The sequence below is a fragment of the Pseudopodoces humilis genome, chromosome 8 (assembly GCF_049639895.1).
Source record: "Pseudopodoces humilis isolate 2021_Gansu_Grassland_sample_001 chromosome 8, ASM4963989v1, whole genome shotgun sequence".
Lineage (NCBI taxonomy): Eukaryota > Metazoa > Chordata > Aves > Passeriformes > Paridae > Pseudopodoces > Pseudopodoces humilis.
Genome location: NC_142207.1, coordinates 12307517 through 12378630, shown reverse-complemented (window position 1 = coordinate 12378630; position 71114 = coordinate 12307517). Strand labels below are relative to the sequence as shown.

Here is a 71114-nt window from a genome sequence, read left to right as displayed (position 1 = left end):
GAGGAAGTGGCTCCTGTAGGTGGTTCTTCAGTGCTTACTTCTCTCCAGGTACTCCATAGGTTCCCTTAGCAAACCTGGCAGCACCTCAGCCCCTCCCTTCTATTTAGATCCAATTTAGTGTCAGAAACCCCAACCCTTTCTTTTGTCTTCTTTTACTGAATTCATCATTTAGCCCCATAGTCTGCACATCCTAATTGTAACTGCAATTTTTTAAAATTGGAGGATGGAGGACACAGTTTATCAGCGCATTCATTTTGATTTCCTGAGTATTACTGTAGACAGTATTCTCCCAATCATAGCTCTTTGCAGGCTAAAGAAGTTAGAAGCATAGAAATATCACTAGAACTCAACTGAATTACTTGTGCTAAAATAGCCCCCTGCTCCTGCAGGGTGTTGTGAATCATCACACTTGCAGCTTTAATTTAGAAGTACTTTTTTCATCTCTCAATCCCTGCAAAGCTGTTTCTAAGGCAATTCCTGCAACTTTTGGACAGTCCAAATTGATCCCAGACTCAGAGCAGTACTGAAATCCTTTACAGGTCCCCTTGACATCTGCTGTTCCCAAAACGGCTGGAGTGGCCATCTGTCAGTTTTAAGCCTACAAATGTCAAGTAGCCAGGATGAAAACAACCAGGAGAAGGCTGCAAACTCTTCTCAGCTGTGTCTGTCGTCTGAGCAAAGAACAGCCTTTAGCAGTTTATCTCATCTGTGAACTGTCACCTTTGGTGTCCCTGGTTCTCCCGGCTCTTCTGCCTCTTGACTCTTCCAGGTCTGCTTACAGCAGAGCTGCCTACTCCTAGATTCTTCTCTCCTGGTAAGGGAACAAGGAACCGAGCAGACAAGGGATTAAATTTTAATGCTTTCTGATGCCAGAGGCTTTCTCTAGCTCCACTTAGGCTGTTTCGTCCTGGCCGTGATGGGAAGTGCTTGAACGTGAAGCACTCACACATTAGGTGGTGCTAAACTCCAATAAATGCGGGCAAAGTGATTTCTGGAGCTGTTCCCCATCTCATTTGCTGCTACTCGCCAAGGTTCTGCACTCGTCCTCGTACTCTGAATGCTACCCTGCACAGAAATGATTGCCAGTTCAGAAGCTTGCCAGTTTGCTGCTAAATTTGTCATCAAATAATTCGAGATTTAAAGTTTCCTGAGTACTTTTTTTTCTTTCCCAAAAATTACACCAAATATTACCAAGCTTAGGAGCCTGAATTTGTTTTGGGACTTTCCTGCTCCTAGCTACATCTCTGTTGCATTTGAGGGGCAACATAAAGTGAATCTGCTGTTGGGTATCTGGTAGAGCTTGAGACATGCTGCAGAGTATGAGGAGAGAAGGATGTCTGTGGTCTTCCCTGTACACTGCTGAGCACAATTTTTCATGCTCTGCACACCCCTCAGGCTGCATGAAAGGTCATGGGATGCACCCAGAATTGTCATGGAGTACATGGAACTTGCAGACACCTATCAGAGTTTGCTTGTAAAATGTTTAAGACATACAGAAAGGTTCCTTCGTGTTCTGTTGAATGGGGGAAGCTTTGCATTAGGCGATCAGGACCTTACAGGATAATTGTGGACAATATTAAAAGTGAAGACACATAAATAGCAGAAGAGGTACTTTGAAACAAGCTTCCAAGTAATGAATAATCACAGGGAACTTAAATGAGACTCAGTACAGCCTTTTGTTTCTTAAGGCAAGCTATGTCTCTTGGACTTCTTTTCCTCTCTGAGAACAAAAGGCAGAATCAATAAGCCAGTCAAAGAGACTGCTGGAAATTACTTTGAAGTTGGTGATGAAAGAGAATTTTCCTTCCTGTTTGATTTGCAGATTCCTTAACACAAAACATGGTGAATCACTTCCACCTCAACAAATCCATCCAAGGAGTCTTAAATTCTCATTCCACCCTAGCACCCAACCCTTCTGAGCACCACTCCGCCAAATGCGCTCAACCAGCCATAGTCTCTACTGCAGACATTGCCTTTCAAAATAGGAGCTGAATCTGCTCTTTCAGCACCACAGCTCTGGGGAAGTTTTGCTGTGGCTATTTTAAAGTTGTTGTAGGCCCTGGTAGTGGAAGGTTGTTTCTCAGCTCTTTAGCCTTTTGGTTTTTGCCTTTAGAGCTGCAAAAGTACTATAACCATTACCAGTAAATTAAGAGTTAAGTTGTATTAACATGTAAATTAGAACTTGATAGTTCCAAACAGTTAATGAACTATTGGCTGGAAACTGGTTGGACAAAAAAACATTTCATTCCTAAAGATGCACAAATCTGAGTGCTGCAAATCATATCAGTCTTGTTTTCACCTTTTAAACATATACCAGAATGAAGGTGGATCTCTTGACTTTCAAGCTCATACCTGAAGGACAAAACCACTTTTTCCTGGCTGATTCTGGCAGCCAGGGGATGTTTGTTCACTGCTTGGCTCCTACTTTACAGACACTCAGTTCCTTTTCTGCAGTTTCAGAACTGCTAGAAGGCAGGGCACCAGTGGAAGTAACTTGTTATGGTTATCCAGGTACTATTACTTTTTAATCTTATGATGCTTCTTATTCTTTGCTGCCATTATGAGTTAGTAACCATGACATGGGTGGTCTTTATTAGCATGCAGTCATGCAATACAAGATTGTCTTGGCCAGGGCAGCTCTATTTCAAATGTATCCCTGACAAGGATGGCTTCTATGCTCTGCATCTTTGCAGCACCTGGTAATTTCCTTTCCTTTGAGGCTCACTAATTAATATTTCACTCCATTCAAAGATGAGGCCTAAAACATTAAGATAGCAACTTCCAGATAGATGAGCAATTGGCAAAGCAGAATTTATGTAAGCTTTCTTAACTATAAAAATTATCTTGCTAACACTGGATGGTCTGTAAACTCCTCTTGCATCTTACTGCACAATCAGCCCTCAGTTGTTGAACTGCAGCCTTTCAAACCCCCAGGACCTGCTTTCTATCTGCAGAGGCTCATGCAGCTCACCTAGTGGGTCCCACAAGACCTATCCACATCCCACCTGGCAGCTCCCTGTAGGTCCTGTTGAGTTCTTCAATTAATCTCCTTTTAAGAGGTGAAATGCAGAATGACAAAACTTGGTGCCTCATCTTACTGATGGCAAGATGGACCCAGGATGAACAGCATTTCAGAGGCCCAAGAGAAGATATCTCCACCTTTCCTCAGATTCTCCCAAACAAATTTCAAAAGACCAGGTATGCCACAGACTTCACTTGAAGACTTTCATGTCCCTGCCACTGCTTCACTGCTCACAGAAATCTCTGCTCTCCCAGTCATTTCTGAAGGACATTCACCCAGCAGAAGTGCTTCCATACCACAAGTGGCCTTAAACACCTGGGTTCCTTCTGAGCTAAAGTAAAGTTGCGGGGAGATTTCTTCAAGTGAAGGGTGGGGAAGAAAAGGTTAACCAGCTGACTGTAAAACCATTCCCTTTAACTGCAGGCAGGGAGGCATGCTGCATTTTTTATAGCTTGGGACAGAAAAGTGCACAGTATGGTATGGATGCAGAATAAATGTTTCATGAGTCTCCTAAGACACTCTTCCCTGAGAGGAAGGATCTGGCAGGGTGGTGGCAGCCTCAGGGCTGGCAGGAGCAAGCCATGAAGTCTCTGGTAGTTGAGACTGCTTTCTAAGAGGATCTTCCCCCTTGGACTTCCATTCTTTTTTGTTAAATAAAACTTGGGCTCTTTCTTAGCAGAAGGGTGCCATGCATCCAGCACACACTGCACTGGACACAGAGCCAAGCAGTACTGGAGATGTGTTTGATGCAGCTCTGTGAGCCTGCCTGCCCTGTACTTGTGAGTACATGAATAATTGAATGCTCTGTCAGACCATGCTCTTATTTTTAGTAGCATTGTTGCAAATGCCCTATGTGCTACAGAGATCTCTTTCTGCAAAAAGAATGTCATTTGCAATCTAATTTCAACATGGTTAGCAGAGTTTGCAAACACGATAATAGCCTTGGGAAAATTTTTTTCTGTGAGAGAAGAACCTTTGGTTTAGTCTGAGACTGTTATTATTCTATCTCTTATGCTATCTCTGTTCTATGGCAGAAAGATTGCAGGGAATTTGTTATATCTTGCAGTGAAAACAGATGGTGCAACAAAGGAGTCAAAAAACAAGGATAAGAAAATAGATTATGTTATTAGATTAGATTATATATATATTATTATCTAAGATACTTTGGCCAGTTCTTTAAAAAATGTCAGGCATCAGCTTTCTGGTATCAAATACAGATGTCAGGCGGGTTTTTTTCAGAGTAACTAAGTAAATTACTGCACATTCTTCTACAAAATCCCTTTGCTCCAGTTACCAGGGAACAATCTTTTCCCCCACGACTGTTTTAAGTCCCAAGGTACTTTCATAGTCCCACCACAAGGAGGAGGTCTTTCTTCGAAAGAAGGAATTTTCCCCAGGCAACAGCATAATGATCCTCACCGCTCATAAATGATGACACCTCACTAGCAAAGCAAACTAAAAAATTAATTCATCTCTTCCCACGGTCAAGTAGATGTTCAGCCATCTCCAGTGTAACAGCAACTGAAGAAAACAAACACCATCACACTGAACACCCCACTTTCTGTCTCCCCCCAGCTCTGTGCAGAGCCTGTCGCCACACAGGATATCCCTGTGGCCAGCTGGTGTCCTCTGTCCCAGCAGCGTCTCTTTCCAATTTCTTGTACCCCCGCCCCAGCTCCTCCCTGGCGGGGTGGGGAGCAGATCTGTGCAGCATTGTTCAATAGTAACAAAGGAGCTGGGGAAAGGTGTTTAAGAGGCATCTGGAGCTGGGAGATAAGGTTTAGTGGTGTAGGGGTTACAGTGATAGTGCTGGCTCGAAGGTTGTACTTGAGGATCTAAAGGTCTCTTCCAACCTTCATGACTCTGTGATTCTAGGAAAACATCCCAAAATTATCTCAGCCAAAACCAGCAGAGTCACACTGAATAAACTAAAATATTAAACTGTCCAGAGCACCAAGCTGGCACGAACAAGTCTAGGAGCATGGAAAAACAAGGGTTGTGATGCTCACACTGCCTGCTGGCACAGGGACTAGGCTGTGTCATTTATTCTGTACAGAATTTGAGCAGTATCTCAGCGTGCACGTCAGCGGTGCCACCGCTACGTGTGTAAACATTTTGCTATTTGGTCTGGCCACAGACAGCTCCGGTGACCACTAAAACCACGGTTTTGCCCTGGCCTCCCGGCATGGGGAGCTCCCCTGCGCCGGGAGCCGGCTGCAAGCTGCCGCAAGCAGCAGCTGCTGTTTCGGGACTCTCTACTCCGTGTCCTCGCTCGCCTGCTTTTGGATCAACTAGGAAAAGGGAGGGCTCTCGTTCCAGGAAGGTCAGAGGCTGACAAGCAGTAAGACCCGAGTTTACCCGCATTTTTTACTACAAGAGTTAATCTGAAAAATTCAGTCCTCCGCAGGCTCTGACCGAGCACCTTGAATTGCAGCGTCTCTCCTGATGCCTCTTGGGTTTGAATGGCTTCAGGATGGGACCCACACTGAGCAGACATTGTAATCCACATTCAGGGGCTCAGTTCCCCGAAGCCTGCGGAGTGTGGCAGACTGACCTGTAGGGTGTGATACAGAGCTGAAAATCCCCGGGAATCCCTCCTGATCCAGGGAGCATGTCTGCCTCATCGTGGATAAGAAAGTGTGAACGCTTTCACACCACGTCTGCTAATTAGTTACTGGACAGACTGTATTGGTGTCATTTTGAGTCCTGATTCTGTAAAGCATCAGTGTGTGCTTCATGTTGAAGGTAATTCTTCCCTTGCATGTTCACCGATAACTAAACAATCCAACTGGGAAACATCCCATAGACCCCTGTGTGTATTTCAGACTGGAGGAAGAACCTGAGTTTTCACAAATGTCCCTGTTAAACTCATATTACTACCTTTAAAGTTCAGCCAGCTGGTTAATAAAATCTCATTCCCTGGATGTCTCAAGCTGGGGAGAATAAGGTCTGTGCAGACCAGCTCATGTATTGCAATCACCTCACAGGACATGTGGAATTGCAGGGCAATCTCTTCAGACCTCCTCTTTGCCCAGTTCCTCAAACCTTAAATGTATCTCTTCATAATGGAAATTATTTTAGTAAATGTAATGAAAGAATTTATAGCTAATTTTATAAATTTAGTATGAAAGCTGTTGCTCAGCTTAAAGAAATATCTTTGCAGCTTTTGTATTATGACAAGGAGGAGTGCACAGAACAACGCACCTGCTCCAAAATTTTTCACCAGCTTGTACAGAGGAGGATTCAACTACGTTGCTGAGCAGCCCTGGGCTTTGCCATGATAATTGTTTCAGGAATCTTTCTCTACTTGGGAATCTGGAGCCCTGAAAGCTTTAATTCTGTAGCTGGTAGAAGACAAAAACTATTGCAAAAGTGAAGTCTTTCTTGAAGGAACAGCATTGTATTTTATATTGTTCTCCTTTTACTAAGTTCTCCTCATTTAAGGTCAAAACCTGTGGGGTTTTTTCATATCTTTTCTCCATACAAAAGCACCAGCCCTTCCACCAGGGATTTGTTCCAATGATAAAAACTATCTCGCCTTATTCATTTTGTGAAACATTTCTAGCTTAAGTTTGCAACAGGTTGTTCAAGCACTGCCAATAGTTGCCAGGGTAAACTTCAGAGGGATAAAATTTCCTGTTAATGGCAAATATTCATGGCATCAATTCATGACTTGGGCTTTCACCTAGAAATTTCACCAACAGTTTAGGGCATAATAAGAGGATTATCTCCTTCAGTTCCCATTCCTGTTTCCCAAACTCAGTGCTCATCAGTCCAAAGTCTCTTAATTATTTTCTAGGGCTTCTGACTTTTGTCCAATTGAGCATTAACTTATCAATTGTATCTGGCAACATTTTATGTCTATTTGAATCCAGCATAACTCTTGATTCCTTTTCTTTGTCCTGACAAATATCAGGACACAGGCCTCTAACCCAATATTTTTCCTTGTAAATTGTTAGGATCCACCTTGAGGCTATTGGGAGGTGGATGGCAGAGCTGGTTTTGTTTGCAAGATCAAGAGCAAAACTGAAAAACCAGAAGCATTTATTTCTCCAAGGTGTAGACCTAGAGCAACTGGAAGGCTTGGGCTGTCACTGATGTATTAGGTGTGAAATAACCACTATCTTTAACAAGGTGAATCTCTGACAGCAAAGCCTTTTATTCATCACACCAGAGAGAACTGCATCCATGGCTGAATTTTCTGTACAGCTGAAAATCATACTGTATTTCTTTGCAGATAATGCACTTTCTTTGCAGGAACTGATTCTGTTTGGGTGAGTTGTACTGAAGGAATACTGCTATTTTAAAAATAACTGTTATTGGTTTTAGTTTGATGGGGAATACAATAAAAACTAGGCCTAATTATGCAGGGTTACTATAATTATTTTGAAAGCTCAGCATGGAAAAATTTGTAACAGCTCATGTGCTCACATCAGGGATCATTTCAATTTTACCCTCACAAACAGTTGTTCATTCATTGCTGATTGCAACAATCTTTTAATCAAGAAAACAGTGTAGATATTTTACTCCAGCTGGTAATAGGGATTGAAGGAAATGGTGAGATTAATTTTACAAGCTGAATTTGAGAATCAAATTCTTCAAAGTAGTAATACTTGCTAAATAGAAAGAAGTGGCTTTAAAGCTTCTTTAAAAGGAAAGACAGTGTCAAATTCAGCCTTTAAGCAGTGTGTTGCAAATGTTCTTGGACCCAAGAAGCAGCAATGGGAAGGTCTGTGTCACAGTCAGACTACAGAGGGAGTTTTTCCCCCATTGCTCTTCATGTGGCAGCAATGGGCAGAGGCTCTGGTTTGCTTCACCAGCAACAGATTATAAATCACTAAATGAATGAGACAACACACAACAAAACAGCTGGAAGCAAGGATCTTCCGTTCTCCTCAACACTCCAATTAGCTCATGCAGGGCTTATTTACTCTTCACTGTCCAATCCCAGCTTCTTACTGACTACCTTAGAGCTGGTGTTATCTGACAGCAAAAAGGTGGACAGACACTGCTGTGCTTCCCAGAGAGGCACATATAGGGAGGGGGTAAGACAAAAAGTCTTTTCTCTGTTCAAGTCCCATACTCCTTGCATGTTACTCACCATCACAGCTGTCTGGAAAGCACCTTTCAAAGTCTTCCCATTCTTAATATGAAAGAGGGAAGACAGCCAGGGGGATCTCTTTAGATGTTGTTGTTGTCAACATTTGTGGGTTTTTACCTCTGGCAAATGTTGAGGTTAAAAGTGCTAGAGGTATCTAGTGAAAGAGAATGCTTGATGGATGCTTTGAGGGTTCCCACCCAAACACACACAACACACACACAAATGCATTTTTTCAACAGAAAATGGTACTTCTGGAGGAAAGAACCCAAACTTTTTTGACCACTGTTTGATCAGCTCCAAGATGATGACAAATCCTTCAGATTATGATTACAGTCTGATGGAGTTCTAGATCATCATTTTTAAGTAGAGCCCATCCAGATATTGCACAAGAAACAGCACTTGAATTGCAGAGTTACCTTGAAGAAGGACACATTTGGGCATCACTTGGACCAAAACTGTTCTGCTTCATGTTTTTGCAGGGCTCAGTTGCCTGTTGTTTCTGTGTTGGCTTGTGTTTGCTCTGTCTCTGCTGTTGAATTGTTTGGATCCATTCTTCCCAACAGGACACTGCTCCAAGAGCAGGATGCTAATTAGACTTCTCAGATGGCCCATCTGAGGAGGCAAGAGCGAAGGAGAGTTTACCCCACAGACCTCACAACTGTTCTCAGTGACCATGTTTGGAAACATGTGAAGGAGGTGCCCAAGATATATTTAGTCTCAATTCAGGCTTAAGCAAATAGGCAGATATGGAGCCAGACAAGTATCTGTTTTGCACTCAGGAGATATGACTAAGTAGTCTATAGGACACACTGCTTTTATAAGTGATCTTGTATTATAGTAAGCAGAAGAAAAACTGCATTAAAGATGTACCTTTTAACAGTAAAGTGACACTGCAAAGTTATATATAAGTTAGGGGCTATTCTGAAAGGATAAGGCCCAGGCTCTTCAGCTTTCCCAGGCACAGGTAGAGTGACACCAGATATCAAAAGTGCAACTGATAGGCTTCAGTCCTCCTGGTTAATGCTTAGTGGCTTCACTGGGGATCTTGCATACCTGCAGAATTCAGGTTGGAGCTAGTCCTCATTAATACAACAAAAAGCAAATGAGAAATCCCTGGTTAGGTGTGTTAGTATCTGTTTTCACAGATTGCTCTCCAGACTGATGGGGTTTAGGGGGTTGTTTTTTCTACTGGCTCTGCTGGAATGCTAATAGGGACTGGGAAACTTGAACCTACTCAAATTGATCTCTTGATATTTCTCATTCATTTATGTATTGAGATTATTCCACAATGAAAAAATGCTTGGATTTTTCATGCAGAATCAAGCAGCTTTGATATGTCATACTTTACCCCAGCCAGTACCTTCTACATAGAGGGAGTACAGATTGACCTCTGTCATGGTGATATTTTCCTTATCTTTTTAGTGGCATGAAAACTGTCAAGTAAATCTTCTATAGAAGCTCCCAGCACAAAACTGAAAATTAAATATTTAATATCCATGGAAACAGCTTATCATGGAGGGAGGATTTCCCCCAAAATCAGATTGTGAGCTTCCAAGAACACATCCTGAAAATGGTGATTTCACATCAGAGCTGAAAAGGCAAGTGGGAGGAGAGAGATTTGTGGGAGAAGGGGGAGCCTGACTGCTGGTGTTCATCAGGCCTGTGTCTCACTCTCCAAGACCTAACTCCTTTGGATTTAGTGTACATGTGAGCACTTCCATAGATTTTAAGAACTATGGGCAGAAATGCCATTGTTAGGTATTTTATCTGAAAGTATAGAAGATTGTCTTTTTTTCTGTCAAATGTAAAGCCCTTGTTAGCTTAATTCCTTAAGAGGGGAACACAATCAGATGGATTTTTTTCCCCAGTGCAATTGAGAGTCAGGCTTCTTTTCTGTCCTTACTCCCAAAGAAAAGTAAAAGTTACAAAGGAGTCCTTAGTTTTATTTTAGTTTTTTTTCTGATCACTTAAGTGCACATGTGAGCCCCTTAAATCCCTTTATTCTGTGTCTGAGTCTGCACTCTTCCAAGTATTTTCTTTTCAGTCTGCTGTGTTGCTTCCCATTTCCCTCAGAGGTTCTCCTTTTAACTGCAGCATTTTTAAACTCAGTAACCACATATCATCACACAACCACACCATCTCTTAAGTTTTAGATTTTTCTACTCTACTTCCAGTCAGTGATCAATACACTTTATTGCTCATGCTATCTACCAGTGGTGGAAGAAAGGAAAATCTCTCATGAATGGCCAGACCATTTTTTACAATCCATGGCTGAATTAGGTCCTTTGGCCCTTGTGTCCTGGAATTTATTTTCTTTCTGCAAATCACTGAATTGTTCTCATATGCTTTTATGATAATTCCTTAAGTGTAAGACACTTAAGTGTCTCAAGCCATAGCACTTGGACTCCTCTGCTTTAGAAACAGTGCTCAGGTACTCAAGTTATTTAACTGTTCATGATCTTTGCACAGCTGAGGGAGAATGGATGGTTCCCAGCTAGTAGCCCACTTCAGAACCTTTTATTCCTAATCTTGCTGATTTGGATCTTGGCTGATGTCTGTGTAAAAAAATGGCATTACTTGACAGCTGGTTTTGAAATGAACTGGCAGTTTCTATTTTCTAGAGGTATGTGGTTGATATGGAACACTGGAAGTGTTGGTGACACATTCTTAACAGAGAAGAAGCCAAGGATGGAATTAACATGCAATCTGAATTACTGCAGCATGATGAAACATCTCTTTAGATCAAATTAACCTCTTGTCAGTGAAAAACACCCCCATGTATTCAAACTGTTTGGATTATTCCTTTGGAACCTGGACTGTTGTAGAATTCAAAAGATTATGTTGTTGGATATAAAGACCTGTGCAAGCAACAGCCTCCATTACCTTTGGAGTGGCAATATACTGAGGGGTGAGGTGGAACCTCAACAGTGCAAGCAGCTTTGCATGTGTGCACCCAACCATACTCAAGCAGAGGCTCTTCCAGCATTAGAGGCCTTCATCAACCACTGAAAGCCTGAGATCTGCCTTGCTCCTTGCAAAGAGATAGCCATGGAAATGTCTGTCCTTCCATAAACACCACCTGGTGAGTGAGGGGATGGGGGGTGAAGGGCTTAGTCTTTTCTCACTCAGGCAACATATAATTCTTTTCTGAAAAGAAATATTTCACTTTTAATAAAACTTAGCAGCAGCAAAAGTCTGAAGAGCAGCACAATCCCAGCAGCATCCCCATGAGATGTCCATGTGGGGCATAGATGCTGGGCAAGCAGTGTCTCTTCAGGCTGAAATCATTACTCTGCCTTTGAAGCTGTTCCAAACTCAACTCCCCTTGAGGAAGCACTGAGAGAGAGCAGACTTGTACCAACCATTGTGGCAATTTTAGTGACTTTACATTTCAAGACAGCCCTTCTTTGAGTAAGGAGTTTCAGTTTGTTTGTGACCTGATCACATTCACGCCCGCCACATTCACTGAGTTGCAAAGCTGTCTTCTCAAATTTGTTTTGCTTGAAGGTTTTCCATCAACTACCTGCAAAACAGTGGAGCAAAGAGCCTGTTTTCCCATTTCCTAGTGAGGCTTCTTTCACTGATGTTTGTAGAGCACATGGTAGTTCCTGCTTGGGGATTTCAGATTTGCACTTCTGCCTAGTCTAAGTAACCTGACTTCAGCAAAGTTATGAACCAGATGAATATGTCCGTTTTGTGCTAGTAACTCCTAATTAGTCTTATTAAATCCTTTCCAGACTCAGATCAATATCTGAAATGCACTCTGTCCTGTAATTAATCAGATGAGCCATGCTAGCCTTGTTTATAAGTCCCCGCAGATTTTTCTTTAGATATTTTTATTTTTAAATTAAACTGGCTTAGCAGAAACAGGGTCATGATCTCTGTTTGTCAGTAGCTTTTTCATGCCCCTATTAAATCTCCTGTACTGAGGGCATTCAGTAATTCAGTGATTCTGCCTGGTGAACAGGGTTGGACACCAGGTTCTTAGACACCCTGCACAGGGGCCCATTTGGCAGTCTGATGGCTCTTATGTGAAAGGAATCAAGCAGAACAATGACAGATTTGTGGATTTGTTCCTCAGACACATAAATATGTGATGAAGTGTGTGGAACTACATGAGTTAGAGCAGTGTCAGCACTCCTGGCTCCTACCTCATGCAACCATGTGTCCTCACCAATGCTTGGTCTGCTTCAGCTGTTGAGGACAGGGTCCACCTCTTGGCAAGAATGGTTTCCTGACACCTGGCTCTTTCTGAGTGAAGGGCTATCAACAATCAGCGATGAACCACTAATCAGTGATTAGTGCTACTAATTGATTAGGGTCTTTACCTTCATTGCCCTCCAGAAAATGATCTTGGTTTTATTAATAGTATAGATGACAGCAGGACTTGGAAGTAAGCTTAGGAAGAGAAGGAATGAACAGAACAGTATCTGTTGCCATTGACCAACAGTCACATAGCTCATGTATGTGAGAGTGCAGGAGTCCACAATTAACGCACTGCTGTTTTGTGCAGGCTCAAACCCACAGCTGCTGGTCTAGTGATGGCAGAAACTTCCAGTCTGAGCAGAAGGTTGGACTGCAGACCTCCACAAGTCCCTCCTAACAAGCCTTTCAGGAGTGTGTGACCCTGCCTGAGAGTCCTGTCTCATTGCATGACACACAAATGTTCACACTCCAGTGAGAAAGAAGGGGGTCTAAGGATAAAGAGAAGCTGTTGGATATACACACAGTGAATCATCAGAGATCTGGAAACAATGTTATGGTGTTGGTTTCTTTTTCTTCATCAGCCCTTAGTATTCTTCTTTGGAAGGCACTCAGCTAATTGAAGACATCAAGGAGGTGCTGCAGAGGCTTATGGCAACAGGGGCAACAAGCAGGGCAAGGCTGAGACAAAACACTGAGATACTGGGTGGAGAGCAAACCCACAGATATTGCCTAATCCCTAGGGCCTTCTGTGGAAGTCTGAAGTTTTTCCCATTTAAAGAGTGGAACCCACAAAGATTTTTGGCCTCAGATTTAATGTTTCTCCACAAGACACAAAGAATATTGCACAGCTCAAAATGCACTATGTGAAATTACTAAGAAAGTGTCAGCTTTTGGAGCTGTTGCACCTAAAGATGTTCAAAGGCCCTGTGAGGAGGTGCATGCCAACCCTTTTTAATATTTGAAGCTTACATCATCATAGAATTTTTTAGGTTGAAAAAGAGCTTTAACATGATGGAGTCAAACCATTAACCCAGCGCTACCAAGGCCACCACTAAACCATGTCCCCAGGTGCAGCATTAACACATTGTTTAAATATCTCCAGGAACAGTGATTCTACCACTTCCTTGGGCAGCCTGTTCAAATGCTTAACAATCCCTCCAGTGAAGAAATATTTTCTAATATCCAACCTAAACTCTTCCTGTTGCAATTTAAGGCCATTTCCTCTGTCTTGTCACTTGTTACCTGGAAGGGGTGAAAAGAGAAATGGGCTTTTTTGTCCCTTCTGTAGAGACTTAAGGCACTTATCAACAGTTCAGCTAATAATTCAAGTTTGGCAGGGGTCTAGATTGTTCTTGTGCCTCGTTCATGTATCTTGTAGCTGATACATATGCTAGTTTGGATTCAGGGCCCATTTAAGAACATCTTCCTTATCTCTGAGGGAATTTGCATGCCCCACTGCTCCCCTTGCACAATGAGGAAAGCCTGACCCTCCAGCTTGTGAAAATCACCCCACAGCTTGTAAAAATTATCCCACTTTTGCATCAAAAATTTTGCCTAGGTCTAGTGATCCAGCCCTGACTGGGAGAGATAACTTGACCAGCCAGAACCATGCTGGGCTGACAGGAAATTGGCAAGCTCAGTTCTGCACAGAGCTGCTCAGCTGGGCTGCTGCTGCGTGGGATGCAAGGATAAGGAATCCTTCCGGGATGCAATCTGGGACACAGCTCAGCCCTGTGTGTGGGCTTCACTCCCAGGGTCACACAAGACCCCTGCTCCTGAAACAAAATTTTAGAAGAGTGCTTAGCATAGTTTGAATATCCCAGCGTGGGGTGGGGTAAGGGAGCAGCTGGTGGGCTCTTCCTCTCACCCTTTATCCTCATGGGAATTAAACATGAGAGCTAAGTGCTCGATTTTCTGAAGCTATTATTGGCAACCAATGCAAAATGTCCCTTTTCATGACAAGTAAATGACCTGCTAAGTACAAGCTATAAAAATTCAGGTCATGTTTTCTGTTTCATTAATATGCTGCCTGACAAAGCCTTTGCCTGCTGGGGCTCTCTGCTGGGGAATGGGAGTTAGAAAACCCTTACGGATTTCTCACCATCATTATGAGATAGAGAGGCAAACAAGCTTCTGAAGGAAAGATGGCTCCCAAAAGACAGGCTTTGTGTCCTGATCTCGTGAAGAACCACAGGAGGAGGCAAGTAATGCCATCTACACACACAGTCCCAGTAGTGTGGGGTTCGAATGCTTTTATGTTTCACTAATAGCAAGGCCTGACTGTCCCAGAAGTCAATAAGAAGGTTCTTTTGATTGCAACAGGCAGTGGACTAAAAATGCTATTTAGACACAGAAATGTCTGCTAAGTTGGCAAGGAGGGGGAGAAAAACAATATTAATCAGAAAGAGAATCCAAGGGAGAGTCTCTCTGAAATGTTTTTCCACAAAAATCATAGAAGCATTTACATTGGAAAAGCTCCCTAAAATCAGCAAGTCCAGCCATTAACCCAGCACTGCCAAGGCCACCACTAAACCATCTTCCTAAGTGTCACATCTTTTAAATACCTTCAGGGCTGATAACTCCACCACTTCACGTCCAGCCAGTTCCAAGGCCTGACCACCCTAACAGTGAGTATTTTTTTTCTAAGAAAATATATTTTCCTTGTGCAACCTGAGGACATTTCCTCTCATCCTCTCCCTGGCTGCCTGGGAGAGCAGACTGACCCCCACCTGGCTACAGCCTTCTTTCAGGGAGTTGTAGAGGGCAATAAGGTCACCCCGGAGCCTCCTTTTCTCCAGGATAAACACCTCCAGCTCCCTCAAATGGTTCTTATAGGACTTGTGCTCCAAACCCTTCACCAGCTTCCATGGCTACTGTAGTCTTTGGGCCAGAAACATCAAGAATTTACTGGAGATTTTTTTATGTGGTTGTTCTTTCCACATAAAACTGTCTTTCAGAAATCAGAGAACTGTCTGCCTGCAGGAGACATCCAAGGTGGATTTAGAAGGTGCATCACTTCTAGCTGCAACTACAGGGATTTCCCATAAAGGATGTAGCAAGGCTGGACCTTCATTCACATGCTTGGCTCAAGCTGGATGAATCTAAAGCTGGGTTCTGGATCTAAAATCTTTTTCCCTGGTGTAGGGAACTTGGGCTTGAAAGAATTTGAAGAGGTTTTGCTCTTGGTAATATTGAGAAGGATGTGTCCTGCCTTTCTGAGTGTGTTCTCTGGGCTTGAAGGGTGGTACCTGATGGTACCTGCCTGGGGTTGAGGTCTGGCTTTCCACCTCCAGGTCAGTTCCCATCTTCTCATCTGTCTTGCTTCCTCAACTACAAGTTGATAAAGTGAGTTTCATGTGGAGAGCATTGAGGCTGAGATGTAGCAGGGAGATCCAAAATATACCTGAATATGCCATTCAGAGGGTTATAAACATACAATTTATAAATAAAAATCAATGCTATTCAGAGGGCTATAAATATTTCCTTGAGCCACCAGGTATTTCCAGGTTTGGCATCCAGGTGTTTTACAGATTAATTACTTCTTGCCATAGGCAGGTTTTAGGGACCTGGCTGTGTTGTGTGGTTCACTACCACGTATTTTGTTCTGTGCAGTGCTCTTTCCCAGAATGCCAAAGTGCTGGAGCAGCACTATCAGCTGCGTTCATAACAATTCTCATTCCAGGGATACTCAGCCTGCAATGAATGCATTGATTCATAGCTTATTTTCAAAGCCAGAGGGAATTGCTATGCTGATCTGCTCTGACCTCGAGCATTCACTGGGCACAGGAGTATTTATAGCTCTGTTTACAGCATTCTGCTCTGTATACAAGCAAACAGGGACAAGAGAAGGTTCCCTGTCCCAAGTGTAGGTTTGACAGCCACTACAAGTTCAACAGCTTTATTAAGGTATTGCCCTCAGATTAGCCCTGCCAATTCCAGAGCATGTGGGCAGAGTCACCCACACATAGCACTTGTGCATACAGCTATGGTTTGTCTGCAGCACAAGCAGAAATAAGCTCCAGGTGCAAGGACAGAGCTCTGGGAAATCCCAGGCCTGTGTTTCTTAGTCTCCTTGCCAAGCCTGTCTTGTGTCTTCTCTTGGGGGATCACCAGTCCTATGTTCTAGCCATATGGAAGCAGCCCAAAAGGTGCATAAGATCACTGGATAAGATGACTGAAATGAGCTTAGGAATAAAAAATAACTAGTATGGAGGTTCTAGAGAACAGCAGGACAGAGCCACCACCAACCGCAGCTGCTGCAGCTGCTACACCTCTCCCTAGCTCTCTGAGTATATTTCTCAGAGTGTGTTCCCTGCTTTCCATTTGGAGTCACAGGCTAAGACACAGCGTGTTCCAGAGCACCATGCTGCTGCATGGCAGATGTGGTGATGAACAGACCTGCCCCAAGCTCAAGCACTCCCAGAAGATAAACTTGCTTTTATGTGTGGAACTGAGACCAATAAATGGAAATTGCTAAAAGTTACCTCACTTTCCACTTGCCACGTCTTCGTGCCTTGCAGCACACAGCCAGTCTGCATGGCCATTTGACTTTCCCCTGTGCTTAACTCTGTTGTCTGAGCTCTTGCTGTGCAGTGAATGTCCAGCCAGAAACCTGAGCAACAATCAAATATATTCATCAGACAGATTATCTAGTTTTTGTTCCTGTTCAAGGTCAGATTTCTGCAGGTTAATGCCCTGGAATTGCCAGTGCAACATAAGACACCCTTGTCACTTTTTTTTCCAATAAAATGGAATTTACTACATTCCTTAGAACGTGATTTTCATAGCTAAATTTTACCAGAGTTCTGATTGACATATGTTCTGTCAGGTTCAAATTCCCCTGAGTGCCTGCCTTTTTCACTAAACTATATTTGTGAGTGAACACATAACTAACATTGTACATCCCTCGGAGGAAATTCCTAAGAGGAAAAGTAATTGCTTTTTCACATGCACAAATGGTAAAATCAGCTGGAGCTAATGCTCTGATAGTTAAGAGAAGCAGTTATTAATATTTCTGCATGGAGGCAGCACAGCCACCAAGGCTCTTGCTACTGTGAATCTCACAGTCTTGCTCTTGGGTGAAGAATATGCAGTCATCTCTAATCTGTTCCTTCTCTCCCCAAGCAGCTCACCCAGCAGTGTGAACAAATTGCCTGGAAATGTCGTCATCAGGCTTCATCTGGCACTATCTCTCCTTCTGTCTGGGTCATTGATTTCCTCATCTCCTCTGCCTTGCAACTCACATCATACATTAATTTGTGGCTCTCCAGTACTGAAGCAGCTGCACTGCCTTCGCTGCTCAACACCAGCAGCTTTCAGCCTCTGAAGTGTCCTTCACTGCTGCTCACATGAAGATGTCCTGAATGTGTCTCAAGTGGCCTCCCTGCCTGCCACATAACAACATGTGCTCTGCCAGCTTTTGTTTCATCACAAGAGAGCCTAGAGCTCTTCTGCTTTCGGAAATTGGGTAAGATTTAGTCTCCTTCCTACAATGACTCAGTGTGCTGCAGAAATTACTTCTGCCTTGTATGAGCAGCTACTGTGGATCTCTCAGAGCTGTGCCAGTCTCTGCTAGCCACCAGCTGCCCTCTGGAGAGCAGAGCAAAGACCTGGGGCTGCTCCACACTCTGGTCTTATGATTGCTAAATATAGTGCATTGATAAATAACATAAATGCATGAAGGGCACAAGAATCAACAGTTGTTGCAGTTGCTAATGCAGCCTTTTCTTCTGTTCTTTCACCCGTGTCACTGACACCTTTCAACATCACCCTTTGCATTTTGAGTAGGTATTGTAGCTTTGCACTGCTATTTCCAAGGATCTAATCTGGCCAGCAGAAACTTACTTCCCTTGTGTTTTATTAGGAGTAATAAAAGTCACACCTTCCCTCAACACTTGTAAACTGAGTGCATCTGGCATGGAAGTAAGTGCAAGATGGTGAGACCTCAAATGCGAAGCCCTTACTCCGAAATTAATGGTGATCCTAATGGGAATAATTCCATTCAAAGGAAGTGTCAGATAAAATGAGTCTATTTCCTTAGGGAAGTGTGTTCTTTTATAAAGCTCTGCCAATCCCTGCCTTTTTAGAAACCAAATTGGCAGTCTCTTTGTTTCACAGCCAAATTCCTCATCCTAGGCCTGGAGTATGTCTGGGAAAACATTTCTTAGAGAATCCCCTTTTATAAATAATCTGGAGAAGCAAAGTGTTCTTTGTATCCTTCCTAGAACAAAGAGCAGTGGGCTCTAAAAGGGCATGGAGAAAGGGCTGGTTCCTCGTACTAGAAGAAAAAAAATCTTGATCTTGAGGCTGATGTTTGCAGCTTGTGCTCAGGATGAGTCACATGAAAGGCAAATTGAGATAAGAGCAAAGAATCCTGAAAGAAAATGACTGATTTTAATCTCTGTATCCCATTTTACATGGTCTTTGCTGTGGAAATAAAACCTCTGCACTTCCCTGTAATGTCTCCTTAAAAAGTGCAGCACCACGAGCCCCCCTGAGCTTCCTACCTGTGCCTTCACTGTATCCTTCCCTGAGCCTCTCAGGAGGTTTTTGCTCTGTGAGGGTGCTCATGGTCAGCCTGTCCCAGCCCTCCTGCAGCTGTCACAGCCACACCGTGTCCCATCTCCAGCCACACTGACTCTGAGGCAGTCACATGAGAACTTTTATCACGTTTATGTAGTTGCACGTGAATATCACTAGATGTCCTCTACTGCTAAGTAGCTTCACCGTGGTCTGTGCCGAGCACCAGAGAAATTCGGTGAAATCGATCTCAGTTGTTTAAGCTATCTTATAGCTTCATTGTTCCTAGCCCATAGAAGCAGGGCAATATTGTTCATCCATAGCCCAAAGGTGTGATCTGCTGTCTCTGACCAACTGGACTCACAGTGGCAGCAAAGTTACTGCAATGGGTTCACGCAGATTTGGAGTCAACTGGGAATGTAGGAACATCTCAGCCTTTTCCTTTGCAGCTCATTTGAGACTGAGCCATCAGACAGGGTTCAGGCTGTCTCCATGTGCTCTTCTCCAAATTCAGCACCGAGGGTCAAGTACACAGGGCTCTGCTCTAGCAAGATCTCATCTGATGCAGGATGGTGCATTTACCTCTGAAGGGTACAGGCAGGTACAGCTCCAGGCTCCAGCACAACCTCCCTGTCCTCCAGACAGTGATGCAAGCAGCACCTTGGGTCAGTTCTTGGGTGAGCCACTGCATCCCCTCCAACCCCATCTCCATCCTCTGACTTCCCTGAAGTGACCCCTTATCCCTGGCTGTGTGGCACCAGCAGGACCTTGCTGTGGTGCTGTGCAAACCCTCGTGTTTGCAACCTCCTGCTGCAGAGCTTGGGCAAGGGAAGTGTCCCCAGCAGCCCAAAAGGCAGCTGCCAACAAAACAGGCCAAGAGGCTCACGCTGCACTAACCCACTCAATATGGGATAATAAACAGCCACTTTCATCTAGACCTAATAGTGACATATTATGCTACATATATAATGCATCCTCTGATTTAGTGAGAGCTTGCCTGAAGTATAATCTGAATTGAGGAGTTCAGAGGTTGTACAGTCACTTCAATCTATTCACTGAAGCTGAAACAGACTGCAAATGTCATGTGCTTAAATCTATGTGGGGGAAATGTTGGCTGAAATTTTAAGGCACTCTTTTCTTTTAGCTTTGTATTTTGTTCCAGGGTTTGAAGTGTTGCCCGTCCTGCACTCACATGCCCCCAGGGAGCGCTGGTAAAGGGGAGGCTCTTCATGCCACTGCCTCTGTTGTCAAACTGACGTGATTTTTTGTTTGAGGGCTCCTTGGGGTGAGTCAGCAGGATACAAAAATGCACTTAAATAGGAGTTGTATTGTATAAGCGCTCAACCACAGCAGCAATTCCCCTGTAGCAATGTTGTTAACTAATATGCACTACAAGGAATTTAATGCTGCTCCAGATTCTGGATGGAATTGAAAGAGGACTTTCTGGCATTCTCCTCCATCCATAATTTTAGTATTTCTAATGGATAAGAAGGCTACTGAGAACTGAGCAATAGCCCAGATACCTGACATACAGGAGCCAGGCCACAGGCTTTTCCTGTCAAATGTTACTGACTTTGGTATGAAATGCCTCAGAGATTTTCAGATTTAGGTGTCTGAATATTTGGCTTGATTGGCAAATACAGCTATCTCCACAGAAGCAGAAATGTGCAGCTCTGAAGGGTGATCTGTTTAAGATGCCCAAATAGAAAGCTGGATGCCCAGATTTAAAGATCTAAACCTGAAATCTTTGGCCTACCAGTCCCAGGACTGCTGTGTCCCCAGCATTTAGTGACAGCATTTGCACACCTCTAAGGGTGTATAAATGACCTGCTGTGTTTAGCTTCGCTGATTCTGCCCTTGCTGGTGGCAAGATGTGCTGATAGCAAAAACCAGATAGCCAGCCGCCTCCATCACTGCACTGCAGTCGGTCCTGGAAAGATGAGGAGGCTGTTCTGTCCTAGCAGGAAAATTTGTAACCAACAGAGAAGCTGTTTCACACTAAATTCAGGTGCAAACATGTGACTCCTTTTGATAAATCCACACCTTATAAATCCAGCTGTTGATTCATGTGAACAAAACACATCTGTCCCACGGTTTGGTTGGGAAAGCCTGCGGGGATCCTCCTAGTCTGCTCCCTCTCACCTCTTCCACGCTGCTGGACCAACGCAGATTTTGAGGCAGATACTCATGTATCTTGTATGTAAAATGAAAGTACACTTCTCTCTGCCTCTTACACGTGTGGGAAAGAGCACAGAGGCTGTCTTGTTCTGTGCATGTTGCAGCGCTACTCCTTGGGCAGATCTTTCTGGGGACTACCGGAGTGTATGTAATGGTAATTCAGCACAGGAAGAGCACTGTGACTCTTCACTTGGGTTTAAAAACCATTTTGAGTTCCTGTACTTCTGTTTTGCAAACCACCAAGGAGGTAAGCCCTGACCCAGCAAGGTAAATTAGCAGGTGCCTAAATGTAACCCCCTGAGATGCAGTGGGCACTCCGTATGTCCCTGAGCATCCTGCAGGGTTGTGCCCAAGGTGCTCCTGTGGTAGGACACAACCTTCCTGCCATGGATTATTCTCACACAGCTATTGCCAGCATCCTCTGTGAGGGCAGCATGTGTCAGTAAGTGTGTGTAGGTGCAGGAGCAGAGTTTTGCTGGTGTCAGGTGCAAGGTGTGAGGTGCCAAAGAGCCCGCAGGTGGCATGGGAAGCACTGCTTTGGTTCTGCCTTCCAGTGCCAGCCAAGGGCACAAATGAGAAGTAAAAACACTGCCCATGTGTTCCCTGAGAGCTATATAGGATGAGCTGTGGTGTATTAAACAGGAATTTTCTTACTGGGATTAAAGTTAATGAGGCTTTCTCATATATGTATATGGGGGAGGAGGATAAGGGGGGTTGTGCGTGCATAGTAGCTGGTTCTCAAAAGCCCGGTGTGTGCTGCGTTCATGTGGTATGAAAGGCGCTTGTACCAGTCCGTGCCCTCCGGCTGTTGCCCCGTCCATCAGATGGAACCGGCTGTTTACGGTCCTGCTCCTCCTCGCCAGCTGGCGGCTGCACAAACCCGGCGGCCGCAGGGTCGGTCCGCTCCCCTTCAGCCACAGCCCCGCGGGGCCCGGGGTGCGGGCGGGGAGAGCCGGCCCGAGCGGTTTAAGGTGCCGCCGCTGCCGCCCCGCTCCACCTTAACGCGCGGCGGCGGCGGACGGGCCCATTGCCGCGCCGGGGGTCGGCGGGCCCGGGCCCCCGGGAGCGGCGCCGCGGCCGCGCCCGCCGGACAGCGGCACCCACGCGTGACCCGAGCGTGTCCCGGCCGAGCCGCCGCGCCGCAGGTGACGGCGGGGCCCCGCACCGCCGCGAATCCCCCTCCGGCGGCGCCCGGGCCGGCCCCCGGCGGCGGGGCCGGGCTATTTATAGCAGCCGCGGCGGCGATATAAGGGATGGCCGGGCGGGGGCTGCGCTGCCCCGGCCCCCGGGGGCCGGGCGCGCGGGGGCCCCCGGCGCTGCCCGGCCGCTGAGGGCGCGGCCCCGCAGCCCGGGGTGAGCTGGGCGGGGAGGGGCTCGGAGCGGAGCCGCTCCGTCCCGTCAGCGGGGCGGGGGGACGCGGCCGAGCACACGATAACCCGGGCGTGTTCTGGCCGTCCCCCGCAGGGCGCGGGACGGCGCCGCGCACTTCGGGCGCTCCACGCGTGACAAGCCCGCCGGAGGGGCGGGACCGCCGTGACACCCGGCGGTAACCGCGGCGGGTCTTCCCTCTCTGATTCTTCCCTCTCCCTACAGCGATTCCCGCTGAAATGCGGCGCCCCACGCTGGCATGAGCCCCCCCGTCGGGAGCAGCGCGCCCCGGGCACCGCCGCTTTCCCTGGCTGCAGCTCGGTGTCGGGAAGAGAGCGCTGTCGCCGCGGAGCCGCCGCTCGCAGCAGCGCCGGACGGACGGTACGGGGGCTTCGTGCGGCGGGAGGGCTGCGGGGGCCCGGCGTCCCTGCCCCGCCGAGCGCCGGCAAGAGGGAATGTGTGGCGCAATGGTCGGAACGCCGTGCGGTCCGTGTCTTCTCCGGGCTGTGCGCTGAGGAGAGGGGTCGCTCTGAGTTACGCGGTGTGATGGAAGGTCTTTGTAAATTGAGGGTTTGTTGGATTTTGCTTGTGACAGGGATTACACATCACACACACACACACACACACACACACACCCCGCCGCAGATTTAGAGTCGCGGTAATATTTTAGTTTCCTACCCTGGGTGTATTTTGATGTGATCTGGGTATGGCGAGCTTTCTTATCTTACATTAAAATTGCTCTTGGATCACTGAGTACTTTGTATAAGCTTCCATAACTTTTACAAGGATAGAGATGCTATCTTCAATTACAAAGAAACAAAGAGAGGAGGGAGGAGGTACGGATTTGGGGTGGGTTTTTTTGGTTGGTTTTGGTTTTTTTTCTTCTGGTTTTACTTTACTTTTACTTTGCTTTTTTACTCTCTGCTGTAAGAAAACAACCTGAACCACAGATAGGACTAAGATTTTTCTGACCTTGTGATTGGGATTGCTGGGATTAGATAGAAAAGTTGTAGGTTTTTTGTTTGCTTATTTATTTTAATCAACGGTTTAAGAGCCCTAGAAACAACGTATGAAGCCCTGCTTCCTAGACAGAGAAACTCAGCTAAAGCCACGCTGGCTGTAAGCTGAGGAGCGAGTTAAGTGTTAGACCTCGGGGGGATAAGCCTCAAGCATCGTGCTCTCCTCTGCTCCAGTGACCCTCCCTGTCGGAGCTGATCGCGTCGTGAAACAAATTGGGACTTCACAGCGGCAGGTCGGAGTGGAGACAGGGCTTTTCTCAGAAGAGCAAAGCGCACAGGGGAGCCCCGACCCCGGCGTGAGGCTTTTTCCCAGCACAGGGAACTGCAGCCCTTCATCACTGTCAGCTGGCACAGTTCTCCAGTAATGCCATGGAAATACGAAAATCTAAGCCATCAATTCTTCAAGTAGCTTAAATCATCTGAGTTTGGATTTTGTTGGCAGGCTTAAAGGGATGCTATTGACTGGAAATGTTTAAACATCTTACCTGGAAACTGTTGTTCAAAGAAGAGTTGAGGTTAAGAAAAATGACTGAACTTTATAGTCATATCAGCTATAGATGTGCTTTCTGAGTTTTCACTCTGATATTATCTGGTTAGCTCAGGCTCTTTCTGCACAAGAGAGATGCATTTCAAAGCCCTGAAACTGTAATTTTTCTATATGAAAGGTACTTGTCTCTTGCTCTGAATATGTTAAAACAGATTTGCAGAAACATGGTCTATTAATTTAAGAAAGGCTAAGAGAAAGATAGGAGAAAGAAAAAGGGGTGTGGCAAGGAAATTACAAAGTTAAAGCTTTAAAGAAGAGCACCTCTCTGTAGTAGAACTTTGGGCTGCCTAAGAGAGATATGATTTCTTTCTAGATATTTGAGTCTGAAGACACCAAGCTGACAGCTTCTCCTTAAAGATAATAGTGTATGTAGAAAATAGGTATGACTAGCTTCATATTATAGTTCTGCATCAATTTATTTGTCTTTCTTCGGTTTTTCTCCTCCATTCCAGAAGATTTCCTATATGATAAAGAGCATATACCCAGACTGCAGAGAGCCAAATGACCCACCAAGCATCACTCCTGAGCCAGGGCAGCTGCACTAGGGTCAGAGCTGGCCCAGCACCTCTTTCAGAAATTATGTGAGAGGCAGTACTATTTATTGAAGTTTTTGGTGGGTATTTTCACAAGCTCAAATATTTTTGCAGATGTTCTAAGAATTGCAGAAACTAAACTTGCCTTCTTCATGGGAGGAGGTTTTAGTATTTGTTGCACTGGATGTTTTTTTCTTAACCTGGGACTGAGGCTAGCACTAGGGAGGAATAACATTGTATCAGAAGGTGGTTAGAGAGGACTGACTTCCTTCTCCCCACGGATTTTTTTGGCACTGGTGGAGACATGGCATTTGGGGACTGGAAGTGTGAAAATGAGTCCTGCACATGAGCTGGTATTGTCATTGGCAAAGACAGTGTAAGGCAGGTGGATATAAGAAAAATGGATGTGGTGATTCATTGGTGTTGATACTGTGCTGTGGTTTCTTAGGCTCTTCTTTAACTGCAGTGTCCTGAGTCCTCCCTGGCCCATTAGCTGCACCATGTCCTTCTAGTGGTGTTTCAGGATTGACAATGTTTGAGCAGAAACTCTACCCCCTTCTCTTAATTTTGGAAGGCTCCTTGAGCAAAGCTGTTCAGCTTCATTCATTTCTGCCCTTGCATTTTTATCGTCCTTCCCCCTGGGTGTGAAGTCCTTTCTGTAGCTGGATTCAAGCCAAGAACCTCTATCCACAGCTGCCAAGCCTGGCATCCTTACTGACATGCTGGCTACAGGTGAGTCAGCTCATTAGGATGAATCAGTATGCTCTATAAAAGTTTTAGGCTCCAGACTTCAGCTTGACTGCTCTTAATAATTTGGTTTTTCCTGGGTTATTTGTTTGTCACTCCTTCAGCCAAGCTGTCACTCCTGGTGGCTCCTCACTTCAGACTCGCTCAGCTTTTGGAGCCATGCAGCGCCTTCAGTGCAGTGCCCCTACAATTTGTAGAGCTGCTTTTGCCTCAGCATTGTAACATATCCATGACTGCTTATCCCTTTACCTCTCTTACCTGCACAGGTGGAGTTAGGAGGGATTGCACCTTAGCATGGGAATGTGCAGCTCTTAATGCAGGGAGTACTTCAGATTCTGGAGGTGGAGAATATCAACATGAATCCACAGAAATGAAGAGGGGAGTGTTTTGCCAAGGTGGTGGTGTTTGCATAAGCTTTTACTGTCATAAATAAGTAGATTGAGATTCAGGGGACAGATTCAATGTGAAAAATAGGGAATTAATTTTCAGGCTTCCGAGGCAGGGCTAAGGAAGAGAAGTGGTATTAAAGATATGGAAATGTGCCTTGAAAGTGACCTTTCAAAGAGGGCTGACATTATTTTTGTTGTATGAAGCACCCAAGTTTAATGAAGTATAAAGCAGAAGGGGTTGGGAGGATTTGATCCAAGTGAAAACAGAATGAGCGTGGGCCTGGCAGATGGGAGGAACATTAGCTCACTCCTTGGTGGAGTTGTTGCTTCTTTCTCCTGTTGTTGCTTACAGGGGTGCTTGAGAGAAGATACTTACCAGGGAGGGGAGAGTAACCTTCCTGTTCTACTTTAATGTCACTGGCTGTATTTTTCTCTGTGGGGAAACAAAGTTCCAGCGCTCCAGTGGGTCACATCCTGAGTGTTTGTATCCAAAGTAAATCTAGAGCAACACCGTCTACTTCAATAACATCTGCAATAAGCCACAACTGGCTCTTTCTGAACAGAGAGGAGAAATGAACAGCTGTAACTTCTGATGCTGAATTTTTTGGCATACTCATTTTTTTGAGATTTATGGCTCTTTTATTCTCCGTTTGAGCATGTAGTGGAGCAATTGCTGATCCGAGCATGTGTATGTGTGAGAAAATGTCAGCTGAGGAGTAATATATATATGGAAATCTTGCATAGAGATGGAACAGGCAGCCAGTTTGCCATTAGATAATGAAATAATTGTACAAAAATTATTTGTACAAAAAAGTCTCCTGAAATAAGGATTGAGGGAAGGGGTAGGGACAGGGTTGGGGGAGGTTAACAATATTTTTAAGTAGCTTGCTCTAGTTACAGTGCTCATTACTGACTCTCCTGCAATTTTACTGCTTCAGACACTGCTTTTCCAGTGAGTGTTGCTTGGTGTTGCACTTGCAGATAGGTTTCTGAGAGACCAGCCCAATTGCTGGAGCTAGATGAAGGGATTGGAAATTGCCCCCAAGTACTTTCTTGGTGACAAACTGGCCAAAGGTTGGTAAGGTAAGGTCAGCAACTCTTACAGGTACCAACGAACCTGCCTCTCACTGAGATCACTTTTCTTCCATCTAAAATGGGGTAGTAGAAGTTATTTCTTTGTGGGATGTGTTGAGAGCATAAATATACATGAGATACTTCAGAAGGCATCCAAGTATCTGAGACGGTCTTGGATGGGATTCCCCTTCCTGCTACTTCTCTTCTGGCCAGAACTGACCAGCAGAAATGTTCAGTGCTTGTATAATTTACGTATTAAGTTTTGGCAAAATTTTGTTAACCTTGGAATTTGTTTGACATTGATAGGCTCAAGAGTAAAATCTTTAACTAGTTTCTTGTACTTTCTTCTTCTACTATAGACCAGCTTAAAAAGTTCCTGGCACTCCTTCACCTTCTCCCAGATAACACAATGTCTGCCTTGCCTTCTCTTTGAGAAGATCTGCTTCTGCAGAGAATGTTGAACCAAATCTCTAACTTTATGCAGGGTGGTAAAAGTGGTTTATTCTGTCTTCATCAGCTCTTGACTGCATCTGCCTAGTTCTTGGCCTAGAGATGAATGTCACTGAGGACTGCCTGGGGACTATTTTGCATCTGAATGGTGACTTGTAATGATTCAGGTAATGGGCCAGACCACTGCTTTATATAGTGACTGGTGCTAGTCCAGTGAAGTCCAAACAGCTGCTACAAATTTCCATCATCTCCAGTGAAAACAAGTACAACAGCATCAGCTTGCAAGCAGTTTACAGTAAACCTTCTCCCTGGGCTGTGGGTTAACCTCCTTAAATGTCCCTTGTGGTCAGGTCTGTTACTCTCTATGTGAAAATAAGTCTTTCTGATTTACTGGAGTGTAAATAAACCAAGAAGGTCTTTCACATTCAGGCTCTCTCATCAGCATATATTAGTAACGCTCATCAGCTTTTGACTGGAACTTTGATGGCATAATTACTCTGAAAGGGTAACATATTCAAAACTACCTGTGTGACTCTGGGAGTTAGATTCCTCAGAGTCTTAGTCATTATTTTAAATAGGAATTAGCTTTTTAAGCTACACACACTCCTGGAAGTTTTAAGCAAGGCTTTTGTTTATCTTGTCTTTAAAATGCCAGTTTCTAAGATCAGAGTGGCAGCTCTGCCACTCCGCTCATTTCAGATATTAAATAAGAATGTTGGAGAAACAATTAGAAAAATACTGTGGTAAATAAATTCTCATGGGTAATCTTACTAGACAGGTCCAAGAAGTAAAAATGTACTTTACAGTCACCTGACAGCAGGATGGATGTGAGCATGCATTTTCAGCTATGTCTTTAGGACAGCTGAGAGGATGACTGATGCCTCAGCTGTTGTTGTAGACAGAGCAAAGCATGTATTTCCCTAGACAGGATTTGGTGCACTTAACTCAAATAGCTTGTGACTAGAACAGTTCAAGTCACTGGGGCAAACATTGTTATCAGAAGAAACAGATAAACTAAGAAAACAGTCTTGCATGCTCCAATGTTTGTGTAGGTAAGATTTTAATTTGCTATCAGTCTTAGAGTTCTTTTTTAGTAGTGATGGATTAGTCTTGATACTTGTGCAAGTTTTAAAGCATTCCTGTAACACTTGTAATGCAAAATCTATTTATTTTGCAACATACCTGTGAGATAGGGACCTGCTCTTTATCTCATTTGTACAGCTGGGGAACTGAAGTATTCAGTAAAGCTAAACACAGCGTGAAGGATTGATCACACAAGAAAGTCTGCAGCAGGACAGACAGGAGGGTGCTGAAACTGGGTCTCAATTCCCATGAAAATCAACAAGCTCAGCTCCATACTTTTCCTATCTGGCTCTTCGTCAGTGCTTCTGAAGCAGTTTGTGGCATTTGCTTGGCCAGATGATGTGGGTTTGGCTTTTCTAAGGAAAGAAGCTCAAGCCTGGTGAGGGAGGGAGGTATGTCTGGGGGAAGATGAAGAGTGGGGAGCATTCCCCAGCTGGAGATGCCTCCACGACCACTTCTTCAGTGAATGAAGCCTGTGCTGCTTCCCCAAGGCTGGCACAGGCTGCTTCTCAGCTACTGAAAATATTCCTTTCTGGCAAATCCCTGCTTTTCTTAATAAAGTTGATATGAGTGGCTGGGTTGATGATGGAGCTTTCTGCCCAGCTCCACATCTCCTGCCACAGTGCCAAGTCCCTGTGCCGCCTGGGTTCCCTGACGGAGGAGAGCCTCATCTGTTCTATCTCAGCTGTGTGAGGGTCACCAGTGGTTGGGGTTTGGTGAAGGAAGCTGTCCAAAGCTGGCAGGAGGAATTTTTTGTTATGGTTTCATGATGAACAGTAACAATGTGAGTTTTATTGCTCAGAATGTATCCACATTTATAGGATGCTATATTTAAAAAGGAGAAAAAGTGAGTCATGGGGAGCTTATGCTAATGCTAAGTATTTATGTCTACCTCTTGTGAGGCTGAAGGCAGTGGGAGTTGAGCAACATTCTTGTGAAGTGTCTAGAGGATTTACAGATCAAACTAAAGCCTGCTGAAGTCAGCTGTAAGTCATGCTGTGCCTCGCTCGGGGCCCATGTCATGTACTGTGTGTGGGTTACAGTGAAATATTCCTCTTGGGAAGCCCAGGAGCGCTCAGTGCTGCCGACTTCCCTGGGCTTGGGCAGGAGCTTGACTTGCTCCCAGAAGTTACTGTTCTGCCACTGGAAAGTCACTCCTGGGTTGCTGCCAGGGCAGGGATGTTGCTGTGCCTCCCAGGCCATGCCTGCAGCATCACAGGAATGGGTACCTGCTCCCTGAGTGGGAGCAGGCAGAGCCAGCTTCTCCTGCTCCTCCGCAGCAGCTGCAGTCCCAAGGAGATGTAATGTCAGGGTCTGCTGTGCTACAAGCTGCTGGAGCTTTCCTTTCAGAGCTGCACAGGGACACAGGAGTCCCAGGGTTCGGAGACTTCCACTTATGGCATGTCTTGACACTAATTCATTTGGCTTCCACTTAATTATGAAGTTCAAATGTTGGAGTTTTTTTTAAAAGTTCTTTAATGAAATTGCTATCTGATTGAGAGTGCCAGGGAATTCAGCTTTTCCAAGTGTCTGCTTGCCAGCATGCCCCTGTTCCTGTCACAGCTAAAGGAAGGACTGGGATTAGGATTTCACTGGTGGGTGAGCCAACAATGGAGTATGGAGAGGGACACTGTGAACAAATCCTGACAGCGCCATGTGTCCAAAAAATGCAGATTTGGCAACAGCAAGAGGCTCTGCAGTTCATCTGTTTTATCCACTTATTGGAAGGAGGAGTTTTTGAAGTGAGAAAAATAATAATTATTGAAGTGAAATCTTCAGCTTTATTGAACTTTTTTCATTTGTTTTCTTGTGATTTGTTCTGGTTTTGTTTTTGTATTTTTTTTAACAATTGGTCATACCAGTATGAAAATGAATGTGTTTGAACTTCCTTTGATACAGTTTTGAGTGGTACACTATTGCAGCCTGCTCTGTTTTCCAGTGCAAGGCATACTCTGGTTTATGGAAACACATCTTCATTTTGCAAATATAAGAGGGGTTGAAAAGCTTTTGAATAGGGATCTGCTCTTTGCATTGCTGGAAGCATTAAGCCTCATGGTGAGTCTGATAGGCAGTAGCTGGAACAAAGACCCACCCAGCCCAGATTAAAAGGATGTTAATCCACATCAGTGTAGTGGGAATCGCATCCAATTTTTTTCTTGAGCTGGCCTTTCCACATAAAGAACTACTAAAACACTCAGTGTAGCATGTCTTCAGGTACCTGGTGACTCCAAAAAAAAGCATTTAAAGGTTTTTTTTCTGTGAATTTGTGATCCTGTGATGCAAGCTCTTTACCAGTTGGTTGTTGAAACACAGACTCTGAAGGGGTACTAAATGACAAAAGTAACAGGATGCAGATGGAATTTAATCTGTTGGACACATCCAGACACTGTTATCGGGTCTGTCATCTGTGCTTAGCATACCCAGATAGCTCCTGAGTGGTCTGCATAGACAGCTGGCAGTTTAGTAGAGATTGTGATCTTCAGAAAATATGTAGCTGACGTACTTGCTATGGAAGTATTGGTGTCACCAGCCTAAGTGCAACACTTGCTAGGTGGGGAACACATATCATATATATAACATATAAAGCAGGACTCTTTGGAAGAAGTTATTCAGTACCAAGCACTGCCAGAAAGAGTCATGAAGGGCATCCACAGAGCTTGTCCTGCAGGGTGATGAACTGGGAGCAAGGAGGTCACTGCAGGAATCCTTTTGGCTCAGTAGTGCTTGCTGCTGAGCTGCAGTTGTAGACTGAGGCTGGTTTGGTGGCTGCTGGTGTTTTGTGGGGACAAGAATCCCTAACTAACCCTGGAACAGGAGGAGACATGCCCCAGTGCTCTGGAAAAACCCTCAGCTGTTGTGAATTGTTTTTGTGCAACAGTGCAAGGTCAAACAGTGCTGCTGTAGCTCTCAGAATAGTGCATGATCTCTCTATAAAGGTACCTGCCTGCATCTGACACAGCTGCCCTTGGAGAGCAAGGAAGGTATTGCCTGAGCCCACTCTGAGCCCACACTGCCACATGAAGAGACCTTGGGAGTTGCTGGGGAAGGATTGTAGCTCAGAATTAGCAAGTCCAGAGGTTGTAATCAGCTGCAGTGATGAGATGGACTTGAATGAGTACTTGCAGCACTTCCCTAAGAAAATACTCTGTAGCTCAAGGGCAGAGTGCTTTGAGAGAGACTTCTGTTTCCTCCATATGCTGTGTATGCTTTCAGATCTAATCTGCAAACAGGGAATATGTCAGGCATGAGGAACTGTTCAGACCATTTGCTTTTCTTGAGGTTTGGGCAGGTCCAAAGAGATGCTGAATGCTCTGTTAAGATGCTCGGCTGGGCATCACTTCCTCTGTGCATCCTGCAGAATAGCTCCACGAAGCACAAAGGTGCTGGCAAGCTGCTGCATCACCCTAGTCCTGTAAGCAGCAAGAGTTTTGTTACATGAGATTTACTTGTGGAGTATTAAGTCTGTCTTCAAAAGTTTGACTTGGACCAAATGGAGCATGAAGTGGCTTTCATGTTAATCGGCAAAGTTAGCTAAGAGAATATATAATTCCTTATTCTTTCTGTAATGTAGTGAGCCTGTTTAATTAGACAACTGGGATTTGAATTATTAAATAACAGAACCGTTTCAATCTACTTTTCTGTTGGTAAAGATCTCCAGCAACCCCATTTTTATTCCGTGGATTTTTAAATTATGAGTTTCAGAAACTCTTTGAACCTCAGGAGGATGGCTTACTGGATCCAGGAGGACAGAGAAATAGGACTCTTTTTTTAAGGTCTCCTGGGCACAGCAAGTTACTCTCTGTTGTTTACATACCAACCTCACAAGAATATGGAAATAAATGCTAGGCTGTCGAAGCAAAGCAGAAAAATTGTGTTTTCAGCCATATCCTGTGTCAAAGTATCTGTTTGGTTTTGTGCAGCATAAGAATAAATCCTACTGCATGAAACACTGGGAGTACTTCTCTGGTTTTGGGGGAAAAGAGAATCGAACAAAGTAACAGGAGCTGCAGTTCATGGGCTTGGGAAGACTCCTGAAGGTGGACTGGCATAGCTGAGCGAAAGGACAAAGAGGAGCTGTCTCAGCCAGAGCAGTGAAGAACTGCAAAACTTGAGGAGTGATTGGAGGTGTGCCACCTCCAAGGCAACGACAAAAGGGCTGAGGAAATGTCTGCCACTGTCCATGGTTGGGGCAGAGCCTGGGCAGGGTGTCCTTGTGGGCATCAGGAGACAAGGGACTTGCTAACAAAGCCACTTGGTCCCAAAAAACTCCTTAAATATCTTCCAACCTCAGGCTTCTCCAGCTGTCCTGACCCCAGGCTAATGTATTCTGGTTCCTGTTTGGGACTGGTGCACTTCAAAAGCCTTGTTGAGTGGAGGGGTGGGTGGACACCGTGGGTGGAACTGGTGACCCAAAATACCATTTCCCCTTCCTAAAGCTGGGCGTATACCAAACTTGTGTCTCTGTGTGGTGAAAGAATATGAACCAAAAGTGCTGAGAGATGCAGTGGTTAAATTGAAACATGCTGTGGCAGGATGAAAGTAATCTTGTCCCTTACAAGGCCTTAATGCTTTGGGGCTTTATTTTTTTCAAGTGGCTGCCATCCATGCTGTGTCTATCTGTGCTTTTAATAGAGATATTTTTATATGCAGAGATGTATCAAGATGCCATCAGTTTAAATCACCCCGTGTTATATTATCACTCACTAGGTTGATACAAAAAAACAGTATCTGTAGTTGTATTTTATTTAAAATTTTAAGTCTGAAGTGTCATTGAAGGTGCTGAAGCATAAGAGGATGACTCCCATGTAAGGGTCTATGTCCCTTGCAGGGAGCCCTGCAGTACAAAGAAGGATCAAATCCAAATATTTTGCTGTTTCTGTGAGTCTGGTATGTAAAATATGATGCAAATGAGAGATTTACCTGGATTGCCAAGACTAAGGATAATCCATAATCTCTTTGCTTGGTGTTTAAAAACAATGGCACTGTACATGCATAGGAATGGCACATGAGATCTACCTTAAGGCTAGAGCTACATAATTCTGTGTCCCACTGGTTTTAAGAGACCTTGGTGTATTGACTTAGTTACAACTTTGCAGCAGGGTAGCTGTACTTCAGAGATCTGTGGTAGATGGGAGTTAAAAATAAGTCTTATAGCAGAACCTAAACATTTCTTTGGAATTTCTCAGCCAAGGTCTCTAGGAGATTAAACATGTTTTCTTGCTCAGATTCTTCTGGGTTTCAAACAGCAGAAGGAGAGCAGAGTAACTGAACCAAAGCAATGATTTGGAAGAGCTAATCAAGGATGAGGAGTTCTTCTTTGAAGGTAGCTCGATTTATCTCATTAGTCTAGACTCAGAAACTTTGTCTAGTTAATTTGCTTTATTTGGTTCATGCATGGTTTTAGCTGTGAAGTGACCTGTCCCATGGCTCAGGTAAAGCATGAGTGCTGTGCACTTGTAGGAGCTCTGGACCACTCAGGTACAGCTGCAGTGTACAGTGGCACTGTAGTACCACTCACAGTTAAGGAAAGGTGAGTATGGTCCAGCCTCAGGAAATGTCAAGCAGTGTGGTGATACCAGTATTTAACTGATGCTTTATCCTCTTGTCCCATCAAAGATGCTTACCTGCCCCTTTGCCAAGACTCAGTGTGTTCACTGTCTGTATCGCTCTGTAGCCCAGCACATCTCCTCACTCCCTCTGGGACAGCATCCTTTGAGGGAATCTGACTCTGCAATTTCTGTGCATCTCTCAGTGTCAGCCTGATGATAAGACAGCAGGAGGCATAGCACTGGGTGTGGGGCTCTGAGTACCTTGAAAGCTGACTTCTGAAATGAGTATAACCAAGTGTGGTGTGTTTCTCCCATGTGAAAACAGTTTACAGGGCAAAAGCAGATGTTATTGTTATTTGGTGTGTGTGAAAGCGCAGAAGCGGGTGTGCCTCTCTTTTCCTTTAACTGGCAAGAGAATCTGCTGTTGCTTTTTTATTTTTATTTTTTTTCCCCCCCACCAAATGGTAATTGAGTTTTGAGGGGCTTTATCTTTCCCTAAAGTTGTGGGTGAATTTCTGATGTGATTGCACAGTGTAGTGGTGGTTGGAGCCCTGCTGTTGCCCCGTTCATCGGAGCTGCTTCACGAGAGAGCAAAACACTTCTGAGGTATGATTTCCCATAGCATGCTAATCTGGTGAAGTGCTGTAGATTTGCTTGCTGGCACTGTTTAAATCCATAATGCAGCACCACCTGCCAAACCACGGGGCATAATGGAAGTGTTAATGAAGGTACATATATACCCTCCCACACGGCTGCAAGTTGAATGACTTAAGAGTCAAGGCAGAGAATTTAGTTTGAGTGCAGAAGGAACTAGAATTAGCATATCCTGATGCAGATCTCTGCTGAAACTGGTGAGTGAGGGGTGGCCACAGGGGTCTAAAGTTTGGTCAGCTGACTTACAGGGTGCTTTCTTAGATTTTCAGCTGCTGCTCTATGGATTCATCCACTCATGACACCTGAGATGTAACTTGGGCATTCAACAACAAAGTGCAGGTACTGAGCAGCACCAGCTGGGGCCCTGGTACCTCTCTTCTGGAGGGGTATTCTCATGGGGTGTTTCTCTCCAGTGCTGGCAGCGTGAAGGCACTTGATAGCGGAGTGGACTTGAGTGATGCAAGTGTAAACTCTATTGCTCAGGGGTGGTTTGGCCAGTTGCCCACTGGTGCCTGAGTGCCAAGGTGTGTGTTTGCCACCAGGCTGGCGCAGAGTGGAAGGAGCAGGGGAAAAGCTGACAGCCAAGAGGTTTGCCAAAGAGAGGGGTAGGAAGAGGCAGCAGGGCTGGCCCGGCACATGGCTGGGATGCTGGCAGTGTATGTGCCCCCTGTCCTCAGGCAGGTTTAATGGAATGCTGTGGCTTTGTAAAACCCTGCATCACCTTGTGTGAGGCAGAGGAGGGGCCTGTGCATCCACCCCTCATCCCACTCCTCATCCTTGTGCCCAGTCCCGAGTTCTGCCCACCCTCCTCTTTGAGACAAGCTGTTGGATTTGCCAAGTATGGAGTCACCTCCCCAGCATGCTGTACGTAAATAAGAGGCTTGTGCTCTTGGCAGACATTGTAACGAGCCTGGAAAAAATTACTGTTACAGGTCCTGGCCCAGTGATGTGATCTTGGAGTCTTCCAAGTGACAGAGCAATGACATGGACCTGGGAAATGCCTGAAATAGCCTTCCACACAGTTCTGGGATTTAGCGTCATTAAATTCTAAGTAAAATAGGCCATGTGCCTATTTGGGCAAACTTGGGAGATAGCTGTTCCTTCACCTTCTGGTGAAGCTCTACTAAATCTCATCTCCAGTATACAGTCTAGCATACTCTGTTCTTCTGTACCTGTAAGTGAGTATTAGATGTGTTGTGGGGAACCAGGAGGACTGTCCTTGATTCAAGACTGGGAAAATTTTAAGAGAGCCCTACAAGCCTGCCCTGTGCCTTGGGGTGTAGAACTATTGCAGAAACATCAGTGCTGCCCCATAGCTCACAGATAATTTCAGGGAACATCATGATGCTAAGTGAACAGGCAATGTGTCTTTTTTTCCATAGGATATGTACAACAATAGTCTTTTTGTCTAGGAAGGAGATAGACATGAGTCAAGTTTTGGAAAAGACTTGCAGGTAGAGGACAGATTTTGGAAATAGTCTGGAGATCCCCACTCTTCTCACCTTCCTTCATCTGTCCCTTGGACTTGATAGGATTCACCTAGCCCCTAGTGGAAATGCTATTACCAGGGAACTTCACAGCCTTAAGCTCTTTGCAGCTGTCTAAAAGATGCAAAGTGTGTTTGCCAGGAGGGGAGTCTTTAAAAAGCCATTTACATCCTGAAAGACATCCGGTAGAAACACTGGAGATGTAAAAAGCATTAAATACTGAATTGAGCCTGACTGGAAGACAAGCTTGGAGCCAAATGCATTGACTGATTTGCAGGAGGGTGACTGGAATGAGGTGGCCTGTACCCTTTCTATCCATTAATCATCTCCAAAGCATCCATAGGTGCCACAAAGTCTGCGCCTTGGCTCAGCCATGTGTGAACAGCATGGTGCCCGTAAGGCTGCAGGACCATGACCCATCAAGGAGCTGGGCAGAGGGGTGGATGCACCCCTTGTTTTGGGACTGATGTGGGGAAGGCAGGGTAGAGCTGTGAGGAGGTCTGTGCTGGGCAGTCCTTGGCGTTGCTTAGGATCCCTTCACAGTTCCATGCTGCAGCTCAGGAATTCGTTGCCTGGACCACTTCCACCTGCCCAAGGTGATGCTGGTTGAGACTGGGAGGGCTGTGCCATGCACATCTGGCTGTGCCATGCACATCTGGCTGTGCCATGCTCATCTGGCTGCATTGCTAGCATCAGGGCTGCATGCAGGCAGCCAAACATCTGGGCTGCAAACAGGGTGTTGCTGAAGCACTGGGCTATTGCTGCAGACACCTCACTGAGCAATATTAAGAGCAGCAAAACCACCCAGGGCAGTGAATTTGGGGTCTTTCCTATTGGTGTGTCAGCAGGCTGGGATGTGTAGGAGGGAAGCTGCCCATTTCCAGGGATTGTGCGAGCAGGAAGGGCAGCTATTGGAATTTGAAGCCGCTTCCTCCACTGAATTTGTTCTTGCTGTGTTATCTCTGCCTGGGCAGGGCAGGGGAACATCTTGGCTATCTACTTTTTTGCTACAGTATGTTTAGGTCAACTTCATTGGTTCCATGATAACATAGGAGAGGCCTTCCTGGCCTTACTGGCAAAGAATTTGCAAGAGTAATACAGGAATCTGCCATCCCTTGATGTCTCATGAGAGCTTCGGAATTAAATGGGTAAGGAAAGGGGTGGTGGATTTTAACACACAAGAAGTAATGGAAGTAAGAATAGCTGAGCCAGGCCCCAGTTACTGAGTTGCTCTCATTTCATAGCTTGGCAAAAGGCTTGGATCAGCCTCCAGTGAACACCCCTAAACTGGCAACCATACAGTTTTATTTGAGGTCTTAGAGCTACAGGAATGGATCTTGTGTAGCTGCTTTCTGGTCGCATAACTGTATTCTTCTACAGAACTGGTAGTGGCAGAGCTATAACTACAAATGACCCAAATCTGACTGAAGTGTTCTTTTTAATAATAATGGGGAAAAAAATAACCTGGTTTCTGCACCTGACTGTTGGCTTGTCAGAGTGACAGAACTCTTCTTATTTTGAAAAGGGCACTACATCTCCAAGGGAAACAGGCTGAAGATTAATGGTGTTGTTGTGGGAGGTGGAGGAGGAGTCGGGAGAGGGAGCAGAGTTGCTTTTGGATGACATTTGTCAGTGTGATTGACTCATGCTGTGCTGCACTTACATACAGACTGGGGACACCGACAAGCATGTGCTTCCCAGTAAAAACAAGTGAGTCCCTGAACCGAGCCTGGCCACAGGGAAGCTGCTGCTCAGTTCTACAGCAAGGGCTTCTCCTTACATCACTGAGGGATTTGCAGAGGGGGAAGGTGGCGGGGGGGGCGCCTACTACCTAAGCCGTTTCCAGTGACGTGGCTTTTTATTATTATTATTTGTTCAGGCTATAATTCCATGTTTCCTGAAATAACTACCAAGTATTCATCAGGCAGCTACTGCCTTTAGCTGCCTTTTGTGTGAATCTCAAGTGCTTCATTACTCCCCCGGTGCGTTTTCTTTCTCTTACAGTAAATCTGAGCAGCATCTGTATGGTGGAGGAGGTGATGCAATTTTGGGTTGAAAGGGAGAAAAGGTCTGGCTGGCACAGGAAGCCAGTGAGCAGTTCAGGGAACACAACACTCGGGATACAGCATCTTTTTGCACAGGAGGAGAATTGAAGAGGCCACTTCCAGGACCAACAGTTACCTCCCCCCACATTCAAAGCCCAGCCAATTGCAGCTCTTTATTGCTTGGTGGAGGATTTTATTTTTAAAATATAGTTAGTTTAAGGTTTTTGTTTTGTTGGGTTTTTTTCTCCCTTTTAGTACCAATCTGATAGTGCTTTGATCACTGCTGCAAAAGGAAATGCCTGTAATTTCCTGTGCAGGTCTTCCCAGGTGCTGGACTCCATCAGATCCGGAAGCTGATGGGAGTTGGGAGCACCTGTTAGAATTCTCCTTCATAGAAAACCTCAGAGAGTTGAAATTGCACTTAGGTTTTGAAAAACTTACTGCCAGAACTATAAAAGACATCAGACACTGGCTTCCCGCATGACAGATCTGTTCCATGCTGACTTCCCACTGAAGACTGGAGCATGGTCCAGCTTCTGTTCAGTGCCTCCTTTTGGAGGCATTGACTGGGAAGGAAATCTGACAGACTGGAGAAAACTTGGCTAAGAGTAAATAGTCTTTATTTAGTAATAATTAGCAGTGGTTTTTCATACACCTACGAGTCCTTTGGCTCTTGAAGGGTTGGGACATGGTCATGCCTACTTGAGGGAGAAATTCCTGAAGTTCATTCAGTCCTGATCAGCATGACTCAAGGGAAGCAGCAGCCTCCTAAAAGGGCATGTCCAGTCTTTCAAGGATTCTTAGTTCCCAGCCCAAGGGATTGCCTACAACACATCGTGCTGAACTATTTTGGTACCTGGCTAGCGTCTCTGGGTGTGTCGCGTGGTTGTGTGGCTGCAGCCAGCAGTCTGCAAGAGGAACAGAGAGGGAAGTGTTCAGATTTTGCAGAGTTTCAGCCCTGCAGGCACTGCATGGAGCTGCTAATGCTTACAAAGTGGCCGGGTAAAAGGGTGTAATCAAGTGAGCTGTGGGTAGAGGAAGAGTTCTTAATTGCAGCTGTAGGAGTAGTTGGCAGCCTCGGTGGCTGATAGTGTTCCTCAGGTGAGATTGGCATCCTCAGGTAAGCAGAGTTCTGGCAGGCCATGGGTGAGGAGCCATGGACCAAAACAAGCTGATGATAGGAAAATTGCCTTGGCCATGGGTTGATGGAATCGTCAGCATGCATGCTTAGACATTAATATGTGCTAAATCGCAGCCTATTGCTGAAGTGGACACAGGCTCCCTGAAGCTGTCTGAACTGCAGCAGAGGAGGAGGGAGCTTGGTAGTTCCCACACAGGCCCTGCTGTAGCTTTTTCTGGAGGTTTCATAACAGAATTAAGCAATTTGTGTTGCATGTTGCCATGGAGACTGTAAATCACTGTCATGCTGGTCTTCTCAGTCAGGGAGCCGGTGTCTTTAATTGCACTAACCTTCCCTACAAATCCAGGGCTTGGTTCTGAGCTTGCTGACCTGTAAAGGCCTCGCCCTGGGAGCTCAGCCTCCAGGACAGCAGAGCAGGAACCAGGGAAGGGGGTGCTAGGACATCGAATATCAACTATCTGGGGTCCATTTTATCTTTTATTGTTGTCTTTTGTGGCCACAACTCTGTTCAGACCCACTTGCATCCAGGGCAAGTTTTGTAATGAGGGTGGGGATTAGATATGCTACCTACATTTTGTGGGCCAGTCATACAAACTAAGCTGAATTTGGTGGTTTTATGTTAGTAGGCTGCTCCAAGGGGATACCTCAGCCCTTACACTCCATCTCCATGTCTAGACAGGTAGATGGGGTTTTATGCACTTTATTCTGCCTCCTAAAAAAAAATACTTTTTGCTGAGGAGGCTCACTCAGCCTCAATGACACCCTTGGATCAATGTTTCTTTTTTCTTCCCATCCACCTACCCCAGAAGTAGCCACATTTCTGTCTCGGCATTACTGGCTTGTGCTGTTAGGCCACCAGTCTTGCCAGTGTATATGAAGATGGTTGTATAAATCAGCCTCCTTCCAGTTACTAAACCCTGACAGCATTTGTCAGCATAGGGTACAGATCCTTCTCTTGGCTCCTTCTAAATAAATAACTATATAAATTGTACGATGATTATCATCAGGGCTTATTAGTGTATTACCACATGCTGCTTTGTATTCAGACAATAGATAAAAACATTTGTGCTTCACTTTTCCCAGTCAGATCTACAGCAAACATGTTTACTCCTATCTGAGGAGGACTGTGTCAGTACTCTTGCCAAAAACGCATGAAAATCAGCCCAAGTCTTTTGCACTTGCCTGTAGCTCTGTGCACCTTTGGGAATGTTTAGTCTTTTACAGGAAACGATATATGTTGTTTTAAAGGTTTGAATCATGAGCTGGTTAAGTTTATAATCTTGTCAAGGCATGAGTTGTCTTCTTGTTCTGGTTATTAGGGCAGGTGGAGGGGTAGAGGGACTGAAGTGCTTGACTTTCGGAGGGTTTTCATTATGTACCTGCATGGCTGGAGCATGGGACTTGCCATCTCAATAGAAAGAGGAGTATTTTCATGAGCAGTAGAAACAATCCTGCAGAAACATCTAAACTTGCTGCCTGTTAACACTCCGAAGTTTTCATCTATTGTGTTAGCATCACCTAAAATACAGGGAATTGTGCTCAACAAACCAACCTACAGTTCTTGACTTTTTTCCCAATTTTTTTATTCTTTTTTTCAGTTCATTTCTTGCTGTTTTCCCCAGGCTACGTAACAGTCTGGCGGTTCAGACACACAGCATGACCAAACTTCGGTCATGCCTATTCAGCCGATAAGCATGCTGGGCAGAGACACAGTTTGTACAATGGGCGAAACATTATCCTAGTACTTTGGGGAGCATTTCATGCAAGATAAGCTTGAGGCCACTTAGGAGCGGGTTAAAGGGCTGGCACAAAATGTCAGTGAAAATGTAATGCTCGTTGCCAAGCAGCAGCTTGTGGTTTTGTGAGGAGGTCAAAAATTGTGCACAAACGGAGTATGTTTTTCACATCCACAGACTGTCCCCCACCATGTCAGTAACAATCAGTCTTTCATTCTGCCTGGCTGGAGCTGCTCTGCCATGTAAAGAAGGATGGGGTGAAATCTTGGCCATGGGCAAAGCAAAAAATTGTCATTAAATGTGTTGGAAGGAGGGGCAGAGCTTTAGCCAGGGTCTGTGTCTCAAAAAGCCTGTGAGGATCATCTCTCCCAAGAAGGATTACACAGAAATAAAACTTGGTCTTTCAAGCAAAAATAAGACATTTAGTTGAAATTCATAGGTTTTTCTGCAGCCCAGTGTGCTGTGTATTGATGTATGGCCTCATAAATATGAGAAGGTGGCTTACTCAAAAATAGGGCTAAGAAACTGTTCCTTGGGGTTGCTGTGAGGAAATGCAGTAAGACTATTTGAAACCTCAGCTGGTTTGGTCTTCTCCCCATCCAGCAGCTGTTGCTTGCAGTGGAAATTCTTGCTATTCTCAAGAATTTCCTCCACAGGTGGTTTAGAAACAAGCAGACTTGATCATGATTCTTCTTGCTCTGAAAATGTTGGCTTGTCTCAACATGGACAAGAGGCTTTTGCTTTTCTTAGACTCAGCAATCTTATCCTCTGTCTCCTCCTTATGGGCTTTTCTTTTTAGAGGTGTTATGGGGTCTCCAGTTGTGCTGAAAGAACACGAGACACCCAAGTTTGCCAGGTCAAAAGTGCTTTCATGGTGCTGTACTTTGGATTAAACTGAAGTAATGATTTTGGAGAAAGGGACTATAGAAATCAGAAACTAACCTGGATTAGGAAATTGTGTTCTTGTGTTTTGACAAGAACACAATCAGCTTCTGTGACACAGAGCACATCACCCTTGCTTGGTGGCTTTTGAGAATGAGAAAGTCAAAGTTGTCTTTTTAATAAAAAAGAAATCCCTAGGGTTATTGGGAAAGCCTCCAAAAGCTTGTGTGGGTTGGTGGGGATAAAAGCTGGGAGCCAACAGTTTATGGAGGTTCCCTCAGAGCAGTCCTGGTCCCACCTCAGTGCTGGGCCCAGTCAGCACCTGCAGCCCAAGAGGCACCAGCAAAACCAGAGTGTCTGGGAGCAGGTGTCTGCAGAAACTGTCATCACAGCTGCTGCTGCACTGAACAGTATTTTCAAGAAAAGCAATACCAAGAAAATGAACTGCCTTGTCTTTGGCCTTATCATTATGATGGATTTTTTTTATTATTATTCTTTTCTCTTTAAGGGTGTGAAAGACCTCCCAGAAAATGCAGTGGTCATTCGGATGTGGGAGATGGCCACCTGTTTCCTCTGTGATCTGAGTGCTGCCCATGGGTGGGTGCAGGGCACTTATAAGTACAGAACCTCCTGCCTGGCTTAAACGAGCAGTCTCTGCTGCTGAATGTTGAAATGGGCCAGTCAGCACCGGCTGCCTCTTCTTCTTTCTCCACATACCTGTGCTGTTGGCCAGTTTCAGACAGGGAATTTTTTTCATCTTTTAGGAGGCAGCTCTGAGGTGAGGGGAGCAGTGTGACCATGCTGCCAGGAAGCTGCTCTCCTGGCTGTGTCACAGCCACAGGCACCAGCCTTCCTGCCACAGCAGGGTTGAGGGGTTTAAAAAAAAAAAAGGCAAAACAAAAACCACCTGTTGTTCCTGGCCTGCTGCCTTCTTGTTTTTATTTCCCAAACTTGAAAGTGAGAGAGAAGAAAGCAGCTAAGTGCATTTTTGTCTGCTGGCAGAGCCAGGATTGGACCTTTAACTCCTGTTTCATCCATCACCACCAGCTGTGCCTGCAGATCTGGCCCTAGGATGTAACAGACCATTTAATGCTTGCTATACCTTGGGTTAAGCAGTAAGGAATAGCACAACTCTGATTTATCAATGGGATTTGGTCACTGGCAGCAGGAAACTGTCAGGAGCTTGATAGGTGCACTGAGCCAGGGTGATTTTTGTCATTACCATGTGGACCCAGCCCCTGTAGAAAAGGTATGCAATGGCATAGGTGACAGGTGACATTTTTGGTGACAGTTAGCAATGCTTGTACACAAGGCAGGAGTAAACAAGGCACAGTGGTGGAGCTGTCTGTGCTTGTAAGTGCTGGCTCTGAGCTGGAGCAGAGCTGTTGGGAGGGGCTGATACTGCTGCTCCTGTCCAAAAGGATTTTGTTAGGTCAGAGCTGCCTTCATCCTCACTTGTTAGGCAGCAGGTAAAAGCTGCCTTGTGCATGTTGCCCTCTTGTCACTGCTGCTGAGTGATTGGAGATGATCTGTTTCTCCAGCAGGTTCAGCACACTGGAAGCATGGCTACAAGTGCCGTTCCCAGCGAAAACCTCCCCACGTACAAGCTGGTGGTTGTTGGAGATGGTGGTGTGGGGAAGAGTGCTCTCACTATTCAGTTTTTCCAGAAGATTTTTGTGCCAGACTATGACCCAACTATTGAAGACTCCTACCTGAAGCACACAGAAATAGATGGGCAATGGGCAATTCTTGATGGTAAGCAAGCTGCTCTCACAATCCCCTTTCCCTTCTAGCTGAGCATAATTGCAAATAGATCTCAGTGTCCCCCACAGCATGTTGTGTCCCTGTGTCCCTCCTGCTGTGCTGTGGGCTGGCAGGAACTGGAGCTGCAGTGCATGGTCTGCAGCTGGTCTCCAGCAAAGCTTCTCCTTCCAGTTGCATTGGTTCCAGCTCTGCATAGAAATGTTGCTTGCAGGCCTGTGAAAACTACAGATCCTCATTGGCATTTGGAGTAGGCTTCTGTAGCAGGTGAATTACAGCACTGCCAGGTGGATATTGCTAATCATACTTCATTGTGGTTGAGCTCATCCCCAGGAAATGACAATGGGTGGGTGAGTGAGGGTTATAACCAGAAAGAACATTTAATCAGAGCTGTTGTCCACTGACAGTGAAGAATTGTTATAGCTCTTAACTCCAGTTATTTAGATGTGATGTTTTAATATTTAAGTACCTGTTTCATTTAAATAGGGGTAGGGTACCAGCCTGGAGAATTGCTGTAGCCAAGAGTTCTCAGTTCTTTGAAGAAAAACTGCCTTTTATTAGTTTTATTTTTTTTTAATGAAACAACAGTGAAACACACCACCGACCAAAAAACAAAACAAACAAAAAGAAAAACAACCACCACCCAAACAGAAGAAAGGTGACTTGATTAGGAGGTGAGGAGAAAGCTCTGTATTACCTAAAGCTGCAGCTTGTTCATTTGTGCTGCATATGAGGCAGACTAGCCACAGCTACAAAGGCAATCTTGCTCTTAAATGTTGTAAGTTTTGTTTTGCTTTATACAATAATTAGGTAGTACATAAAAGCCAGCAAGTATATCGTTCCTTAATTACCCAAGTTCATGTATGTGGCTACTAACGTAAGTGCACTAAATTTAGCCTCACTTCTGCCAAATTCTGCCTCCACCCTCTTGTCAAGACAGTACTCAAGATCTTTGGTGTCTCTGCCCAAGTGTCACTGGTGTGTGGGGACAGAAAGCTGGGGGATTGTCATGAGTGGTGGAATGTGGGTGCTGCTGGGGTTTGCTGTGCAGACTGTTAGCTTGGTCTGGAAGCTTAGTTGTACTCTTAAGGATTTATCAGGTATAATTTAGTGAGTGCAAATGGCCACAAAGTCCTTAAAATAATAGCTTTTATTCAAAACCAGAAAACAACAAAACAAGTTAATCTTGCCACCTTTTGTTCATTTGAATATGTTAATAGTTGGTATGAGGGAGCATTTGTGAAATTGGTGCTGAAATGTCTCTTCTTGTCATCTGCATCAGAAATATCTGCTCCCAATTAACCATCTCATAATGTATACATGTGCCCTTATTTTTAAAATGCCAGTCCTGTGTAAAAGAAAAATCCAGTCCTGCTGTAAGTTAAATTCATTATTTTGGGTCCAGAATCCAGCCTTCTAAACTGAGCAGTCTTTATTTTCACTGGTATGCCTCATGTTCTAATATAACAGTACCAGCTACTGTACACATTGGTGTTGGCTGAAACACCTGCAATTTGCAAATTATTGAAAAGTAAAAAAGTAATCTTTTACTGAATATTTGGAGTTTTTGCTTAGACAAAAAAAAATCAAAGCAACAAAAAACCCAACCAAACCTGATCTGAGTGGGAGTGGTAAAAGAAATTGTTTTCCAGCAAGCAGAAACTTAACCCTTTGTTTTAATGAAAAAGCCATTATTTTGCTCAGATGGACCTAAATGGCTGTACTTGGGCTGAACTGAATTCAGCTGTGGCCTTGAATGGCATGTTGGGAATCCCTGACTTCCAGAGCTTGTGTGCCCACAGATGCTTCACAGCCAGAGAAGTGAAACTGCAGCTGCTTCTCTTTCCTACCACTCAAGACTGTGAACAATCACAATTTTGGAAGAAAGGCAATATTCTTGCCTGAAAAAGGATGAGACCCTTTTCCATCTGCCCAGCAGAAACAGAGCACCAAGACTGACTTAACACTCCTGTCATTTGCCACAGCTCTCTGTCACAGGCTTTGGATCTAGGCCATTCTCAGAGGTCACCATATACTGGGACAGCTGCTCTTGTGGCTACATGAATCACTTACGGTATAAATTTAGGGATAAACATGATAGGTAGGGTAAAGATGCATCATGATAAATCCTAGACTTTCCAGTTGTTCTTTATGACCAAAGCCTTTACAAGCTGTGGTTTCATGCAGTGCTTGGTGGGCAGAAGCAGCTGCCCACCCCTAAAATAGGAACTAGTTTTGGAATATGAACAACCAAGTGAGGATATAGCCTGAGGGGTTCTATAAGTCTTGAAATTTTCAGAAAAATTATTATTTTAAAAAAACCAAATTCATAGACATCCAACAACTTTTAAAAAAAAGGGAAACATCTCACCTTTTTCCAAGCTATTGCCTGAGAAGTTCTGTACAAAGCATCTCAAGCATTTTGTAACTGCACCAGCATTATGGTAAAAAAACTCTTCTGCTAGCCAGCTTGCATAAAGCATTTGGCTTCCCTCCATGAAGACCTTCACCCACATTTATTCAACAGCAGTAACTGCATGATGAAATGTTTGACTTGCATTTTTTTCCTTTGCTGAAATCTCTCACTGAAAGTAGACTGAAATGGAAGAGGGTTTTATTTTAGATTTCGGAGCAAAAGCTACATTCAGAATCTTCTTTTATCTGTTTGTTCTTTGGCTTGGGCACATCTCTCTATCTTTCTCACCATAGAGCGCTCTGTGATAGTTCCCTGCCTCCCAGAAGACTGGGGAACCTGTGTTTGTCGTTTTCATGTTCCCACTACACAAAACCACTTTATTGTTGACTTTATGCCAGCTTTAGAAGACCATCGATGCAGTGTTTGGAAGACAAGTGTTGTAGAGAGGAAGAGGACACTTAACCTGAATCAAAGATGCACAGGCAATTTGTGGCTAGCCCATTTTTTGGTTGCTGCCACTCTAATGAGCCTTTAGGATCAGCCTCCAATTTTCTCTGCATATGTTATCTTGGTTTATTCCCTGCTGGTTGTGCTGAAATCAGCACAGTGCTGTGCTTGGTGAAATGCACTCAGACGCAGGTGCTGTACAGACATGAGGTCAGAATTAAGTGGGAGCCAGGGTTAATCTGCTTTGATTAGCTCTTGCTCCAATTGCATTGCTGTGATTAATTTTGCACACTCCTTTCTATGTTCAGGCTAACTTAGTAAGTAGCAGAGGATTTCTTTTGGTGTAGCTGAAAAATGCCAGTCTGGAATTATTAATCTGGGAATGAAGCCAAAAGTAGAATACCTTAATATAGCAAAAATTCCCTATGGTTCAGAATTCCTTATGGCTCATACACCACACAGAGATAAAAAGGTGTCAAGCAAAGGGAGATGAAGAGATGACCACAAGCACATGGCTTGTTCTTGCTGGGGAATTGAGCTGAACTCTTAGCTGTAGGGCTAGCACAGCAGGGCTGTGCCAATTGGTACTGGCCAAACAAGGAATTGTGTTGGATGAAAGGAAGCTGTGGTCTCCCTTGCCTTCCCTTGTCTTTCCTTGGTATGATTTTGATGGAACTCTCACAGCTTAGAAGTTGTCTCTGCTCCTGAACTTGAGTCTCCCTTCTAGTTCTCTTCCCAAGACCTCCTCCCAATCCCGGGGTGCCGTTGTGCTGAGCCTGACCTGCTCAGCCTGGTGTGCACCCTGTGCAGTCACACTAAGCTCCATTCCTTCCCCCACACTTCTTTACCATTCCCACCTATCCTTGCATCCATTTTTGTTGAGGGTTTTTGCTGCTAGTCATCGCTGGGTACGCTGTCTGCTTTTCTTCTTGGGAAACTTGAGAGAATTTGGCCATGAGGGGCCAGAAGAAGATCAAAGGTCACTTCAGATTTGCAGGCAGAAGGGTTGGTTTGTGGCTCGCTTTCTTCTCGTTTCTGCTTATTTTGACTTTCAGTAGCATCACTGAGAGCATTAAAATTCAAGTTAAATTTGGACTTTCATTCTTTTATTTGTGTGTACAGTATTTCCCCTCCCTTAATTGCTGGGATTTTGCAACTATGAAAGAGGGGGTTTTGTCTTGGGTTGTGAGGAATTTTTTTCCTGCCAGGAAAATTTTGGTGTTGCAACATGGAAAACACAAGGCTTTGAATACTTGCTCCTTGTTAGAGAAAGAGCTCCTTTAAGGGCTTGCATCTTTATTCTGTTTATTGATGTGGAAGCATTTCTCCTGAAGACTCCTCTCTTCTTTTTGCTTAAAGAAAGGGCAAGAATTCAAGTACTTGGGTTTTCCATGTTATAGCATCTGTGTATTTAGCTAGGGCACAGAAGAATGGCTCATAAAAAGCCCCAGTGTTTTCCTATCATGTGTTTTTGCTGAGGAAAGCTGTCATGCCAGGGGCAGCTTGGCTGTGTCTGAGAAGGAGCAGAAGCATCAGAGTGACCAAGTGAAGCATCTGTCCTTGCCTTAGGCATTGGCAAGGGCACCTCATGCCTCTTCAAGGTGACTTGGTGTGTGGGAATACAGAATAGGAGCTGTGACCCCAGTACCCCACCTGTGCGGTTCCCAGAATACCAATTCCTCAGCTGAAGCCTATCAGTCCTATCAGTGGCTGATAGGAGTGCCCCCTCCCAGAGTGCTGCTGATGGGAGAACACTGAGACTCTGGATATGGCTTTCCTCAGCCTAAGGCTTGTTAGTTTGACTTGGTAATTCATGTTAAATTTTCCCATGAGGTTAGGTACCAAGCTGCAGGGCAGTGAAACCCAAAGGCTGAAGGACAGAAAATGTGTTAACATGCCTGTCAGTTCATCTTTATCCCCTCTAGATGCCATGGACAGCGGAGAAGCTCTCTTGAGGTGACCTATACACTCAGCTGCCTGGCAGTGTAAAGGTAAAGATGTAGGAGGAAGTTTTGCCTAGATCTGAAAAGAGAACTCACCTGCACAACCAGATCTGAGCTCCTCGAAGGCTGGGAATGCTGTGTTTGAACTGAATCCAGCCTAGACTTCAGAAAAAGCAATGCCATTGTTGACTTAAAAGTTCACAGTGTGTCTCTGCCCTTGGTTTAGATCCACCAAGTGCCTTTGTCTCTGGATGGGCACTCAGAGCACTGTCAGTTGCAGAGACATTGCCACATGATACACCTTTGAAGCACCAAGGGCTTCTGTTTTGGAGCACAAATTCCCGTGTATCCCTGGGCTCCTGTGCCTGCTCAGAAGTGCTCTCTCTAGGCAGCTGCACTCTTGCATAACCCATCAGGATTCCCAGGAAAATGGTGTGGAGAGCTCTAAAGGGGCAGGGTTCAATTAGCAAGGAGTTCATCACAGCAGCTGGGGGTCACATCCACTGGAAAGTGGAAAAGGGCATCTCTTCACTCAGCAACCTCTTACCTGCAAAGCAGGAGACCTCCCTGCTGGGCTCTCACAGCCTAATTGCTCTTAGTTTAGTCTCCAGCTGGTCTCATGATAGCTGTAAATGGCTTTGCCCTCTTTGGATGTTTGTTCCTACATCAGACATCCTCCTCAGCTTCTCTCTCCTTCAGCTTACCCAAATGCTTTCCCAATTGTTCCTCATTGCTTCTTAGGTCAAATTTGTGAGAACTTCACCAGGTTTTCTGTTGGAAGTCCCTAACAATGCACTGGCAACCTATGACTCCAATTTCAGTTATTGGAAGAATGAGGTAGGAGAAACTCGCTGTGCTTTGGTCCATGCTGGCATTTATGTGCTGCTGGTGGGGCAATAGGTGGTTTAAAGTGTACCAGCTCACAGTTCTCTACTCCTGGTTATTTCTGTCTTCTGGCATCCTGTCTGTAGAAACAGGAGTTTTAAAAGAAGGTGAATGCTGGCTAAATCTCCTCATCCCTTTGGGAAGCCAGTCACATTGTGATTTACCCCTTCCCAAGGTTTCTCCTTGCCACTTTCCCATTTCTGTAGGTAGGAGTCTTCTTGAAGCTTTTATGCTGCAAGGTAACACCACAAGCAAAGTCACATCTGGCCCTTTTTTGGTGATGATTCTTTTAGGATGTGGTCCTGTCCTGCCTACAGAAGATCTCGATCACTCTCCTCTATTGTGGACAACTCACAAAGCACAGAAGTGTTAGGCTGGGGGTTTGCCTTGATGTAGAGCATCTTTAAAATTAAGACAAGGACTTTCTCTGGCCATCTACACAATGCTTAACTTGGTATGAATAACCCATCTGAGATTAACCTTCACTGCTGTGCGTCTTTTATATGCACTTTCAAAGTGCAATTTTAAATGCTGTCTGGACTTGCTCACCTTTTTATCAATGCTGCAAGTGAATTCCCTTTAAATAGCAGCTGCTGACACAGCAGCTCTGCCTGTGTTTAGTGTGATGGCCAAGATCCAGGCAAGGATGGAGAGGCCCATGCAGTGGAGTATCCCCACAGCCCACCAGGGCTTGCCCCTCTCCCAGGGGATGCAGAGCTTTGGAGGGGCAGCAGGTGGGGATGGCCTGATGGGTGCAAAGGCAGAGCTGGATGCTTCTTACGTGTTTCATGGGAAGTTTGCAAATGTGCCAGAGCAAGGGGAAGTCCCTAAGCAAATTACCATGCAGGATACAGCACATCCATCTCCACCTTCCTGCCCACAGCTTGTGCTGGGGCACCTGCCCTGTCTCAGGGGGAGGGAGGGCAGGAGGCCTCAGCTCTCAGCAGGGAGCTCTCCCACTCCACCACAGGTTGGGTTTGTGTGCTGGTTGTCAGCTCTCAGCCCTGCCCTGACGCTGTGTCTAGCTGCTGCAGGAGTCAGATGAGGGCAGCCCAGCCTCTCCGTATAGGTTGGGCAGGTAGGAGAGATTAATTTCCTCTTCTGTCCCAGCTCTAGAGTCCTGGCCTTGTTCCATGGTAGCAATTCTGCCCAGGGCATAGAAATTTACCAGCACATGCAGTCTCTTTGGGTTTTTTTATTTCCTTTTTCTTTCTTTGGTTTTTTTGGAACAGTCCTTAAGAATAGCCTTAATGCCTTTGAGCTGAAACCCTTGCTTCCTAGATTTAGAGGGGAGGAGCAGGATAAGAGGCTATGAAGAGACTCAGGTGACTTTCCAACAATCTTGGCAAATAAACCTAAATCTTAGGATCTTTGCAAAAGCCTAGAAGCTCTTTTTTACCTTAAGAACTCATGAAAACAGACATTCAACAGCAGTTAAGGCAGGAGAACAAATGAGATCGAAGGCTTTAAAGGGCCTGCCATCACTAAGGAAGGTCTCCAAGTTGTCCAGTGTAGTTGTCTCTCCTCCAGAGGTGCAGTGGAGGTGTGGCTGGCTCGTGGGGTACGCTGTGACATGCAGCGTGTCCACCTGTGCTGATGCAGCAAAGTGGTCTTTATCATGGTCCCATCTGGAAACTGGGGCAGCCTGAGCACTTACCCCTACAGGGAACACCTTGCTGGGTCTGTGGGCTCGTTCAGACTAGACAAACCTGTATCGAGCCCTGCTACTCTGTCAGCAGTATGCTCCTGCCACTATCTCCACTGTCTCCAGCCACAGCTGCCCTGGGCTTTCCCCATCTCTTGTGGGCAGCAGATGTTTACACCATGGATGTACAGCAGAGGCAAAACAGTTTTCCCACCCAGCCCAGTGGACTGGAATGTGAAAATGTTCCCAGTCATCATTAAGGTCCCATGTTTGCCTCTGGAGTGCAACGATGCATTAGGACTAGTGCTTCTGAGCAGCTGATGCACTTCAAGTACACCCCATGTTGGTACTGGCATAGCCTAAACTGATGAACTCCTCTTGCACCCTCCTCCTGCCACTCAAAATCCTGGCTGTGCACAAAGCTGGGGTTCAGGAACTAGCACTGATATGTGTATCAGGATGTGGTGTTTGCCCAGAAGGCTGGGGTAGCTTGTTCCACAGGTGGTGGGATGCCCTGCAAGACAGATCTGTGGAGAACCAACAAGTTATGATTCCATTAGGTTTAATGTAGTGGGGAACAGCATCTGGGTGGCTGTCACAACTGAGGTGTTTTAGGGGATTTGAACATGGATTTACAGAAATGTGATCACTGTATATGGATATGCAAGGCACTTAAAGCTTTTCCATCTGCTTTAGTTAGCTCCTTAGTATCAGCACACCATGTGGGACTAAATATTTAAGGGGAGTTCCCCAAGACTCACTCTGAAGGGACAAAATTGTCTAGAAATAATATCCAGGTGTTGAGAAAAGGAAAATTATTGTAGCTGTTACTTTGGGTTGTCTCCCAGCTCCAATTCACCCTGCATTTTGTAGATTATCCCTGACATTTAAACTGGCTTTTAGCTAATCTTCCAGTCTTGGGTTTTCTTTGCTGGGAGAGGGAAAAGTTGGGAGGGCCGTGAAATACTTTGAGCCATATCTTGGCAGAGGAGCAACTCTCCAAAATCAGTGATCAGTATTTGGTAATGGAAAATGAAATCCACACAGTCACCTTCCCCTCCATCTGCTCCCAACTTAGGCACATGGGGATGAGTGAGGTCTGGGACAGAAACCCCTTGTCCATCCAATTTGATTTCATCAGATCTTACAGTCTTTGAGCAAGCCCTGCAGAGGCAGAATGGACACACAGTGTTGCCAGCAACTACAGGTCCCTCACAAGAACTAAAAACCTTTGTCTCTTCTGTCCTAGTTCTGGATACTGCAGGCCAAGAGGAGTTCAGTGCAATGAGGGAGCAGTACATGAGGACTGGAGATGGTTTCCTTATTGTCTACTCGGTGACGGACAAGGCCAGCTTCGAGCACGTGGACCGGTTCCACCAGCTGATCCTCCGAGTCAAGGACAGGTGGGTGCCACGGGGCTGGACACTGCCTGACCCACCAGGCTGCCAACCATCCTGATTGTACATCTCACCCTAACTTCTGCCTTCTGGGTGTCCTGAGATGAATCCTTGTGTGGGATTTGTGGACCTCAGTGTGGTGAATAAGTGGTTTACTTCTTCTGATAAGCATTAAGTACTTTCAATGTGGAAAGGGTCAGTAGTGCTACAATGGAGTGAAAATGCACTTGGAAGGGAGAAACTTCTGCCAGAATGGCCTGGCAGAGCAGTGTGAGAAAGAGATCAGACACCTTTGAAGGTAACCAGCTCAGCTCTGAAGAGGGGGAAGGATGGATGCTCTGTGCACAGTGCAGGCACCAGCAGGGAGTCAGCAAGCATTCAGCCCTGATTATTCTGTGTGTGCTGGCACCATCTTCCTTTCCCTGGCTTGTGCCAAACACACCTTCGAAGGCCCTGCATTATTTAGGGGTGTGGACAAGTGTCTTGAAGGGGAAAAAACTCATGCTGGAAGGAACTGTATTTCTTACCAGGGATGTAATGTAGTTAATGCACTGTGCTCTGCAGCAAACAATTGCACAGAATAAAACATCTGTCTGTGCCTGAAGAGACAGCAAGAGAGGTCACCTCTCTCCTCCTTGCATGTGCAGGGGAGAAGATAGCACTGGGAGTTTAATCATGGTAAATAAACATGTTCTGGCAGAGTGAGGGGAAGCTGCTGGTTTATCTCCAAGGTTACTCCCTCTTCCCATCCTGGTTCAAGAAGCAATGGATCCATCCTCACTGGGTGGGGTGTGAATTAAACCCTTATATGTCTGCAGATTTGAACCACTTAGTTTTTCCGCTCATAATGGCTTTTAATTATGGAAGTCATCAAGAAAAGTCACCAGAGGGTTTGGGCCTTGTTGCTGGCTTCCTTTCACAGCTCTGAATAACTTCCCCACAGGAAGGGTGGACTCATATCATGTGAGGTTCACAGCTGACAGCTCTTCCAGTAAAGCATCCAAAGTGTAGCCCACAAGGGTGAAAAGTGAAGGAAAAACCACCCTTTGATTTAATTTAAACGAAGAAGAATGTCAGTCACTCAGCCTCTCAGATCACAGCAGTCTAAGCAATGCTGGCTTAGCTTGGGGCAAAGTAAATCTGTTTCTAAAAGCTGAAGGAGACGGGACAGAATTTCCTGTAACCTGCCCCAATCTGATGCTGATTTTATCTAATTTAACTTGGTGAAAATAAGATGCAGTGTTCGCTGTTTGTTCTGGACTGAAACTTTTACCCTCCATACGCCGTGCAAATGCTGCAGCAGTGTGAGAGGCAGGAAGTGAAACAGGCTGGTGAGGTTGTTTGTGTTTCCTCGCTCAGCGCCACTCCGAGCGTGAGGAGTGTATTAATGCTTCATCCAGAACCTGAGCTTGGTCAGCAAATTGCAGCAGTGGGAGCAGTGTGAGTAAAAAAACCCTCCTGCAAAACCCACAGGTAGCTGGGAGCAGAGCATCACCCTGCTTTTCAGTCTGGCAGGCAGTTTTGGCTGCTTTAAAATCTAAAAGAATTGCAGGCTGCTGTGTTAGCAGGGCTATTCAAAGCCTTCCTCCCATTTCTTTCTGCAACTTTCATTATATTAAAATTTCCAACTGTAGCAGCTTTGTCCTACTAGCAGTTGTACAGCTTACAATAGGGAACAAAGTCCCCATAGAGTTTTATGCCTGATGTAAACAAGACAAATGAGATACCATCCAAAAGTAATCCCTTTCTAATCAATGTGCTGCAAGCCAAAAAGCAATCAAATAATCCAGACAAGCAAATATTTTGCTCCAGAAGGATCAGAGTCAAGATATATCAATGCTCAGGTATTAACATTAAATCACCGTCACATTATCAAAATGAATAACTCTAAGACTCATTCAAAATGCAGAGTGCAGTACAGTATTTTTCCAGCCAGAGCAATGGGGCAAGATGCCAGAGGGAATATGGAGCTCTTATCATCTCGATGAAAAATGACCCAGAAACTATGTTTAAAAATCCAGAGTTACCCCGGGAATGAGTATGGCCAGCTGCTCCTCACCCCAGTAAAATTAGCTCTGTTACAGCAGGGAACACTGGGATCACTTAGGAGGGTTTAAAGTTAAATATAAGACAACAATACTGCAGTAACTGACAGTGATCAGAAGGGACATCCTCCCTCCCAGCAGTGGCTAAGAGGCCCTGCAGCAGCTGATTGCTCTGTTTCATGAAGCCAGAGGAGAGAATGCCACTGCCAACATCTCCCATGGCTCCCAGCTTTGGTTCTGTTTATCGCTGGAGCAGTGGAGCTTTCTGCAGGGGGAGAGCCTTGCACAGGAGTTGTGGTGGATAGATGGATCTTTGCAGGTGGTGGCTGGAGACAGGCACTTACATGCCTGGTAGCTAAGGAAATACGGAGTATTATTACAGAGAAGAGATGGGTTTGGTATTTTTTTCTGGGATTAGAAACAGGAGATGGTAGGTAATAGCACTGGAAGCTTGGCAAATCTCTTTGACTCCCTCCAGCCTCCTTCCAGCTACCACTGCCAAGCTCAGTTTGTCTTGTGGTAACAGCTGATGGGTATCTTTTTGCTTCCACTCATTTTCTCCACCATTTGATGCCTCTCTAAGCACCATCTCCCAGAGTCCATCTTTCTTTCCCCCACAGTTACTTTCAGTGGATGACCAGGAATGAAATTACTCCAATTCTTCCATCATCCCTCAGTATCTTGCCAAGATATGCAGTTACTGAGATGCCTTAACTGCTACAAAAGAGTCCCAGTCTCCTGTCCAAGATCTGTCTTTGTCTCAGTTGGTTTTCTGGCTAATTCTCTAGATCTTTCTTCACCTAGTTGGATCTTCAGGCTTAGTTATCATCAGGCATAGCAAGAATGGTGACAGTAAGTTCTGAGGTTCCTACAAATAGCAATGAATGTGTGCATGCATGCAACTTGTCAAGTGAATTTTTACAATATCAACATATGTATAGCAGAGCCTGGGGGTTTTCTTTATATTTCTTTACACACACATGGTATGTTTGTAGCTGAAAATGTTTGATGTCAGCATCAAAAAGTGAAATTTATGCTCATAATTTTTGTTGTAGTCTGCTAATAATTGGAAGATGTTTTTGATTTTTTTCCAGGGAGTCTTTTCCAATGATTTTGGTGGCAAACAAAGTTGATCTAATGCACTTACGGAAAATTACAAGAGAACAGGGGAGAGAAATGGCAACAAAACATAACGTAAGTTTGCAGGATTATGTAGTTATTGAAAGTCCTATGACAGGTGTTCAGAACTTAAATCTGTGCTCATTAGGAGCTGAATTAAAGCTTACAATTAAACATTTTTAAATACAGTTTTGACTACTACAAAGTAGCAGCTATGCAGTCTCCTTTCAGTAGGGTCAGTTCATCACTGAAGCCAGAACCTCTGCTGTGCACCAGGCTCTACCAGAGCTGTGGAAAGACTTAGGTACAGCGTGTCTGAAGCGTTCAGGATGAGGGAGGAAAGTGTGCTCTCCTGGAGTGAAAAGGCAGAGTTAGGCATCAGGAGGTATATCCAGGTGCCTGAGCTCGTTAAAGATAATGAAGTTAACAGGGTTGTTAAGCCTATATAAATCTGGCCCACCATCTTAGCTCTGCATTATTCATGCTGTTAGCTTAGCCTGAGAAATTTGTCTTAGATGGGTGTAGATCACATGCTGCTCCACTAATCACCTCTAAATGCCAGCAGCCCTGAATACCCAGAGGGAGACAACAACTCCCTTAGGAGGTGGAACTGAATGGAAATGTTAAAGGCAAACAAGCCTGAACCTCTTTGCAGCTTGCTGTGCCTAAAGGACGAGCTGTGTGGTGGTTTCTGAGCAATCCACGATGGGAGTTTGGCAGGGCAGGTTCACTCCCCCCACCCCTAGGAATCTGGTTTCTGTCAGAGCCAGGACACCTAAACTGCAGCACAGCATGTTGTATCCATCTGTATACACACGCCTTGGAAAAGGCCATGCATGAAAATACCTTATCAGAGGCAGTTTTATAAATCTGCCAGTGTGCTGGACAAGCACTCTAGGAGGCCCCATCTGGCTGTCAGACTTTGAAGGGGAAGATCATTTTACACTGAAGGGGAATTGTAGTCATGAAATATTCATGCAGTAGTCCCAATAAAATGTGGCAAGCAAGAATTTTTGGCAAGTGCTGGTCTTTCAACAACCTTCGGCTATTTTCATGTCTGTGGGCACAGCTCAGGGGGAGAGAACATCTGACGACATGAAGTCTGGGATTATTCTCCCCCAAACCCAGAGCTCTGATAGCAGCTGTTTTAGCCTGGTGCTTATTCCAGACCTTTTGTAAGCGCTCCCTGACCTTGCTGCGAGGGTGAGGGTGTTGATAGTGGTGTCATGGCAACATTTTATTTACCTGAATTTCCTTGGTATTAGCAGCCCATTTTTCCAGCCTTTAGGCTTTTCATTTTGAAACTGGTATTATCCCAACAAGTAGGCTGTTACTGATCTTTTTCATGATACACTTCTCTCCTCCAGATTCCTTATATAGAAACGAGTGCCAAGGACCCACCTCTGAATGTGGACAAGGCCTTCCATGATCTCGTGAGGGTAATAAGGTAAGCTGCAAACTCCTCCCTTCCTTACTGCCCATGGATGTGCAGGAGTCATGGCCCAGAGAGTCAGGAGCCAGCTGCTGGGGAGCCAGGTTTTCTTGGGGGTGGGATATTTCTGGTGCTTATTAACTTTATTGTCCTATATCTGCTTAGGTATGTTACTAGCACTTAGTTACCTGGGCAGGATGTCAGTACCAGGCACAGTAAGAAGTAGCTGTGGCCATAATGAAAATTTTTTATTCAATGAACAAAAAGTGTATTATAATGATCAGCTCTAAAAGGCTGGCATTGAAAGCTCTGGACCAGTAATTTGGGTTTTCATAGTTTTGTCTTCTCAGGGTCTTGCCTTGCCAGAAGTTAAAATGGACTGGCAAAAAATTCTACAAAATTCTAATGTTGTAAGTGACTTCTAACATTTTCTGCTAAATAAATGGAAAAATTAAGCCATTTTGTATGAGAAACTGCATGACCTAATGGCTAAGCCCCAGGTTTCCTCAGACTGCAGAGGTTTGTTCCCAGTTTTGGCATGAGCTGCCTTTGCTCCTTCTGGCATGCACAGTCTCCGGGCAAAGCCCTGCTCTGCTGCCAGCAGGGAGGGACTGTCTTCCCAAACCCCGGCTCCCCTGCAGGAAAAGAGCTGCACACACATCCCAGCATCTCGGCTGATAACCTCAGTTCTCTCTGAGATTTGTTTTTCTGGCACTAGTTGTCTGCCAGATTTTCTGGGCCCTCATTTTTCATGTTTTGGGAGGGGGCTGAGCTGGAATCATGCTCCTCCCTGTCGTGCAGTCGAAGTGCCTCGCCCAGCAATTAAACCACAAGGCATTTATTCACAGCATATCTGTACTTGTGAATATCCTAGCACAGCCTCAAGCCAGCCTCCATCAAAAGCAGATGGTACTGCCCACTCTTCCCACATGTCTCAAAAGCAGAGGGCAGAAAGTCTTTGGAGAGCTGAGTTGGAAGCATCCCAGGCTCTTTCCCAACTGTTCTGTAACCCAGTATTAGCTGGCTAGATACTACTTTTGTGCTGCAGCAAGCTCTTACCACCATCTATTCTGCTCTGCAGGGAAGGAAAACAGCCAAAATAAGATGGAAAGGCTTTGTTTGCTTTCTCTACATAACACAATTCCAGGCAGGCTGAAAGGAGGCGGATATTGTAATGAGGCATTACTAATTTCAAGCCATGAAAATGCACTCCATAAGCCCAAAGATAAGTGGTACACCTCAGTTTCCTGACTAGCTACTGTGAAAGTCCTTGCCAGCCAGGTGAAACCCTCTGTGATGTCAAAGGCACCAAAACTGTTCGCAAGAGCTGGAATTCAGGTTAAGTCAGAGAGCAGGGAGAGCATCTCCCTGCTGTGTGATCTGGCTGGTCATTGGCCACAAAGCAGCTTAGCTTGGTTTTTGGATGTTACAAACTGTCCACAGGCAAGGGTAGCATCACCCACCAAGTACTGTTTTTCTAGCTTTCAAGTGAGCTTTTTCAAATTAAATGTGAATTTCAGCTCCCTGGCGACTGTCATTGATGGAGTGCTTTGCAAATGAAGGGCTTCCTCAGAGCCCTTGTGAGCTCTCAGGGTGAGGATGCTCCTTCAGGGTTTGGGCTCCTTGCACTTGGCTGACTCCCAGTGTATTTAGCTTCATGCAAGAAACTGTTGTCTGGAGGTAATCCAGAAAGGAGTGGGGTGATTGAGTCCACCTGATAGGTGTTTTAAATTTCCTGATGCCCCTTTTATGCTGCAGCAGTGCACACACAGGAGCTGTCACAGCAGAAGCCTTGAGCAGGCCCAGGGTATGATTTCTGCATCTCTAAAACAGATCCAGAAGAGTGTGTGAACAGCTTGTGGTTACTTAGTCTTTATCCAGATTTAAAGTATTTTCTGAATTTCATCTTTCCAGTTTTGAGCTTTAAGGTATGGTTTTCATGCCTCCAGCCTTCATATTCACTGATAAAAAGTCTTACTAGTCAAAGCTGAGTTTTTCAGATGGTTGCAAGAATTTGGAAACTGAGGCTGTAAGAGAAACATCAGCTAAAGCCATAGTGACTTACACCCCAGTGATGTCTCATCCTGGTCTGAATTACTTGGTATGGACACTTGGTTTAATGCCTGGCAAATTACATGACAAACAGGCTGCTTTTGAACTGTTCAGACTCAGGTTTGAATCTACGGAAGCTGCTGGTGTTTGTATGCTTTATCTTGCACTAAAATCTACATCTGCAGGCTGCCTGTTGGTGTTAGAGCTACAGAGCCTTCTGCTGGGTTTGCACTGCTGGGCTGGCAGAGTAGCTGCTGCAGTTGGGTGCAGTTGCAAACAGGCATTTGGGCAATGCCTCATCTTACTGGACAGGGAGAAACCTTGAACAGAATGCTTTAGAGGCTGCTCACAGCTCCATGGCACAGTGCAGGAAGGCTCTCAGCTGTGTGTTCCTGGTGGCTCTGACTTTACACAGCCAGGGACATCTTTCTGGGGTCAGCTCATTCTGTGCTCAGGTGCTCTTCACGACTTCAGAGGAAGCCAGAGCCCCATTGGCAGCAAACTCTGGTTTTGGTTTATTATTTTTTATCCCCCCTCCATCACCAAGTCTGCATCAGTGTAGCTGGCTAAGGGCAATGCCAGCTGAAAGGCAGAAGAGCATATTTCTCTGTGCTCTCTGTATCTCTCTCATCCTCTTCCCTACTCTGTCAGCAGCAGTGTAATGGATGACGTTGCATAGCTTAGAGCATCCCTGTTTCCCAGAGCAGCCCTGGTGGCAGGGGAGGAGGCAGCAGTTCACCCTGGAGGCATAATGCCCTGGCAGGACATAGATCCCTGCCATTAGCCTTAATGGCTTCTTTCCTCCTTCCTGAAAAGTGCAGGCAGTTCTCAGCTGTGTGGCATGAAAAGCCATGCAGTGCTGGAAGGGTATATGGAGATATGTATGCAAATACACACATGCACGCCAAGATGCTGCTCTGCAGGCTGCCCAGGGCTCTGGATCCAACCCAGCCTTATGTCTCACCTGCCTGCTTTCTTCTCTGTCTCCCAAAACAGGCAACAGATCCCAGAGAAAAGCCAGAAGAAGAAGAAAAAGACCAAATGGCGAGGGGACAGAGCCACGGGCTCCCATAAACTCCAGTGCGTGATTTTGTGACAGGACACCCTGGGAGTGCCTTGGCTGCCTCCCTCCTCCCCTCTTGATCCACCGCCAGCCCAGGCGAGGAGCCGCAGCTGGATGCTGATGCCCACATGGCCCCGTGGCCCCTCGGGCTCCCCACGGCAGCTCAGACTTGGAGGAGGCGGCTCAGAGGGTCTGGACCCCCCCGGAGAGGGGCTGCACATCAGGGCCAGCGTGGGAGCTGTGCCAGTGGGAGGCGGAAGGGATCGGCAGGACCTCAACTCTCAAACATCCCCAGCACCTTCCAGGGGCCTCCATGATGTTTATTAAAAAAAAACCAAACAAGGAAGAAGTTAAAAAAAAAGTGTTGGTTTTATCTGCAAACATTTCTCTTTGTGACCCATTTCTGAACAGCCTTGAATAGCCCCCCTGTTTGGTACAGTTGTCTGTGTATGTGTGGGGGAAGGGAAAGGGTTTTTCTTTCTCTTAGTTTTTTTTTTGTCCTCTTCTTCCTTTGTGTTGTTTGCTCAGCGAGTGTTGGGTTGCAAAGAAACAACGGCCAGGCTTAGATTTTTTGCACTGAACTCTCTCTTGGGCGGCAGTGCCAAAACACAACTTCATATGAAAGTGCATAGATTTGGAGTAAGAAAATTAGTTCCAGCTGCTCTGGGTGCTCCAGACATTGTGTCAGACTCTGGAGGGTCGCCAGCTCACAGACCATAAACTCCAGCTTAGGAAAGGAGGTTTGGGCTTGGATTATTTTTTTTTTCCTTACCCTTTGTCAAGAAGTTTTGTTTCTGTTTTGTAACTTCGGACATGTCAAACTTTAAGACATTTTGTTAACCTGGAAGTATTTAAATTAAAGTAATTTACAGATGGAAGGGTATGTCATTTTTGGGGGAGGAGGGTGGAGGGGAAGGGAGAAAGGAAGTAAAATCTGAACTGAATTTGTTATTTGGGTGTTGAATTTCTCCCTCATAAATGCATGTAAAGTGGTGCAATTTAAATCACTCTCTATTATTCCTTAACCTTTCCCTGCAAAGCCACTCGTGGGTAGATTAATTGTTTTGCTTTTCCCAGGCTCATCTCACACACGCAGGAAAAAAAATCTGTTTATGGACTTTGGCTCAATGTTTCTTCTTCTCCCTCCTTCGCCAAGTTGGTGACTTGAAAGGAAGAGGTGTTTTTAAAATTATTCAAGTGAGATGTGTCTCTTCATAAGCTGACTGTATCTAAAATGTCTCCCTGAAAACAGCAAGGACTAAATATGCCTTATGAAAAGACAAGACAAAAAACCTGCAAGCATTCAAACTGCTGGCTGTAGCACCAGAAATATGGCTGTGCACATCCTGGAGGGGCCACGTGTTCTTTCACACCTTTCCTGGCAGTAAGAACTGCAGTGGCAAATTTGTCTTTAATGGAATGTCATCTGCTGGATTGAATCCATTGGCTCCATTCACATGGTCACCAAACCTGTTTAAAAGTAGCAACTTGCTTTTCGTCAGCTTGAATCCTATTCAAATATGCTTTGTGGGCAAGACATAAATATTGGCAGAGTATGAATGCCTGAGATTTATGTGTCTGTGCACAGAAAATCCTGGTATTGGATATTGAAGATCCATCCAAGATGATGGATCATCACAAACTTAGTTGTCCATACTTGTCTATTTGCCGCTACATTTCATTTCTTGACCCTTTGCCAGGCCTCTTTTTAGAAGTGAGTTGGCTGCTGATTATTTTTCAGGTGAATGAGGCTAATGGAAACATGTTCATTTGTCCAGTCTTCATCATAGTCAGAGGCTGGCAAAAGCCTGTGACTGGCTCTGCAAGCTGCTTAGGGTAATGCTGGCTCTGCTGCCTCAGTCTCCTGTGGTGTGGGAACAGATGCTGGGAATGGATTAAGCAGGGGGATATTGGAAAGAAGTGTCTCTCATGGACTCTTTGGTTGGATGTGGGCTGCACACTTCAGTGAAGTAGCAACATGCTGTGTCAGCTGAGATGCGGCTCCCAACCATCACAGCATTTCTCCCAGTGCTGGCTGAACAGAGCTGCAGCAGCTGAAGCCATCCATTTCAAATTCTGGTCCTTGAGACTTGCCTCTGCCTTCTGGAGGAAGATCTCCCTGTAGGCATTTCATTTGTTCTGTTTTGAAAACCTCTAGGGAATCAGAAATTGTGTGATCTTTGCAACCACCTGCTTTGACCATCACCCTTGTAACCACTTCCCTACCAGAATCTGTCTAGCCTGACTACTGGCTTAATAGTTTTAATTATACACTCCTAATGCTAGGGGATCCCACACACAAGATGATGGCATTTTCAGGGAGCTCTTTTAATACCCCCTAGAGCCCTTCCACTTAAAAATAACTAGATTTCTGCTGAAACACCTCATCATTATTTTTATCTAAACCCTTGGGAATGCTTGCCTGAAAACAGCATGTCTCTTGAGTCACATCTGCTGCGTACTCAGCACCGCATGTGAGAAATTATCTGCTTTTTCTAAAGCTTCTTAATTGTTCCTTCAGTTCCTTTAGCAACTAGCAGCTATTGCAGCATAATGGAGGGGAGGAGGAGGGGAAAGGAGCAGATTAACAACAGAATATGGAATAGTGGCCAATGGGTAAAGTAAGGCTGTTGTCTTCTATGTTCATCAGCTTGTTTATAGCAAAGAGTGTTTTCCAGCAAGGATTGCATCTTTGACAACCCTAGGGTGCTGAAAATAGCAAGATATGCAAAGCCTTCTGCCACCTAACCCACCCTGCCATATTCAGGGCTGTTGGGAAATGGAAAGCACCTTCCCTGCCCTGCACAGCACCTACAGACCTGGGCAGGGAGACTCCAGTTGGTGACACACTGCAGAGAGCAACTACTGGGCTGTGGGTGGCTTATCTTTTTCTATGGAGCATCCAGTAGATAGGGATATTTTTGTTGTGGTCAGGGGCAGTCTGGAGAAGGATCCTGTAAGAGCACACATGGGGCTCATTTCCAAAGAGTGGATGGTGCAAGTGACTAACATCATCTTCAGCCCCTGGGTAAATCAGCATTGCCTTCTCTTCTGGTTCCTCTTCTGTTAAACAGAAATTGGCAAGGTAGAGTTGGCCATAGAGCTGACCTTGCTTTCAATACACAGTTTCAAACAAAATAAAAAGAGGAGTAAACTATTACAGATTTACTGGTATTTAATAGCCAAGTAACCTCCTTTTTCTATTTTAGAGACTGAATAATATTTGTAGAACAACAAACAACAATTACTAAGCCACCTAAGTTTTGGCTTTGCAAAGGTGTCATCACCTCCCTGACCTGGATCCCATAGCAGCTGTACGCTGCCTTCAGGTAAATCATGTTGCTGTTTCCTCTCTCTGGTCCTGCCTATAAGGCAGCCATTGGCTTTGTTTTCTTACCAACTTCTGAGGTGCATGACATGTGCTGTACAAGCCAAATCACCTGTTTGTCTGTCGACCTCATGTCTCTCAAAGGTGGGGGGGGAAGGAGAAAAAGGAGCAGTACCTGGTTGAAATAAATACACATTTCTTTGGCATGAGCAGGGTTTAATTGTCCCTCTCTGCCTGCTAACTAAATAGCACAAAAACCTGATAGCAGCAAAACCAAACAACACCACCCCACATCTGAGGAGGCCTGTACATTGTGGCCACCTACAAACCTACTTTCTTGGCTGCCTCAGCCAAGACTAGTGCTGTCAGTGGCAAAGCTGCTCTTTAATAGCCTGGGTACATTTAAATAAACCATGTTCAGATAATGGTGCTCAGCAGCAAAACAAGATGGTGAACAAGAGAAGCAAAGGGCTGAAATTGCTTGGTTTGAATCAGATGTTTCAGTTTAACAAGAGGCCATTGCAGTATGTTGCTCAGTTCCTTAATCTGCAATAATTAATTGTGGCTGGCTCTTTTAACCTACAGCTGTACTAGAATTTGCAAATTAGGACAGGCTGAGGGTTTAGACATACATGGTGTGTCTCGTCTGGAGAGGAAATGAGCATTTTTGGGCATAGAGAGGACAGAATTGTAATGCTGGTTCAGGTTTTTTTTTTAGCTTGTTACCATCCTCAGGCCAAAATGGATTGCCCAGAGCCTTATTCAGCTCCAGTGATTTCAAGGGATGGTCCCTAAATTCTGCTGAAGTGCTTGGGAAGGACGTGATCCCCCTCAAAGCTCTGCTAAGAGCAGAATATATGAGGAATACAGAAGATAGTTTAAGAGGTGCAACTTATGGTCTATTTAAGATGTCAGAGTTCAGATATTTATCAATGAGGGAGAGAGAGGGCTTGAGAGAAGTTTGGCATTAGGGAAATAGCCAAGGCCCTGTGACAACTGCCACATCAACCTGTGTACCTTGGAATGGACAGAAGAGCTCTGTGTCTCAAAATTGCTTTCTGTGGGCTGGGTTCACTGGCAAACCTATTCAATCTGCTGTAGGCTGGGAAGGAAGGAGGAGCTTTAGTGCATTTATTAAGGACTGCACTCACAGCAAACATGACAGTGAAAAGGAGAGGAAGGATGCTGGGGCACGGGAAAGTGTTGCTGTTCTTGGTCACTGCTCCCTGTGCTGGGAGATCTTCAGCGGTCACACAGGCTAAACTGAGTGTCTTTCATTTACGTATTTAATGCCATCTGAAGATGCCTGGGGGTACCCAGGGCATTTACCTGTGAGTTTCAGCCATAACACGAGACCTATGGGAAATCTGGGCCCTTTTGGAGCAGCACCCATCAGTCAAGGATTCACCTGAGCAGCTGAAATGGCTCCAGGTGTGTACCTTGGGGCTGCCAGTAGGTGCTTTGAGAACCCTTTTCTATTTCACAGCAGCGCTCTGAGAAAAGTGAGTGGATATTTCAAGTGTCTGTGGATACCCTAGTTCTTCTCCTGCAAAGTGATGTCACCTGTGTTTTAGCGACTCACTGATGCAACTAGATAAAGTCTGAAGTAGAAGTAACTAATTTTGTGAACTGTATTAATTGAATTTTGCATCCTAGGATCTCATGAGCATCAGTTGCACAATTTGGGCGTAAATAATTCAATGTTTAGCTATCAAGGATTCCATCAATATTATGCAGGCCTTTTGCTTCCTTTTCTCTTGCATGCAAGGGAAATAAATATTTCATAGATGATCTCATAGATGGTTTCTGGGATGACACAGGACTTGCTTGCAGCAGAAGAGAACTGGGAAAGAAATGACTGCATGCGCTGGATCCCATGATGGGGAGGCACAAGGAGTTATGGCACAGAGGAGGGCTCTGGTCTGAAGGGGTTTCCTACCACTGTGGCAAATCACTGCTAATTCTCTCCAGCTCCAAGAAGTCACTCAAGGGTGGCCAGCAGGTCAGGCAGGTCAAGATTTCCCAAGGCAGGAGAAACATGCAGGCACTGTGTCAGTGCTGTGCCAAAGGGAAGGGCCAGGGAAGGAAGGCTCACACCCGGCAGATGAGACCTGCCAGGTGGGTGAGTGCAGCAGTTACTGCTAATGACAGGAGGGGGATGTTCAGCAGTGCTGAGTAGTGACAGCCAAAATCCCCTAATCCTGGCAGTTCTGGACAGCTCTTTTAATTATTTTGAATTTAGGGATCTCTTTGCCATATCCTGGGGGACCAGCAACATCATGCCCAAGCCAAACACAGCAGTCTGTGACTTACCACAAGCATTACTACTCTTCTGGTTTCCATCCCTTCTCCCAGGTCTCTGTCATGCAGACCAGGACATGTGCAACATTGTCTGAGAGCTCAGACTGGGCATGTGGTCAGATCCAGGAGCCAAAGAGAGGGACTCAGGCAATATCCTGGATTTGGTCAATAAGAGAGCAGGAGGCAAAGGAAGGAACTTTGTGAATCAGGACCTTGTTCTATAAAGCCAAATCCTCTGCAAATCTGGGCAAGAGACATTATACAGCTCGTGATTAAGACAATCTCTGCTGAGAAGTCAGCCCAGCTGAACAAGTCACAAGCTGCTCCTTGGGCTGCCACACACAGAGGTGGTTATCATGTGGCTTCTGTGACAGCAGCTCCTCTCACTACAGTAGTCAAGCCCAACCAGCCCAGACCCAGACAGATACTGGGCATGCCTCTTTGCAACTCAATTGCCCATGTCCCCATAAAGCAGGGAGTTCTTTTCTACAAGCTCCATAATAAGAGCTTCAAACAACAGTCCCTGGGATGGAGCCGACAGAAAGCAGGAAATTCGAAGTTAAGGCTGATGCTCCTGGCTTTGCTCACACAATTGTTGAGGTTGAACAAAGCACAATGATGTGAGCTGGGGACAGGGTGCTACTCACCCTCCCCTGGGAGCTTCCTGCCTTGCCTTGTCTCATCCCAGTCTCCAAACTTTCATAAGAGCTTGGGCTGGTTTCTGGCATTGAATCTCCCAGAGCTGGTCACAAAGTTTCATTCCCATGGGTTTTCTTTACTTGGCTTGGTGAAGTCTCTTTGTCTCCCCCAGCACCCTTTGGGCAGCAGGGTTAGTGTGGTGATGGGGGTGTCTGGGCAGCCTTTGGCAGAAGGTGCTTTGTCAGGAAGGGGAGGGTCAGCAGGGGATGGGGAAAGCAAAGCAGTCACACCATCAACATAAAACACTTAAAGGCAAAGGTGGCCCTCTGCTAGGTTTTTGCTGGTTTTACTTTAGCACATAAAAATTGTTCTGGGAAAATTCATGTGACACCTGCTACCATAAAAGAATAGAGAATAGAGAACTAGAACTAATGAAAGAAGTAGAGGACTAATGATTTTTCACTTCAGGATCTTAAAGTATTCAAGAAACAATCCAACCTCAGTCAGGATTCAGGACACTTAGAAGTGGCAGATCCTGTTCCATAGGCTGAAGAAACGAGCACAGACATCTGAAATGTAGACAAAGAACGGGAGCTGGTGAGATGCCCAACCATCAAATGCTTCTGGGACTTGTGACCAGTTTGCTTTAAGCTGTGAAACTATAATTAACATAGACGTAGCTGAAGATAAATATTAAATGCAAAAAGAAGAGGTCTAAGGGCAGCTATCTCGAGAGCTTCAGCTCCTGATAAAATCTGTAAATACCTACTAGATATAGGCTGCTTCCATAAGGGGCATTTTCTCAGTATTTTCAATTGATTTTTCCCCCTAAGCAATCTATCTCCTTCTTAATTTACGATTCATCTTATCACATCATAGAGATGTGATAGAGAAGTTGCTGGTTTGTGTTTCCATGGGTTGGAGGCTAGTGCTTAATTTTAAAATTACAGGTCCTTTGGCAATTTTGTCCTAAGACAATAGCAAAGAAATGGCACTATCTAATGCCAGTGACTGTTCCTCCCAGCATCCAGAGGGCCACCAGACCCAGCCATGTAAATAATGGTACTGATGACTGTGTGGAAAAAACTGCCTCTGCTTCTTGAGACAAGAGTTGGCACCAGCTTGACCAATGCTCCAGACTACTGCCTATTTTCTTATGTTTTATTGCCAGCTAATGCCGAACTGCAGACTTAGTCAAGTCTACCAACAGTCTAAGTTGGATTTCCTCTTACTGTGACCAGTTTGGGACTTGTAAGCACTGAAAAATCACTGGAAAGTCAGTCTAGCCACAGCACAACATTTTGTTACTGCCCAGCTGTCTATTGTCTGCAACAGCTTTTTACCACAGACCCTGTAAAGTGGGGCAGAGCTGCTGCTGCTTCCTGGAGAGAGGAAAATGCCTCGATTTGATTGTGTGGGCCTGGGCTTGTGTCTTCTGAATGCCTCTATCATCAGCAGGGTCTTAGCATCTCTTTGGGGCAATTTGCCTATTTACAAGAAATGAATTATCTGCATTGACCAGCTGAGGCAGGAACAATTTGTCTGTGTTTTCAGGTGGTACCAGAATTAGGTGGTTTATACATAGATTAAACCCCAGGAGAGCATCTGTGATGAGAGATGACCTTACCTGCCATGTGGACTGGCCTTGTCCCAGCCCGGTCTCTGTCAGTCACCTGCCACTTGTAAAAATGTCCAGCAGCAAACACACACACACATGGGGTGGGTGGCATCTGGCATGAGCAGGGAAGTCAATACAGCCCAGGATGCCTTCATGTGTGTGCAGTGCAGGTGCTGGCAGCAGGACTGCTGGGAATGCACTGGGATTTACAGCAAGGGTACACTGTGCTTTTCCACACCAGTCCTGCCCCGCTCTCTTGCCTATTGGTGCAGAAAATAACCCAAAGAGCAACTAAACAGCAGACAAAGCTTCTCTAACATCTCAGTCTTTGTGTCACTTCGCAGTGAGAGCTGGGAGTAAAACTGTCCCAGAAGCAATGGTTAAAAAAATGCTGAAGGGGGAAGAGTGTAAAAGGGAACTACAATGTGCATTTGCGCTGGTGGCAGATGTTTTTTATTACTGTTATTGGCTATTCAAACACTTACCCAAAAAAAGAAAAGGAGAAGTGGAGACAGCAGCCTCAAATCAAACAGATTTCAAACAGTTCACAAACTTTTTCTAAATATATTAATCTTCCAAAGACTCCTTAGCTTATTAGTTAGATTTAAATAATCATGACCTAGTACTTACTAAATAACAAAAATCTTTTGAGAGTTCACATTTATAGTCCAGATCACTACAAAACAAAGGGCAGAAAGAAATTCCATTTGAATGTGAATATTTAATACGGCATTTGGAAAGCTGCTGCACTGACACTAATTTGAGCAGATAATCAAATAAGTATTAAAACAAACAATTATGCAGATATATAATTAGAACAGGAAAAGGTTCTAAGTTAAGCCAGTAGAAAACTGTAGAGAATGTAAAAACCAGTAGAAAATGGTTTATAAAGACCATTTGATCACAGCCTTTCAAACAGAACTGGAACAAAACACCAAGGCTGCTACTTTATATTTGGGATTATAGATTAGTGGAAGTACCAGTAGTACCTGGTATGTAAATACAGGATTGATGCTGTGTCTCTTCCTCAGGGATTCACTTCAGAGTGGGTGAATGTTAACTGGAGCTTTTCTGTTATGTCAAAAAGGCTTTGGGTCAGGGTCCATCACCTTCTGATGAGGGAATCCCAGAATTCCTTTATTTGGCAGCTTGCAGGAGAAGCAGAAGTAAAACATATTGCAAAAGCCAAGCTCCAACAGGAGCTCTGTTCAATTATGTCTTAACATTAAACTGTAGCTAATGTGCTTTTACCAGATGTCCCGATGAAATATTATTACAAGCTGGTGCATTGCATTAATTAAAGTGAAATTTCATAATGAATTCTTTTTTCAAGGCAGCAGGGATGAATTGATGACCTACATAACCTCCCTCCTCTCTAAAATAGCTTTCCAAACTAATGAAATGAATCCCCCTGGTTGTGGCAGGGGAGCGAAGCAAGCTGTGCTTTGCATCCCAGCTACACACTGCGACAGGAAAAAATCTGGGCACTCTCCACAGAGATTATGGCTTGCCTTTCATTGTGTCCAGCAACAAGAGGGAACTTTCAGACCCAGGAGGACTCTCCATTAAGGCACCTTGCATAACGGGAGGCTTTTGAAAGCTCCATTAAAATTCTTGGACAGTGCCCTCACAGAGAAGCTGGGGGATAAGCTGGCTGACCCTCTACCTTATAAACTGGCACAAATGCACAGACAGTTAAATGCACATTTGTTCAAGTTTAAGAGGCTTAGGGTATGTCATTAAAATATAATCCACAACGGACAACAAACATGCCCACAGCTGGCAGGCTCAGACCCGTCTCTGCGGCGAGTGTGTCAGGAGAGAAGCGTGAGGATCAGCATCACACAGCCTGTGTGTGTGGGGAGCTGATGGGAGGAGGGGAGCCCTCTGTTCCCAGGCATATGTTTTTAAAAGAGAAAATATGCCTGTGAATTCTGATTATGCCTGTGTTAGTACGTTTTGATCCACAGTGGTTTGAGATTAAAAGCGATTTATGGTGTTGCTAAGTCTCAGCAGTCTACATTTCACTAAGCCATTGCAGTGCAATCAAAACAGTGCCTGTACCAGTGCTGGATGGTGCCAGCGAGTCCTAATTGCCTGAAAGATAATGGTGTCATTAAAGTCTCTTGCCCCTGTGAGCCTTGTACTCCTCGACAGAAAAGATGCTTTTATTGTTGGTTTCAAAGGAGCCCTCAGTCACTGCTAAAGCACATTGTCCATTGAGAGGTACTCTGTTCTGTAGCTGCTTTATTTCTGAGCTTCTCCCTTCATAAGCAGTGGGCAGGCAAGAGCAATGGAGAGAAAATGCAGAAAAAATATTGACTTTTCAAAAAGCAAGACAAAATACAAATCAGATGTGATTCAGTTAGACATCATAAGGGAAATAAGTGTCTGAGACCTTGCACTGGTTTAGGCTTCTAGCAACACAAATGAAGAATACTTCTGTATGAGGAGACACACTCCACAACAAATGCCAACTTCACCAATAATTTTCAAGTCAGTAATCATTTTGACAGAAAAGCTGTGACCAGCTTCTTTATTCATACAAAAGGCATGCGGCCCTGCAATTATACCTTAACTCATAGCCATTCTTCTTTCTGGACAATTTCAATTAAGAAATGACCTCTCTGTAAAACATTCAATTCTGCCACAAGATTTATTGCAGTCTTCATCTGGTAATATCTTCCTGAAAAGCAGAAAGACATTTATGCAGGTAAATTCATCACTTGTCTATTTATGGGTGTGAATTTTCTTAAACAGAAGGGGGGTTTATGATCATTATTTGCCCATACTCTGAATCTTGCTATTTCTTGTGCTTTGAGAATCATCTTTTTTGTTTGCTTTGCAGTGCCCTGCTCACTCAAGGAGCCTGTCTTCACTGGGTCAGCAATACCAGATCACATACATATGACAGTGACAGGCAGAGGTAGCTTATAACAAGATTTTTCTGCATTTGTGCCATCCAAAGCTGAACAGAGATTCAATCTCTAAGACCACAGCAATGTCAGGGCAAGTAGTATCTGCTGAGTACAGTAAGAAGCTTGGTCTGCAGAAGGGCTGTAGTCCACCTGACCTGCTACCCTCACAAAACCTTTACAGCTAAATATACACTCAGTTACAAATCAGAGACTTAGGGCAGGCCATTACAACATTGTCCAGAGTGCTCACCAATGCATGCAAAAAAAATGCTTGGTATTGCTGGTGCAGGGGTACTTCCAAGCAGAGAAGAGCCTCCACAAATCAGCACTCAGATAATTTTCCTTCCTCTTATCTGCCTTTCTCTTAACTGTTGC

The 71114-nt window shown here is 45.1% G+C and overlaps 1 protein-coding gene across 3 annotated transcripts; it reads left to right on the top strand.

Moving 5' to 3' along the window:
• Nucleotides 1-22318: 22318 nt before the first annotated feature.
• MRAS (muscle RAS oncogene homolog) lies at nucleotides 22319-60813 on the top strand. 3 transcript variants are annotated; one of them, XM_005519670.3, is made up of 7 exons: nucleotides 22319-22379; nucleotides 22620-22775; nucleotides 43275-43485; nucleotides 52077-52230; nucleotides 55364-55463; nucleotides 56756-56835; nucleotides 59869-60813. In XM_005519670.3, exons 3-7 carry the CDS (start codon nucleotides 43293-43295, stop codon nucleotides 59966-59968), a joined length of 627 nt encoding a protein of 208 aa, XP_005519727.1. In that variant the 5' UTR covers nucleotides 22319-22379; nucleotides 22620-22775; nucleotides 43275-43292; the 3' UTR covers nucleotides 59969-60813. The 3 variants fall into 3 exon arrangements, with proteins under 3 accessions (XP_005519727.1, XP_087914972.1, XP_087914973.1); XM_088058846.1 differs by having other exon boundaries at nucleotides 43272-43485; XM_088058847.1 differs by lacking the exon at nucleotides 22319-22379 and having other exon boundaries at nucleotides 22487-22775; nucleotides 43272-43485.
• The last annotated feature ends 10301 nt before the right edge of the window (nucleotides 60814-71114 follow it).

Coding starts and splice junctions, on each gene's coding strand:
- MRAS (XM_005519670.3), top strand. CDS start 43,293: ATGGCTACAAGTGCCGTTCCCAGCGAAAACCTCCCCACGTACAAGCTG. Junction 43,486..52,076: donor GCAATGGGCAATTCTTGATG/GTAAGCAAGCTG, acceptor CTTCTGTCCTAG/TTCTGGATACTGCAGGCCAA. Junction 52,231..55,363: donor ATCCTCCGAGTCAAGGACAG/GTGGGTGCCACG, acceptor ATTTTTTTCCAG/GGAGTCTTTTCCAATGATTT.